The sequence below is a fragment of the Hippoglossus stenolepis genome, chromosome 10 (genome assembly GCF_022539355.2).
Source record: "Hippoglossus stenolepis isolate QCI-W04-F060 chromosome 10, HSTE1.2, whole genome shotgun sequence".
NCBI lineage: Eukaryota > Metazoa > Chordata > Actinopteri > Pleuronectiformes > Pleuronectidae > Hippoglossus > Hippoglossus stenolepis.
Genome location: NC_061492.1, coordinates 5,375,663 through 5,447,751, shown reverse-complemented (window position 1 = coordinate 5,447,751; position 72,089 = coordinate 5,375,663). Strand labels below are relative to the sequence as shown.

General features: G+C 42.5%; 2 protein-coding genes across 2 annotated transcripts; both read right to left on the bottom strand.

Annotated features, from left to right (window-relative positions):
- Positions 1-15,325: 15,325 nt before the first annotated feature.
- On the bottom strand, positions 15,326-27,423 carry tmem229b (transmembrane protein 229B). The gene is made up of 2 exons (XM_035167201.2): positions 27,228-27,423; positions 15,326-18,403 (listed from the first exon to the last, which is right to left on the bottom strand). The coding sequence occupies exon 2, from the start codon at positions 18,356-18,358 to the stop codon at positions 17,783-17,785; it is 576 nt and encodes a 191-aa protein (XP_035023092.1). The 5' UTR covers positions 18,359-18,403; positions 27,228-27,423; the 3' UTR covers positions 15,326-17,782.
- A 3,465-nt stretch (positions 27,424-30,888) lies between these two features.
- On the bottom strand, positions 30,889-71,631 carry mta1 (metastasis associated 1). Its single transcript, XM_035168802.2, has 17 exons — positions 71,322-71,631; positions 57,786-57,853; positions 55,281-55,374; positions 45,743-45,869; positions 43,521-43,584; positions 43,041-43,158; positions 41,614-41,716; positions 40,575-40,674; positions 39,831-40,019; positions 37,412-37,486; positions 37,097-37,155; positions 36,506-36,840; positions 34,912-35,063; positions 34,007-34,196; positions 33,750-33,839; positions 33,138-33,293; positions 30,889-31,055 (listed from the first exon to the last, which is right to left on the bottom strand). Exons 1-17 carry the CDS (start codon positions 71,347-71,349, stop codon positions 30,946-30,948), a joined length of 2,058 nt encoding a protein of 685 aa, XP_035024693.2. The 5' UTR covers positions 71,350-71,631; the 3' UTR covers positions 30,889-30,945.
- Positions 71,632-72,089: the final 458 nt, after the last annotated feature.

The window sequence follows — 72,089 nt, the reverse complement described above, 5'->3', positions numbered from 1 at the left end:
TTGCTGTTCTTCCTCGAAGTGCAATTGCTGTGTGTGGCAGGAGGGGTTTCCAGATATGAGTTGGTGGGAACTAAAGAACAAAGTCAGAGAGAAACATTTCACATTTCACATTTCCTGCTTTTTCTTCTTTTAGCACGACACTTGTCTTTATAGCTGTAGTGACCTAGTTTCTGACTTTCTGGTTTTAATTCTGCAATTAATTCATTAACTGTTTAAAATCATTATAAATAATTTACTAACGTTTGTAATTGCTTCCCATGGCCTTTGAGTAATTACTGCATTAACATGTGTAACATAAGTGGTTTATTAAACTTTATACATATTCAACATTTCTTTTTAAGTAAACAAACCAGTGTGTCTGTGGAGAGACCAAAACATGGTAACCTAGATGAGCTGCGAGCCAAAATGTGCTTAAATAAATCTGCAGAGTGGGTAAAGGAGCGATTGAGACCATAAATTCCTTAAGAAAATGTTCACTGATGTTGTAAATCAAGTGAGAAGTGGGTCATTTCAGTGGAAACAAACCAGCTGAGTCACCATCTACTGGTCTTTCAAGAGAATACAAGTTCCATGCACTTCTGCATTGGAGTCCACATCCATCTTTATACATATTGTCTGTGATTTTCTTATACCTTGCCCTGCTGCTTCCTTCTGCTCCTGGAGGAACCTTTTCCCCAGAGAACACACAGCACTATGAAGGTCATGACCATGCACAATCCTGAGGCCTTCCTTCCACTCACAACCTCACTAAACTGTCATCCCGCCCCAGCACATGTATACGTGACACACACACCCCCACACTGACACAGACAGGTGCAGCTTCGTTCTCAAGACCCAAACAATCAGGTTAGTTGTGTCACAGCCGTCTTCCCTCCTTCCCCCTTCTCTGCCTTATCTCCTCAAACGGGCACTTTACCTTTTTATCTGAGTCTTTAACGACCCTCAACATTTCACATCTGCCCCGACAAACTCCTATAAACATTATCAAAAGCTTTCCCTATCAAAGCCAATCGCTTGCCGTTGGTCTGAATAAACAACAGCGCAATAAGACTTTGGTCTAAATGATTAACAATGAAGTGGGGTTAAAGTACTCCAAACTTCAGTACCAGGAAAATGCAGAGGGAGGTTCCTTTAGCCCACTAATCTATAACTAACATTAACCCGATCTTCGCTGTGAGAGAGGGTGTGTGTGCGTGTGCGTGTGCGTGTGCGTGTGCGTGTGCGTGCGTGTGTGGGTGTGTGTGTGTGTGTGTGAAATATGAAACGGAAGAAAAGAAATCCTTGATCTTATCTTTCAAGTGAGCAGGTTGATCTCGAGTCGAATAATTCTTGGTCGAGTGTAAATTGATCTCTGAAGTGTTTATCGACTTCATCAGCGAGCACATGTGAATTCCTTGTGAAGATATCGAGACTTTGGAATTAACTTACAGAGGCTCTCAATTGTCCCCAATGACGAGGCCACACACTCGGAGCACGCCGCACACTAAACACAGATACTGACTGGAATCTGGGGGTCCAGATGGGCTGCAGGACGCTCAGATGGGCCACATTCCTGAGAAAACTTGAACCTGGCGGGACATATTTTCAGACACGGGTGGTCTGCCCGTGTAATGTGCGACGGGCAGAGGCACCAACTGTCGGCAAGCCGCGACGACCAGACATCAAAGGTGTCAGGCATCCGGAGGAAAGTGACCCGCGGTCCGGTTTGGCTCAGTCTGTCACCCTCAGCAGCCCCCGGCCCGCCGAGATCACAGCCGCTCTGTCGCACATCGTCCCAGAGGACCGGTGCTCGTGCACTCACATTCCCAACATCCCATATCCCCAGACAAGGTCACACGGTGGCACCTGCTGGATAAGTGAGGGTTACACTCACCCTCACTGCGGAGTATGAACCCCTGACCCGATGGCCCTGTGACCTTTGTAGTATCAATCTGGCCCAGTCCTGCAACAGTTGCAACACATTGTCCTCCAAGGCCTAAATATTATGAACATAAAGGAATAAATCAACGTTTCGTAGAATGTACACCTCAACAGTCTCCTTAATATAAATCAGGCTACACCAAATTGTACTCCCTCAAAGATTCAGAGATATCAGTCGTCTAAAAATGCTGGATTTCTTACATCCAAGATTTATGACCATGGAAATTGGTTAAATATATAAAAAAAATGCTTTATCTCGCAATCTTAAAAAAAGTGATCCTGTATCCGTCCCTTTTTTTTTTAACAAAATACACTGGGATCCCTTTTGGCCTATTTCCTATCCTAACACCAAGGTTCGTGGAAATCTCTTTATTTGTTTTTGCTAATCTCGCTGACAAGCAAACCAACCAACCAACAAGCAAACAGACAGGGGCGAAAACATAACATCCTTGTTGGAGGTAATACCAGGTTAAACTGTCGATCTTGAAGCTAATAAGGGACCTGTCCGGGCTGAGTGAAGATGGATTTATAGTGTTACATTAAAGGGTTACAACTATAATATTGCTCTGTTATGAGTTTTAAAAAAAAACATATTCGGTCATTTCCTCAACATGTTTATTTAGGAGCCAAAAAAAGTGAAGAACATGAAGGATTAATCAATTTGGGATCGAAGTCATTGCTTTTGAATTTCGCTGGAAGTTTATTTTTGCACTGAGGTTCCACTGATCTTTTTTTTAATTTCCTTCGATCAAAAATCTGTGGTTGACACGAGAACCCGATTCCCTGCAATCAGCATTCCCACTTGGCCCTGCTGCTCTCACAGTCATTGTCTAGACCTGGTAATCTTGGCTCCATGTGAGCCTGACCAAGTTGTTTTCCAGGGGAAATTAAAGAATGAGGTCAGTGATGAACTCACAGACAATGCGACAGACCTGCTTACTCATCCAACCCTTGGACAGCCATTCAAAGAACTGCCTCCGCTGAGAGACGAAATCCTGCAGTTCCAGTTTGTGCAACCCATTTTCCAGCTCTGTCACTTGACAAAGTCTATGTGTGCTGTTGGTCTGTGTGTACATACCTGCCGACTTGTGTGATTGACATGTCAGAACAGCCAGAGCAAACATAAAAGGAGCCTTGTGAGTGCTAATGAAAGGTTTGAGGGTGTGTGTTTACAGATGATATCAGTCACTAACGTAACACGTGTTGACTAACAGAGGTCAGGAGCAGCTCAGCAGAGACAAAGAGGCAGCCCTCAGGTAGTGCTGCCACTGTTACATCACAATGGCTGTGAACCCGTTGTACTGTCTGGCCACATGGCTCACAGCCAATCAGTGAGCTGAACGGAGGGAAGGGCCTGCCAAGATGATAGATGAGGATTAAAGACTATTAAGAACATAGTTTTTTTTTTAAACGAGGTAAAACTAACAGGTCGGATCATGCCTCTGCTATTTCTGTCCGCTGTGAACTATGAGCCGAGGTTTGTGTCACAAGGCAAGTTTTGTTTTCTTATGTTTAGGCGGTCGATGATTTACTGGCAGCAGCAGCAGTGAAGAGTGGCATTGTTTTACTCTAACAATGTTATCCTTAATATTTAATATAACTATTTGTATATTACAAATGTTGTAATATGTTGTAATTGATGTGTTGTAATTGATGAAAAATGGTTTCTGTCTTCATCGGTTTCTATGGTAAATTTGTTTTTAACAAATGGACGAAACATCATGATTGACTGGTGAGACCGACTTGCAATTGGTTGAGCGTGTGACTCCAAATTACGTCACCAGCACAAGATGGCAGCACCTGTATCTGGAAAAATGTAACGCTGCTTTCAGACATCTACAACAATTCTCCGGATTTTATGTCTGAAAATGGCTGAAGTGTCAAGTTTAATTTCAATCAACTTCTCCGTAGACCAGACCATCTCATTGGTTCAGCCGCCGCAGTCTACGAGGCTCACAGAGACCCTGCCCCCCCAAATGAGGGGACCTCTGAATTGGGACACAGCTTGTGTGTTATTCTAACACTGAGAGGTTGTTTACAACCTTCACCTCTTCACACCTGTCCAATCACCATTAAAGCTGCTATGATCGTCAGATTGATGGTTTCTAAACATTTTCGCACACTGTATTTCTACCATGTATTTCCATAGTATTTGTGCACTGTTGTTTGTTCATGTTTCCCACTTTAAATACACATAATGTATCTACAGTAAAGGGAGTGAGAGAGCTGTGCATATTATAAGATTCGTCTTAACCCTGAACACTCCCTATTGCGAAGACACCTGAGCTATGACCCCGGCCGTTTGTCATAATTACACCTGACGGTGGAAACTTCCCCCTCAAACCAGGTCCTATCAAGCCACTAGTGCTGCAGTCACCTGCAAGCAATCACTCATCTCCCTTCTCCGATTGCATGAAACCCACACTTTTACACACGGCGTACCCAACCTCGCGTCCACAGAGGGGCCATTCTACCGCCAGACGTTGGCGTGCAAAGCTGCAGCGGGGCACTATTTTTATAATGACAAGAGAGATTTGTAGGGAGGTGGAGGATTGTTGTGGAGAGTAGACATGATGTAAAATAACTTAACTGCTTCATAAAGTTCGGAGCTCCCACGAGCACAGTCATTCGACACAAACCACACTGAGCTCTGCACCATCGTCAGCCATGAGTGAACCAAACAGTTGCTGTTTATGTTGCTGCCAAATTAGGTTTTTGTTAAGTAACCCTTTACTTGGTGGTGGGGGGGGAACACGCCCGACCATGTATGATTCACCCTCAAGTTGTGGCTGTTTTAACATTTTACTTTAACCCTTCTATCTAATATTATCAGGCACACAACACTTGTAATATCGCCTCAATTATAAGTAATAATACATTATTAAACAATGAAGCTAGGAAGTAATTGTGATTAATTAAATTTCAAATGGAAGCTCAGTCAGTGGTGTTAATGAATGACGTATAAAACAGTTTAGCATGGATATAATCACATTAAATAATACTTTGAGAAATAAAAGTTGTTATTATTGTTATGACAAAAATACATAATATGTAACAACTAGACCTATGTTATATATTTTGTGAACTTACTTTATCCAAAATGTTTCCAACAATGTTCCAACCCAGAGAAATCCCAATGTTATTGCAGGTAATGGGAGGTTTTGGTCACCTTTTCATTGCATAATATCCACAATGAAATCTCACCAACATAACGTCCGTGGATAAAATGTTATTTCTTTATTATACAGTTCAAAAACACTGTAAAGGCTCTTCAGTTGTACTGGTTGATACCTGTAGGGAGGTAATTACACAACACGTTATACCCCACAGCGTTACAGGATGCCTTCCAAACAAAGTTGTCTTTGTCTGAGATGAACATTTAGACTGACAGCTCAGTACTGGCCTGAAGCCAGCTACAGTAGAACCTCCCCCTCCTCATCTTCATTGTGAGAAACGAGGAAGGCCCAGGCAGGAGCTCGCAGGTGCCTCTCTGCAGATTACAGTTTAACGTTGCTCCTTGGAAATATCAGCTGTCAGTCCACACATCATAGTAGCTCTATAAATAAACACTGACTGTGCCTGACTTGTGCTCTCAGCTCCACCAGCATGAGGGGGCGAGGGGAGTCTGGGTGGTGGAGGAGTAGACGGGGGGGCTACACCACAGAATTGACCCGGGCCGGAAATCACACTGTTTTCCTTGACTCTCAAATGTGGGCTTTTCTGAACAGAGCAAATGGTTGAAAAAACAAAGGCCATGAATGCCCGGCATGTTTCAGAATCAGACGTCATTCTGCAGGACACCTGCACAAACAGAAGTGGGACCTGAAGAGCAGCTCACATGCACACGGCTACAAGCCCCTTGGCAGTTCACATCGCAGACCCTATCAGGTTGGGGCTAATGCACGTTTGCATATAAAACTGAAGTTTCCACACTAGGCGAAAAAAAAAAGTCAAAGAAGCGGTTGAAACGGCTGAAAGCAGCAGCGCTCGCCCACCGAGATAAAGGTGTTCGCTGAAACGGCAGGAGTGGGGTTGTTGAAGATGTTGATTTAAAGTCTAAAGAAATAAAACACACTCACATGTTCCTACTCAGAGGTCGGTCTCACATCAACGCACTCGAGTGCAAGCACCAAAATCAAAACAAAGAGTAATGAAGGTAAAAGGACAGAAGTATTATTAAGTCTACTAATATGCTAAATGAGCATTTCATTAGCCTTTTGCTGCAGTTAATTGATTACAAGTTGATATGATAATATTTGCATGATGTTTTAAAAGCTGGTCATGTGAAAAGTAATATGAAAAATAACTCAGAATTCACGTTTCACACTTCCCGTTATCTCAAGACTCCACCAGCTCGTTGTATCTTCTCATCCAATCACAACCTGACATGCTCTCCCCGAGCCAATCACCTGAAAGCTGTCAAAGTTATTTAAAATCTCTCTCGCTCTCCTGATATTAAGTACTGTGATCACTGAATAACCCACCTCCACCCCTGTGCCACCTCAACTGAGTGAGACCTCCGACCTTCATCCTCCATTCTTTATCACCACCAGTGTCTCTGCGCCTGGAGGAAGTCTCCTTCATATCCGCACAGCACCTAAGTCATAGGACTGTATCACACTGTGGGTTTAAGCATCAAAGTCTATTTCTTTCTAATTCTTTATTGTTAATCTGTAAGTCTCTCCTGATTTAGCTATAGCTGTCAGATAAGTAGTAGTAGACATATAAAACAGGAGAAGTTGAAAATATCCAGGTTAACGTACCAAGTCAAATAGTATGTAGCCTAATACTTTTTTTATTTTACTGAAAGGAATATTTGGACTTTGCAGGTATTCTTCTGACAATAAAGTATGTTTAAATAGTAGTTTTCCTACTTTCAGCTTAGTAAGGGATCTGAGTATTGCCTCCACCCCCACTCAGTAGGAGTACTGTACTTAGTTGCCATCTCCCTCTGACCTAATGTCTCCACAGCTGAAGAAACGCAGCTGGAAGTTTGAAAAGTCCCATTAGGTGTTACCCCACCTGAGGAAAAATAAAGGCCACGGCTGCTCAGAGTGGTCGGTGCCGAGGCAAGAAGCCAATAAGAGCAAACATAGACACACACAGACACACACAGACACACACACACACACCCACAGACCCACAGCCAGTCACTCAACTTAATGGCATCCTGGAGTTCCTCAAGAGGCCTGTGTCAGATTCGGCCACCACCACCACCACTGCCGGCGGCTTGGAAGCTCCACATGGAAAACACAAACACTTCCCTTTACAGGCAAGTCATTCTCCCACAGTCGGAAAACATGACGGTCAGATGATGGCCAGGGAGGCTTATGCAACAGGAAGCCCCCGCAGCGCTGCTTGTAGGGGAGTGAGCAGCACTGTCAGATTTTTATCATTGCTTGTTGGAGTCATGAAATTTTGTTTGAGCAGACGTATACGTTAGCGATTGCCCCCCCCCCCCCTGCAGCTGTCATTAGCCTAAACAGACAGGTGATGGGACAGTGTTACCGTTAAAAAACAGTTAAGTCATAACTCGGAGATGACGGTTTAGTTGTAAGGTTCCCTCGAATAACAAAACCGATTTCCTTTGTTTGTTTTACATTTGCATTTAAGACCAAAATATGTGACAAGGGTTCGAATTTCTTCCTTTAACTGCTGTTTATATTTAGATGTATAAAAACCCTCAGGGTTATATTTCTAAAAGCTATACGTAGGATCACATCGCATCCAAAAGGACCAGGGTGGGTATTTAACCCTTTTCCGGGTTCGTTACCATGTTGAGATGTTGAGAAGATATAGTAGTTATAAGCCATGTTCATCTCTGGTATGAACATCTGTCCTGAGTGATCCAAACACAAGTGGACAGATCTAAGTAGTGAACACATCCAAGAGACATCGAGGACGCATTAGAGATCCGATCAGTGACTAGTAAGGACGCTGTGACACATGTGGCCACATTTTTCCAGAACACAAATGTGTCCGGGCCCCACATATGAAGGGCCGCCTACTCAGTCCTACTACTGTTTCATAATGAACAAAAAATGTTTCCCACAATATAAACACTGAACAACACAAATTAATGATCTATTTTTTTGTTTTTCAAATGACTAAATCTCATTTAGTAGAAGTGCGTACGGGGCATTGATCAGCCTGTCCTGGCACCGCTCTCTCGCCACAGTGTTATCAACAGTTGTCGTTGTCCTTGACTGACCTGTTCAATGTCTGTCCGATGTTTGTGCAATGGCTCTGATCGATCTTACATTTTCTCTGTTTTGAAATGACTTGCTTTTCTCTCAAGAGTAGAAATCCTGAGCTATCTAATGGTCTCTGGGCAACAAGAAGCACATGTCTCTGGTCTAAAACTTTAGCTCACTTGTAGAGTGGGTGGGTTCAAATCATGTAAATACCAGAAAATAAAAGCTGAAATTCTGTCTTTTATCGTTTAATCTGATACCCATTTGTTTTCAGTACACAACAATACTACACACTGATTCTTAGCAGATTCTATTTTTGATTGATTGTTTTCTTCCAAGGTTTAAATGAATGTCACTGTAAAAAGATTAAGTTAAAAACATAAAGAAAAGTGGAAACTTCAAAATTTAAAGGCTGTTATGTCAGGTAAAATTTCACTTTCACTTTTTTTTCAATAATTACTTTAAACTAAAATTACAAAAAAATTTGTATAAATTATGAAAATAGTTATACTTAGTAGCTTACTTCAGCTCTACAGCTGATGTAAGCTATTCTCCCACAATGCATTGCAGCTGGGAAGAATATGTCAATACTTTAATAAAGTTTATTTTGTCAAATGATTTAATGTCTAAACTCACAACCCCAAATAGTTGTGTTAAAAGTTAAAAGTTTACTTTACACCCTGTTCCACAGAGGATTAAATGGTTCAAACTACATAAAGAGACTTTGGTAGGAAGCATCACCAGCCTCTTCCTGCAGCCTTGGTGGTCAGATGAGACACTAAGGTCATGTTTATGGGGAGAAACAGTGGGAATAAAATGTGTAGTTCAGAAGGAGCCAAAGAGAACCAGCCTCTGCATTTGGATCCCATCAAAACCAAACTATGATGACGTTAGAATGTGCTAAGTGCAAGGATTCCCACTTCAAAGTAGGGAACGAGGGCCGGCCTGGCCTCTAGTACAGTGTGGCGTCTGTTTGAAGCTTAGCGGACCATGTTAAGACACAAAGCAGACTGGGGTCCTTAGGCCTGCTGGACTAAAGAGAAGCTGGCATTGACTACGTTGGACAAATAAGACACTCTGATCAGTGCCCAAGAGCTTGCATCTGAAAAGACCAAATGGAATGGAGGCTGGCCTTGAGATTAAGCAGGGGTGACACATGCATATTAAAGACACACATGTACACACACTGCAGTCCTCTGAAGCAGAGGACGAATGGATGTTGAATGGGCCCAAAGCCCAAGTCAAGCTCCTCCTGCAGCTGTGCCACTGGACCACAGGAGGTGCAGCAGCACATTAATTTTAATAACTGCTCTTATTTTCTCTCCTGCCAACAACTGTTAACATAAATCACACTCTGCCGTATACCTGGAGAGAAGAGCTCTGCCCGAGAATAGTGCTCGGACAGAGAAACACAAGAGGGGGACAGGAGGACAAGGTGGTAGGTCCACAAAACATTCAAGGTGTAGCCATACTGCAGTGTGTGTTTTCACCAAACTCAAGCCTGATGCAGTTAATGCCAGCTGCACAGAGTTTGTGTTTCCCTGTCATGCATGGTTATTGCTTGTTTTCCCCGAATACTATTAAAATACATTGGAAGCATATTAGATTAAGTCTGTGTTTGTGTCCGAACCCAACACAGTTATTGTTTGCTGCACTGAGTTTGTTTCCATGTCCCTCACAAGCATGTTTATTGCTTGTTTTCCCCGATTGCAGTGTAAATAAATCAGTGAAGCCAACTGACTGTAGTACTGCTATATATTTCAATATGTGTCATATTGTTTTGTATTGCAATGTGTTGTGATATATTGTGATATATCGTATTGTGGTATGTATAGTATCTTGAGGTCGAGGCCAATACACAGCCCTCACTGAATATCAGTCCAAAAAGTTTGTCGGTACCCGGCCCAGCAGGACCGAAGCTTGGGTCGGTATCCACTCTCTAATGTGTATTACTTGTAAACTCAAGTGAAGTAAACATAAGTACAGCGCTGGCTGCTTTCCACTGAAGCAAAGAAAGTACAACATGTATCATCATGTGCCTGAGATCCAGGATGTCATGAACTGATTATTTACAGTGCAAACAATGTGAGTTTGAATATAGAAAAGTGTGGCACAGAAAAGGGGCTGGGCTGTGGAACATTTCCTCTTCTTGGCAGTTTCTCCATTGGCCTCAAGCAGAGATCTACGCTTGAATGCTGCCCTGGTTATGAAAGCACTTTTCACCACTTACTCATTGCGCCAATTGTGTAACCTGCAACGTGTTAAGGCTTTGCAGCTCTGAAGTTGTTAACATTGTAGATCCCTCCACTATCCCGTCTAAATCCTCTTGAATCCATTTGCCTTCATATCCAGTCACACCTCAATCAAGGGTTTGGTAAGAACACTTTATCTTCAGGAGTTAACTGTGCAGATTTACACCACATTAGCAGCAGCAGTCATAGCTCCACCTAGACACACTTCTATGTCAAACAAGATTTGTCTACAATTAAACACATGTAAAGCAGCGTGGGAAAGTGCCGTTCCTTTCTTGTTATGCAAAGCCTTGCAGGAGATAAGCTGTGACCGTTGACAAAACGGCAGGTTTCTAAGGTGCTACAGCTGGCCACAGGTTCAAACTGTCAACATCAAATATGCACCAACCTGCCGCCTGCCTGTTGTGTCTTTACACAGGGAGCCCTGCCGGATGTGAAGCGTAATTTCAATAACTGGCGGGCTGAGAGACAAGAGTGAGGACCACACTCCTTAACCTGGACTGTTTTCATGCAGGATCTGCTCATAGCACTCTAGGGCCCATCTCCAGGGCCCAAAGTGTCTCATTTCACATGAGGTGAGGAGCTGTGTTTTAAAAGTTACCTCGCAGAATACACCTGGGAAAGATGCAAGACTCTCCGACTTTGGAAAAAATCTACGAATCAGCTGTAAGTCCAGAAATGCAGAGGGCCTCATAAAAAGTGGCTTATTCGATGGTTTGTTAGAGGAAAATCTGCAGGTACTGAATCACTGCCTGACATGTTTTCCTGTGCTGTAAAAGTTATGGTGCGATACAGTAGGTGTGTCACATTAAGGACTTACCAGCAGACGGAGGATCCTGCAGGGACGGGGTCTTCTGTAGTCTCTTATTCTCAGCTGTCACTGTCAAATCAAGGCATTAAATACACAGAGATATTAATAAAAGAAATAACAAGTAAATAAAGATCAGAATGAGACACCTGCATTTAAAAATAATAATATAGAACCCCTCAAGACATTTTACCTGTGTTTACTTACTACTACTCGGAATAACAACATATGTTTGATATGGTTTTTCCACAAAAAAATTGAAGTATTTGGTTATGGGCATTTTAAAGTAAAATCACATCCACTCCTCCCTCATTGAAAAATGCACAATCTATAATCATGCAATTATTCCCTAATTTGAAGAGTTTAATGTCTGGACACCAGGTTTCTCCTATTTTCTCCTAAACTTTAAGTTGCACACAGATAAAACTTTACTCCTCCTGTAAATCAGCGTGAAAACATCTTTTGTGTTCATATGTGAAATACTTTAATAGTCCAATATTAAATCTTAACATCATTGAGTTTATGTTCAGTTTTTGTTGAGACTTTGTTACACAATACATAGAAGGAAGTGAACAGAATAAAGCTGCTTTCAGACATGCACTGAACTCCAGAGATTCTCCACACTTTCTCTGGAGGAGGTGCATGTGTGAACGCAAATGTCCGAGTGAGAGCCTCCGGATTATCTGACAACTTTCTCCACCTGGCCCCCTAGTATAAAGTCTGCAGAAAGTCGGGGGGGATGTGTGAACACAGCAGTGGAAACCCCCGCTAGATTCACCGTGAGCACTTCTCAACACACTTCTCAAACACAATTTCAACAAACACTGAAACCTTCATGAAAGGAAGGATTATTCTATAAGACTGCAAAAGTTTAAACTTGGGGTTTCTAATAAATTGACAACTGAGTTGGTGCTGCTCAGTTTGATGTGTAAATCTGGCATGAATGTCTGCGGTACATCAGGCTAATAAGAGAACCAACTTCAACAAACCATTCCAGAGGATTTGTTTGGCCTAAGCAGAGCAGTGTGAAGACCTACAGTATAGTAAGGTCAAGAGGTGGAAGAGCGTTTGATCAATGAGCCGTTCTCCCTCTGCTGCTGGTCCAAGAGGGCCTGACTGCCAAGCAGCCGACACAGGGGGAAAAAGTGACTAAAAAAGTGCATTCGAGTTTTCCAGCAGGATCTAAGCAAAAGACCCGGCCTCTGTCCAAAAGCTGTGAAGGCATGAATGTGTTTTTCGGCAAACGCCTGATGCATTCGCTCATTCACACGTCAAACAAGTTTCCCTTCAATGGAGGGCTCTTTCTTCGCTGGCTCCGATTCAGTGGAAATGCAAATGCTAGAGTCTTGCCCTGATTGGACGGAACTGTTCATTTTGTCGATGTACCATGACGCTGTCACCTGTCCCAGCGCTTTCCAAAGCCAACCCAACATTCAGCTTTCCAACGCACATAAAAACACAGTATGGCCCCCGCACACCTTCACTCGGTTAGTTTACTGACTGAAGTGTCACAATATTAATGTGAAAAGTAACTCTGCTAATAAAATGACACATGATAAACAATAATATTAGAGTAAACATCTTTCATTCTGAATAAAAACACATTATTCAGGTGGTGTACACATGTGGGACATTGTGGAATCTGGTCATTTTCTCAAATCATCTATTTCTTTGCATATGGCAGGTTTGGGAATAATAAAGTTTTTAGTTGCCGGCTGCAACCAATGATTATTTTCATAAAAGATTGACGTGCCTATTGTTTTGCGTTGTTGATTTATTGATTAAAAGTTTAGTAGTAAATTAAAGAAATACTGAAAAATCGTTTTGAAATAGCTTCATTGTCTTGTTTTGGGCAACAAATGAAAATCAAAGCTTATGTTGATGTTTTTGTGTTTTTGTTATTTCTATGAGTTTATGAGAAAGAGTGTGAAGTGCAGTTAAAAAACACATGAATACGTTGCAGACAAATAAAAACCTGGCCTGTCTTATTGTTTCCCTGTTTTACGCGCATAAAAAAATAATCATGTGCTCTGGGTTAGCTTTAATATAACCTGCTCCCTCCATCCCTTGAACCAGGTGCAAGTTTATGACTTTTGTCCATTTATACTTCCTGTCGAGCAGACTGACACAGAGAACAAAGAAGTCACACAAGAACAGCCATGAAACCTAATCTCTGCGCACAGTACAGTACCCACACATGTGTGAACACAAAACAGTGTCACATGTACAAGGCCCTTCAATCTGCCCCGGGGGGGGAGGACACTTGTCATCTGCAACCACACTGATTACAGGTTGTGAATCTCCGTATTTGGAGTGTGAGCGACTGATTGGAGGAGACGTGGCATTGTGTCAAATGAAGCAGGTTCATGCCACAGAATGCGAGGCGGCCCACACCCTCACACAGGCAGGTAGGCATTGCTTTAGTGTCTGAGCCCCAAGGGACTCGCAGCAGATTAAAGGATTTGCCAAGACATGTTAATGACCCACATTCCCAGTACCTGGCTCAAGGTGTGGCAGCAGCATGGGGAGGAGATGGCTTTTTTGGCCTGAGGCCTCCGTTAACAGCTATAACAAATCTGTCATCGCAGCATTACTTACATACATAAATATCTAATTAACTTATTTTTTTTATTAAGCCTAACTGCCAGCCTCGTAAATCTATGACGGGTTAAATACAAAGAACTCTTCATGTGGACTGAAACACGTTGGTTCGTATTAAAACCTCACAACGGTCCAGAACGTGAAAGATATATTCTAAGCCAATCTATGTCTCGCTGTTTGGAAAGTCCAGTCATAAAAACAGCTTCCTCCACCATTTAATCTTTAGGAGCAGACTGATGACTCAGGGTCCACCTGTGTCCTCAGCTGAACACAGCTGCTGGGGGGTTTCTGGTGGAAAAGAGCCCTCATGCGGCCAAATTAATGTACTGCAGCTTTGGGACAGGAGTTGAAGTAGATTTTGTCTCTTATTAAATGTCAGTAAATGGGACTGAGGAAAGATCCAAGCAATAACTATGTCCACAGCCCATGAGGTATTGGAGTATGTATTAATATATTACAGATGAAGAAGAGACAGTCGGTGGAGCTGTTTCGGTCTCGATGCTTTCATTAGGTTTTATTCCATGTCATGTTTTTCTATATTTTTTTTATTTCCGTACACTTAAGTATTGTATGTTACTTATTATTACTTACTGATGCTTATTTTGGACTCTCGCTGCTACATATTTCAAATGTCCCTATTGTGGGACTAATAAAGGATTATTATCTTATCTCATCTTATCTTTAAGGTTAAGTCAAATATCTGTACACTTTGTAAATGTGGCTGTAAACTCTCAGTCATTCTGTTAAATAAAAGAATAATTTGAATATCACAGCAGCTTTGTCAAGTATTAAACTTACAAATATTAACATCACTCCACCAAGTCTGCATCAACTAGCCCCAGCAAGCTAGTTAGCTCAGCTAGCTAGCCCCAACTAGCTAGTTAAGCTATATTTTTACTAAGTTGGAGTTTCTCTTTGGTGTTTCAACAAACAAAAAGGTCGTTTTAAAGAACTTACCGCTGTTCTGAGGATGTTGTCGTGTTCCCCAGACTCTCTTCTTACCACCTGGTTACACATATTTAGTCCACTTCATAGTAACAAAGATGTTTTAACTCTTTTTCCAAGTTGTGACTCTGTTTTCCAGGTAACCAGCAGGCCGCCATCTTTGTTTTGATTCATTAACAGAGGAGCATCCTGGGAAACAGACAAATCTTAAAAATCTAATAATAATAATAATATTGTTATTATTTCTATTAATATTTTGTTAAACCAATTGTTAGGAAACCATGAATAGGTTATATTGTATTCTATTGTATTCTATTGTATTCTATTGTATTCTATTATATATTTAGTGTTTAGTGTTCAGTTAGTCATGAAGCAATTATTTATTTCCATGGACAAACCTGCCTTTTACTGTGCAGCTTTTTGGGAACATCCAACATCCAACAAATGTCTTTATTTATGTATCTATTTTTTGTATAATCTTTTAATTTCATCTTTTTGTGCATGTTATTTGAAGACCCTATGTTGACGCCACCATTTGGACGTATTAAGGATTCGATCTATTTATCTATGCACATGAGGAAATCACACAGAAATGAACACACGGATTGTTATGATCAAATAAATACATTTAATCCCAAATTCTGATAAATCATACATGGACATAATCAAAGTGAGTGATATGCAGTACAGTGGTTTCACTAAGAACCTGTACATTCCTATTTAAAAAGTCATTCATTAGAACCATTACAGTACATGGGGATAATAACTACTTGGGTAAAGTCAGAGTTTGGAGGAGAAATTGAAAACTTTCGGGACATGCAGCCTCACAGTAAAAATACCAGAGATTCAGTTCAGTTTTAGCATATTACTCAACATGCACATACACATTCAGACGTGTGTCTCCGTACGACACATCACACACACTCTCACTTAACACTCCTCCACTCACATATTGCAGAGAACAAACACACTTCATTTTGCATGTTGTTGTGATTTGTCTCATCAAAGCAGTAGAATTGGACAAAGATATTTGCTGCATATCAGTAGATTTCTGAAGAGGATAAAGATGAAAACGCCTTGAGCTGCTGTTGTGTTGTTTGTTGGGTCAGAAAACCTCTATTGCTTTTAAGCCTGTTTGGTCATGAATGAAAACAAACTAGAAACGTGACAGGCACCAAGACAAAAAAAAAATATCCTCATCCTAATAGTGATTCTTGATCTTCATATGTTTGTGTTCATTCTCATTCCTTCCAAACTGATAGGTCCTTCCAGTTGCAGTCTACGAATTGTCCACTGGGTGGCAGCACTTCATCTGTGATAGCTAACACGTCCATCCTGTGGGTTTCCAGGGAGGCAGAGGAGGGAAACACTGCCGCACCGATGAAGGTCACACAACACATTAAACTGTTTATCTATGTGTGGTCATCTGCTTGAAGCACCATATATATCTGACAAGTAGGACATTAGTGCTGTTAAGATAATGCTCCTGGTTAAACAGTTGCTCTTAAGGATTATATGCAACTTAACCCCTGCAGCCTTTCACACACAGAGTCAAAGTCCAGACAAATACCACAAAGGTCAATTCTCACTGAGGAAACCAAATCTATTGTCGCTTCACATGCACGTAGGGAAAGAAACAAGCAGTAAATTGAAGTTACTTGTTATATCAGGCGATATGTAAAGGGTTCTTCATTAAATAATCACATTTACTGTAAGTTTGCTCCATAAACTTGAAAAACAAAAGACCGGACAACCAAAAATATTTTGAGAAAATGCTCTCATGGACAAACTGAGCCTTGTGAATGTGAAGTATGGTCCTGAAATTGTATTTTCAGCAGATCTCGGTCATTTAGCTGCAACTATTGCTGTCGTATTCGAAGTGTAACAGGACATTCAGCAGTGAAGAGAGAGTTTCCTCTCACAGCATGATAAACAAAACGAACATGTCTAACAGGTGAATTATCTGATTTCAAAGGAATGAATGGTTGAATTGAGAAATGAAGCTTACACGACCCTGTTAGATCTGAGACAACATCACTGTGGATGAATTAGACGCAGACAGTGAGTCAATAAAAAGCTTTGTGAAAAAAGTTAATCAGCCAGAGGTTTGGTGATTAATACCGATGATCCTGACTCATCAACAACCTGCTGTTGTAATGAATGGACTGTGTTTTATTTGGTGAGCCTTAAGATGCAGAGAAGCTGCCGTGGATTGACCTGTTCATCAGAGTTTGGTTTTTTTCTCAAGGACATTTCGACACGTTACCAGGAGGAGCGTCGACCATGTAACTAGTCGAGCAGCTCCACCTCCTCCTATCATACACACCCACACAGCAGACTCACCTCTGAGACGTGCAGTGCGACTGCTGAATGAGTAGAAATGTAATATATTATATTGGAAGACAACTTTTGTTCATGCATTTTTATCCAGGCATTGTGGGTGTTCACTAACTGCAGAAAACATTCATAAGCCGACACATTGCTTCAGGGCGGACTTCATGTTCTTTGAGAGCTTTTTGCGGCTACATTACTACAGTACTTTGAATAATACTAAAGAACAGTATGTACATTTTTAAAAAGGTTGTGTTACTACCGCAGCTACTTTTCTTTCTGCTTTCAGATTGACTGATGTGCCCTTGAAACATGAGTATATGTTGGTCTTGTTCCTTTGTTTCTGCCTCACGACGATAACACAAATCTTCTGCTAGTTTTTAATCCACAGCTGTTTGCAGTCTATGGGACAGGAAAAAAAACGAAAAAGTGTCGTCCTGGTAGTTGAAGACCCGGATGTCCTGAAGGTCAACCCCACGTGGAGACGGGTGCGTTATGAGATGCAGCAAACACAGCAGCATGGCGTTATTGTGCCTCTGTTGACAGTAGTGAGTGATTTGGGCGTTTTGAGCCCCAGTTACAGGTTTCTTTGTTTTTTTGGCTCGTCTGATACACCTCTGCACACCAGCCCAGTCTACAGAGCTGTTTGTGTTGTCCCCATAGAGTTAGTGAGGAGGACTGCTTGTCAATGTGGCTGAGGAGGGCAGGAGAGACAGTGTCCTTCCTTCTGTTTAGTCCACTTTAAGGTAACCGTTAGCACTATCTCCCATCCCTCTGCTCCTCTCTCTCCTCCCAGCTCCCAGAGTTCCTCCTGCATCCGACCCCTGGTCCGACCAGCCATCCTTGGGCCCCTCGTGGAAGCGCAGTCGCAGCGTTTTGCGGATGACCAAGCGCTCCACGATGAAGGAGGCGCAGAACCAGGGCACGGCATACTCGGCCGTGATCAACCCCATGAAGTTGTAGCGGAACTCGGAGTAGTCCCAGGGGCAGGCGTTGAACTGGCGCAGCAGCAGCCCCGTGCCAAACTCCCACAGGTACGTCCATAAGGTGTAGATGATGCAGCGCAGCAGCACGGGGCAGCGGCCGCGCAGCGTCAGGTACATGCGCTCCACGATGAGGATGCAGGTGCCGTAGATGAAGAGCGCCCACACGCTGGTCACGCCGGGGAATTTCCAGTTGCAGTTCACCACAAACTCCCAGGCGGCGGTGAACATGACCTCACAGAAGTAGCCGTGGATGGCGTAGAGGTACCAGCGTGACAGCGCTGTCAGGGGCACGGGAGCCTCCGGGGTTTCCATGGTGACCATCCTTCTTCCTCTTAGCCTTTCTGACTGTGGTAATGAGATGCAGGTCTGAGGGTGAAGAAGAGAAACAAAGAAATGTGTAAGAAAGTGATATTTATGAGCCCATACATGTATAAGTGGATGTACAAGTACAATACGGTCATAAATTATAGGATATTTAAATAAGTCACATAAAGGGATATTTAATTTGCATTTTATCAGTTCCTGAAAAAAGTTGTTGGATCAACTTAAAAAAATAACTCAATGGTAATTATTGAATTTAATTATTAGAATTAATGAAGTTTGTTCAAATTAAAGTTATATCAACATCTGTCTTAATAAAAATTCAATGTTTCAGATTCAGAAAAAATTACTCTATTCTCACTTGACTTATAAAGTCACTTTATAGGAGTTTATTGTCTCAATCTCCAGCTTCTTCAATACAGCATGATATTCATTGTGTAACCTATTTTCCCATTGAGAGTCATATAGACAACAAAGCTCTGCATGCATTGGGACATGGATACCATGTAATTGACAGCTACTACCGTCCAATGGGTTCAGGTTGCAGGTGGAGGTGGGTGTTCAGTGTCCTCGAGGAGCTGCCAGGTTAAAAAAACCAAGATGGCGCTGAACAAAAACTCAAACTCTTCAAAACATCAATTCACTAACCAATGGGTGACTTCACAGCTGACCGCCACAAACTGTTTTGTCAAATCAACCAGGAATAAAATCTTAAAGATTAAAACGTGAATCAGAAATGTAGCCGAGCCAAAGTTCAAATAAGGACAAGGTGATGAAACAGTCGCCTGACATCACAAAGATGAAACCAGACACTGCAGGGCTACAGAAGAACTTACAGCCTCCCCTCAGTCGCTGCTATTTACTGACTGGCTGAGGGGGGTTCTTATGTAAGGTATAGCTGTATCATCTGACTGCCTACATCATGTGCTCTTATTCCAAATCCTGCACATAGTCTTTGGTGTCAGGTGTGAGGAGGCCCACGCAGGCTTGGATCCTTCCTCTACTCCATTTATCACACGGCAGATCCGATAAAAAACACTGAAGGCAAACAGCATCAAACCGAGGGGTTCAAGGAGCACAAAGCCGAGGAGGCCACTGAGTGTATATCATCTACGAGGTAATGCCTCCAGAGGAAACAGCAAGCGTCGTACAATGGATCATAACCGCTTTGTAAAATACAAGCTCAGAGTGAGGTTAGGAGCACAAAAGCTCGTCTGAAGAACAAAAGCTGATTTTTTTTTGTCTTCAAAAGGTTGGCGGTGGCCCAGAGTGGGCCCATGGGGATTAGCACATTTCTCCCAAACAAGGAACAAGGGTTTCATGTGAGGAACTGGGCCAAGGCGAGGGACCAGCTGACCTCTCGGAACCCTCACACCACCTTTTCACCGCCCGCCTGGGAAACGCTCCCACTCTCCCTCTCATCTACACAGCTCGTCTGGTTCAAACAGGGTTTTCCAAAAGATCGTAGACATATTGTTTTACCTTTTTTTAAACAGAACTAGACACAAAAAAATTGTTCACTACAACATACCATCGAAGATAAGCTCCCTAATATAATTAAACAGACTAACCTTACTTTTCCCTGTGAACTTTATTTTGAAAAACATGGACATTTAAAGGAAGAGTGACTACTTTTACAAATGTATACAGGTTGACTGCAGCCTTGTTTTGTTTCTTACCTTCCATTAATAGTAGAGTTACACAGAGAAAATGCAACTGAAGATCTATGCTTATGTTCAGTGTGATATGTAAACTAATTGGTCAATAATCATAAGTCACTCAGTCTAGCTCTGTGCCGAAAGGCCAATTAAGATGTAGAGCATGAGTTCAAATAATGAAAAAGAAAATTAAAGTGCACTGTCCAGCTTTATGTATGAAAATGTATGCCTTTCACAAGAATCCAGTGATATTGGTCAGCTTAGCTTAGCATTAAGACTGGCAACAGGGGGAAGCAGCTAGCCTAGCTCTGCTGGTTGCTAACCTCTGAAGTTCACAAATTCACGAGCTTTAGTTCCTCTGTCTCGGAGGTTATGTTTTCGCCTGTGTTTGTTTATTAGTTCGCAGGATTACGCAAAAACAACTCAAACAACTTTCAGATCTAGTGGAGAGGTGGAGCATGATGTCAGGAAGAACCCATTCAATTGAGTTTAGGGGACTGATATTTTTGAGTGTGTGCCATTCGGTCCAAATCCAAATGAAAATCTCTGTCCAGTGACTTTAAACGTGGCTTCATGAGGGGACTGTTGGGCTTCGGTGGAGATAGGTGCTCTCTGAGTGACATTCTACTTTTATATTGTAAGCAAAATTACAAAAGGGACTTTAGGACGTCACAAAAAATGGCAACTTGCCATTTTCCCGCTCCATGTGTGGTAGAGATTAAACCGACCAGATGTGATGTGTTGATCTGTGACCCTTCAAGGTGACGGGCGGAGTTTAATACCATCAGACAGAGCCCGGCCAGATGTTTACCCCGGTCTACTGTCTTTATGCTAAGCTAAGCTAATGGGCTGCTCGGTATAGGCTTGTATTCACAGTTCAAACATTAAAGCATTAAAGCACTGAGCTGATCCTTCTCTCTCATTTTCTCCTCTCATCTCAGGATCACATGCCTTCACACCCCCCACTACACTTCCTCTCCCTCTTTCACAATTCACTTCCCCCCCTTCTCTCTTTCCATTCGCCTGTTTCTCCGCCGCCTGCACAGGCACCATTTGTTCAGCGCTCACATGCCCACTAAGCCGCTAATGATAAAAAAAAAATTTGGAATGCCACGTTCGGCTGAGTAACAGCGAACCTCCTGCCAAATACGGCCTTTATATCTAAATATATATCAGGTTAAGGTGGGTGAGGAGATCTGAGGAGATGCTGCTGATCAGGACTCGTCACTCCATGTTTCATTAAATCTTAATGTGTTTCTGTCTGGCTGATGCTTCTGCCTCTTCGCTGATACACATGTGTGGCGATGAGCTATTTCAGGAGAGGTTAAACCAGGTTCACATGAAATTCTAGAGGCTTTAAATAGTGAGAAATAATTTCTCACTGCACGTGCTGACAAAGTGTGGGAGATTTCTCCGTCGCCCACTCGCCTATATTGTTTTGTGTGAGTAATTTTTGTTTGGACAAATGTTGAATATTCATAAACCAGCTTCCAAGACATAGAGATTGTCATGGGCCCTGTTCACACCTGGTATTAATATCTGTTGAGATCTGATTCCAAGTGGACAGCTCTGAGTCCACGTGTTCACACCTGCCGTTGAAATGTGTCTCCTGTGACAACTTGTGATTGGATCTCACTTCCTTGCTCCATCTGCAAATAAACACGTACGTCATTTCTGTTCGTACAAACCGAATTATGATATTTTAAGCTGCGTAGAAACAGAGAGGCCGGATGTCAACTGTAAATAAGTTGGACGACGTCGAGCCAAACCGTTCCAAAAATATATTAAAAATGAAAAAAAAGAACTGCAACGATGAAAAGAAACGTCATCCGTGTTCATTCCTTCAATTCAAAAATGGCGGCGAGTCTGCTTGAAATGCGATGCTACCAAGCTGACCAATCACAGCCCTTGCAGTCTGCGTCAGCGTAGCTTCGACGCAGAAGCATGAATTGTCCTTTAAAACCCCAGGACACCCCCACATACCCTGTCTGTGTGGCATATCTATTGACTTGTCGCCTCAGCATGACACAGTTCACACACAGGGCACTATTTGATTCTACAGCTGTTGTTGTTGTTGAAGGATATCGGCCACCGACCCACCACCCCGGCGCCTCTTTCATCGGCCCAATGTATTGATCTGCGAGGCGTCTGCCAGCCTGTCGCTGTGGCAGCCCGCTGCACCATTACCCTCTATTGAACCCTGCTACGGGACATCCCAGTGTGAGGGTGAACAGAAGGGCAGATGTGATAAGAGCTGGCTGCTTTTTAAACCTCATCACGACCAATGGGAGACACAATGGTTTGTCTGAGGACACGTGAGGGAAGACACCAGCTCAGTGTGTGTGTTTTTAAAAGGGACACAACAAAAGAGATGACAGAGAAAGGGAGAGTGCGATAACACTCTCTGCTGGAAACAAGGCGGACAGGTCCGACAATGAGACACTCCCGTGTCAGCAGGTAAACAAAGGCAAGCATGAGGAAACCACAGGGATGAGACTCGGCCAAGGTCGACTTAAAGAGGAATAAAAACAAAACCTTCACTGTGCCGTCATCACGGCGACAGCTGGGAACTCTGACAACCAGATTTGATCAGAAACACAACACACTGCTGACCTCGCGTCACTGAATAATCCGTCCTCATGTACCGACGCCGCTCTCTGGCTTTGGCTGTGGCACTGATCCCAGGCCTGTGCAGACTTTTGGAAGGTCACTCTGCGAGGCTGCGGCGAAGCATATAGAAACCAACAGTATCCAATGCAGCTAAGTGCTTGTGACCAAGGTGACCTGACCCCTGTTTCATCCCCGCTGATGAAAACAGCAGCGAGTGAGAAACGTGACCTTGCAGTTTTATCTATCGTCATGAAAAAACACGGGAGATTTAAGGCTAATGAGCAAAACTGCTGAGTATCAGACAGGATTTAGCATTTTTGAGATTTATAAATATGAGCATGTGCAGCTTTTCTTTCTTTTTCTGACACCATGGACTGAATATCTTTGTGGTTGGGCTCTTACAACGACAAACAAAGAATAAGAAGATGTATCCCTCAAAACCTATTACATTTTGGTGTTGATCTGAATCCGGGGGTTGGATCCAGGAATTCTTTTCACTGTATTTAACGCTGCATTTCAGTACAAGGTGTTGTAGTAGTTAGTCGACAAAACAAGCAAACTGAAGACATCACTGCTGTCGTCACAGTTAGTTGAGAAAACAACTGGCGAATTGATCGTTGGAGCTATAATTGGAAACTTCAACCAGGAGTGTGTCCAGGGACGTTGGGGCCTTGAATCAAACTGAAAAATCAACATTGTTGTTGTCATGGACTAATGCAATCAGCTGTCCTCTGGGGCCCCCTCTCAGCTCGGGGGCCCCAGGGGGTTGCTTGGTGTACCCTGTTGTAACGCCCCTGGTCACAACATGCTGGACGACAGGGCTGTTCCTGCTTACGTCCACAGTAATGTATCCCTGAGCAAAACAGATGGAGCAAGTGATGGAGTGATGGGAGGTGGTTGTCAGGAGAGGGGGGGGTTGGGGGTCGTATATAAGATGGATCGAGGATGAGGGTTGGGGGTGTCGTGGAGAACCTCTGGAGGAAGCACAAAATAAACTGACCCCAATCAACTGAAGAGGCAGATCAATGAATCCTGAACCAGCAAACTGTCTCTCACTCTGAGCAGCGTCACATGTCCTCGTCCACACGGAGCAAGTCTGAGGACAAACGGGGGTTTTAATGATCTTTAGGGCTGCAGGGTCAGCTGGAAGTCAACTGTGGTGTAACGTGCTGAAAAGAATTGATCAAATAATGGTTTAAGTCCTTTTTTTTTTCAGGTTGGAAAAATCATTCAAATCCCTGCTTCTCTAATGAGGTAAATTGAACGTCTTTGAGTGGCAGATTGTTGGTGCTTTTATCTTTCATTGATTTGAATTTGTTTTAGCCGTCTTTCCCACTGGCCTGGGGCATTAGCATTAGCATCACTGTGGCCCGTGGGATTAGGAACTGTGTTGAGCGAGAGAGAATCACAACAACCAATGATATTAAGTTAGAGTCTTGGAAGAAGAGCAGAACTCAGGACAGGAGCTTCCCCCAAATTTAGAAGCTGCATAATTAATCGATGATCTAAAAACTAAATATTTTTGTGCCAAATGGTTTCAGACAGACTTTCGAAGGGAGTGGATTTACCGGCGCTCCTCTCAGGATAATGTTTAAGGAAAACGTTCCAGCTCCATTAGAGATATGGCAGCTCTGAGAGTGATTTGCAGGGATATATATAAGATCATTTCATTTCCATAAAAGCTTTCTGAGCTTGTGCTGGGTTTCAAACCAGCATCCCTCCCTAAATCCTGAGATTCCCACAGAGACGCATTAAGTATCTGATCATCACAAACGTCTGATGGAGCGATACAGACGCCATGAGGGCTGAGACTAAAAGGCCAGACGCAGCACAGCCGATAGAGGCTCATATAACTTTACAGTAAGCATCCTTTCGATATGCGCAAGGTGAAAGCCTGAACAGCACAGGCTGAGTGGTGGGGGGGAGGAGGGAGGAGGAGGGAGGGGAGGGAGGGGAGGAGGGGGAGGAGAGAGCTCTGCATTCTGAACGGCTCAGATCTTAGAGATTCAACTCACTGACTGTGTAGAAATAAAACCTGAGGTTCAGAACTCTTTGTCTCTGACTCAGTAAAAAAGATGCAAGTGTGACACTTTGAACACGACCTTTAAAAAAAATTCTATTTCTATTCAAAATACTGCATCAGCATCAGGATAATAACGTTATTAAACACATCAAATATCAGCCTGACAAAAACAAGCATTAGAAAAACATTACAGCAAGATAACTAATCAATTAACATCAATATTCTGATAATTAAACATTTAAATCTCCTAAAATATGACTATACAACAAAGAGGAACACAAAGATAAAACTGGTATTGATATTGGTTTGGTGCTCGATATTTGCCGATATCCAGAAGTGTGATTGTGCATCTCAAACTCTTTTTTAGTGTAAATGACTTTCTAGTTATGTTGGGATTCGAACATTGGGGGGGTGTCTCCTGATCGTCTTGTACGTCCACTTCCCCTCCGTCGTTCACTCTGAATCACACAATAAACATCTCTGAAATCACCTTTACACACACTGACCTTTACAGTTCTAACTTCTCTGAAAGTATCAACCCTTTTCTCTCACCCCTTCTCTTCTCTCCCCCCCCCCTCCTCCCACTCATTCCAGCTCTTGAGCGCTCTGCAGTTTAATGAGAGACCCTACATGGGAGCTAAGCCCTCTGTCCTGAATAGCATGTGGGCCATTCCCCCGTGGATTAGAAGTCTTGGAGCAGCTACAGAGGAAAAGCAGGAGATTTAGTGGCCGTCGCGATGCCGGGGAGAGAAATGCCTCTAATGGAGGGATGGAGGGATGGAGGGATGGAGGGATGCATGTTAATCGGTGCAGAGAAAGACACTTTAAAATCAATCGCTGACAATGCATAATTGATGCTGGCTGCAGAAAGTTTAAGGCCCCAAGGAAAAAACAAAAGGAGGTTTGAAGCTTACTTTTAATAAAGCAAAAACTTACCTAAAGTAAAGTAAAATAAATATTGTCACATCACATGACTTAATCAGCTGATTTACAAAGCAATTCTTAATCATACAACACTTTCAAAATCAAATTTCCTCGAATATTTTAGAAACTAAAAGATACTACGTAACACGTTTAAAAAACATTGTTGTAACTCTAAAGGAAAAGGGCATGAACCCGCTTTTCCCACGCATCAATCTGTCATTACCTGTTTCCATGGACACTAATATTCTGATATTAATTGGATTAAGACAAATGGTCTGAATACGAAGCTGCCATGTAAACAGCAACAAGACGTGTGGAGTATTCAGACCTTAGTCACATTGTGTAGACATGTAAACGTCTTGATCACATTATAACCTCATATCGGAGTTTTCACAGTATTTTGACTGCTCGACAACTATGATTTGTGAATCTAGTTTTCCCAACGTCTTCAGTGTGTCTGTATGTGCACGAGAATCTTAGTCTAGTGCACTCTTCTCTTTTTCAAGCAACACCTGAGCTGTAAATTTACACAACAGCAAACCACACGAGGACTTCAGAGGAGGGTGAATGATTTGTAAAGAGACTGTGTTGTGTGTGAAGAGCTGAAGGAAGCATCGTGGGAACATCACGAACGAAAGTATAGACCCAGTTCCAACACAACATACTCTATATTATAATCTGGATTATGGTTGTCCACACTCTGGACCAGGTCCTTGTGCTCTGACTGTTGTTCTAACCTGTGTTTCTGTCCTTGCTGCATGTGAAGGCTGCAGCGTGGGTTATAAATAGGCCCAAATAATGTCAATACAGCAGGGCAATGTAAATCTGTGTGTGTGTGTGTGCGTGTGTGGGGATTATCTCACCCCAGATCAAAGTGAACTCCAGCCCTTATATGGAATAAATCAATGAGGGATTTTGGACACACCTCCTCCAGATCCCTGTTCAGAGCCTTTCTCCTGCAGAGTGCATGAAGGGATGTGACCCTGCAGAACAGGTGCAGTGATGAATCAGCTCTGTGGTGAAAATTTCTGCTGGATGTAATTACACTGAAAGTCTAAAGTCATCTTATTCTGTCCCCTGGAGACCTCAGGCCGGTCAGTGCCCTGCAGGCCCCGGCTGCAGCATCACGCCTGAGCAGTGCGGTACCCCCTTAAATAATAATCAACCCCCTCCACCATTCATTGTAAACGTGGGATACATGAAAACACTTTAAAATCAAACCTCATGAAGCATCAGTGAAGCCCACAAGTCTCTATTCGAGGGTTTACATCGCAAGTTATCCATATTTTAACAAGTGGAATTGGACAAAAACCGCGCCGAATTAGAAACCAGACGTCCAGGATTCAAATAAAATCTTCAGATATTATTTTGCATGACTTAAAATTGATTACATTTTACGACCGAGTTTAAAATAAACGTTTTTGCAGTTAGTTGCCGATCTGCAGGCAAACGCTCGTTGAGGAGAGAAAAGCGCCAATTTCCCATTAAACGCTGCTTGAATTTAAAATAAAAACAAAAACACAACATGAAGTTACAGAGAATAACTTCACACACACACGTTGTTGTTGCATGTTGTTATGAACATGCCTCTGACATGTTGGACACATGTCGCGCTGCAGACATGAATCATCCACACTGCAGGTTGTTTTATTACCTTCAGTCCGGAGGCTCTGCGGCGTCTCCCTCAGCTCACAGGCCGGACGATCGGGCTCCTGTCCCGGGCAGAGGCTGCTCTGGATGAGCCGGTGCTGGTGGTGCAGTCAGCAGCCGGTGTGTGTGTGTGATGGTCCCCGGCTTCTCCTCCTCCTCCTCCTCCTCCTCCTCCTCCTCCGGTCCTGTGTGTGAGAGCTGTCGGATGGAGAGTGACCATGTTACTGCAGCAGCAGCAGCTCAGACTCCTGTTAACTGTTTGTTCACCACAAACCAGGGTCCTGCAGGGGGGGTCCCTCAGTGATCAGGGTCCTGCAGGAGGAGGGGTGGTGTCCTCAGAGACCCGGGTCCTGTAGGAGGGGTTGTTTCCTCAGAGACCAGGGTCCTGCAGGAGGAGGGAGGGAGGGGTCTCCTGCAGGAGGAGGGGTGGTGTCATCAGAGACCAGGGTCCCGCAGGAGGGGGATGGGGGGGTGGTCTCCTCACAGGTCAGGGTCCTGCAGGAGGGGCGATGGGGGTGGTCTCCTCACAGGTCAGGGTCCTGCAGGAGGAGGGATGGGGGTGGTCTCCTCACAGGTCAGGGTCCTGCAGGAGGAGGGTGGTCTCCTCACAGGTCAGGGTCCTGCAGGGGGTCCTTAGTCTGCCTGAGTAACATCAGCTCAGATTCAACAGGACTGAGACATGAGGCCAAATACCAAGATGTGATGTGGGCATAGTTTTACATCCTGATAACGATAATAATACTAATAACAATACTAGTACTACTACTAACATCAATATAGAGTATATTACATATAATGGATTGATGGATGGGTGGATGAATGAATTGTGGGATGAATGGATGGTTGGATGGATGTATTTATTAACTCATGAAGACAAACCTCAGTGCTGCCCTCTACAGGTTGTGGATCCTTATCGTTCAGGTTCTTTACTTCTGAGACGAAACACAAACATGTGTCATCTTTATCTCGTCCAAACTTTGGTCGCTCTCTCTCTCTCCCTCGTCTGCAGTGACCTCGTTTATTCTGCGTTTCCAATCAGTTGAATATTTCAGGAGTTTGAACCTTCACTCGTATCCAGTGACACTCAGACGACACCTGCACCAGCGACCTTGTGTCTTTGAGGAAGTTTAGTTGTGTAAAAATAAAACCTTAGACATTAATGTCGTACACTTCAATGACATCACTATATCAAAGACGCGTCATCAGTCATCACTTTGATTTTTCAAGTTCTAATGTCCCACGTTTTATTTCACCTTTCACGTTTGATTGTATTTATTCATTGTTCTTTGATTCTCATGAATTTATTTAGCGTTAGATTTGAAATGATCCTTTTTTAAAACATAAATTCCACATTTGTTTTCAAAGGAGCCACATTAAAATGAAGTATTTTGACATTTTTAAACTTTACTTCAGGAGTCAAAACGAGTAAAATAAGCATCAAGTAATGACATGATGGAACTTACTGATACAAAAACAAGTACTTTCCTCATGATACATGTTTATGAATATGATGTTTGAGCGTCTGATGTCAAGGCTGCGTTTAGAAATATCATTTATCTTGAAACTTTTTTCAAGACCAGGAAGCATAATAAGAAAATAAGTTTTACTGAGTCTGAATAAACTCCTGAGACAAAGATTGTTCATCCATAGATGTTTGATAACCGTTAGACAGGAAACCGAACTGGCCTTGAAGATATAAAGTATAAATATGAATATTTCGAAGAAAGTCGAAGGATGAGTTCCGCTTCACAAATATGATGAATATATTAAAGTAATGAAAACCTATTAATTCGCTTTATGAACTTGATTGTCGACTACAGGACTTTGAATTTTGTTCATGACCAAAACTTATTTCACACCCTTTTATCAATTGCTGGAATTAATGTGAGATGCACCAATCAACTAATTCTAATGCACTAATTGGAAGTCGCCTTGGATAAAAGCATCAGCTAAATGATATGTAATTAATTTGTGCTGAGGTGTTTTATTTTCATTTATGTAGAGCACTTTGTAACCATTTAAAAAACATGTTAAATATTAAACTCAACATCTAAATGTATAAAGGTGATAAATCAGAAATCAGAAGCAGGTGTGTTGCTGGCATATTGTATTTTCTCATAAAAACTGACGGATCCACTGTGACTGGTTGAAACTGACGAGTGTTTCACTACAATATAAACACATGAAACTACGAAGGCGAAAGGGAAACAAAAAAATCCTGGAAGCGCCCGTTGGTTCAGATCCACTCCAGAATTTAATGGATTCTTCCTCGGGCCAAGTCCCACGACCCGTACGCAGGAAAAAAAAAAAATCTGTTCAGTAGTTTTCCTGTGATCCTGCTGACTAACAAACAGACGCTGATGAAAACGTGCGCTCTTTGGCGAAAGGTAATAAAAAATATCAGTCATTTTTCATAAACCCTGTTTTTCGTTCCCGGAGTGCGAAGCCTGAAAAAAAGAAACCGCACCTCAGAGCACAGACGTCAGAAGAAGAGGGAAAATCAATTGTCTTTTTTAATTACAGTATTGAAGCATAGATGCATTACTTGTGAAAAAGGTAGAAAAAACAGCAAGTCTTTCTCAATAAGTTAAACCTCTCTGGCCGAAGATCAGGGCCGGCTCACAAAACCTAAGATTTCCCGTAAAGCGTTCGAATTCATCGAAAACCAAAAAGACGAGGAGTTAACATGTGTCACTGAAATCAAAGTGCGTCTCCTCGTTGAATTGAAATTGTTAAAGAAAAACAAAAAAACAAAAACAACAAAACAGACACAGAGAAGATGCAAGTGGCTTATGTTACAGTCCTTCCACCCGTTTCCACAGGGTTTAGCAAGCATTTTTTATGAAACTTTAAAAGTTCCTTCGTTTGATCGACAAACAATAAGCTGAGTTATAGTTGGTAAAAAAAAAAGAAAAAAAGAAAAACTTATAATAACAATAACAATAATTACAATGACAGTAATAAGATGTGAGTAATAAACACAGTCCTGTACAGTCAGTCCTCGGATTGACCACAGCCACACTGATCGATTATGGATTGATCGCTCGTCAGCCGCCTCGCGGACTCGTACTGGCTGAAGAAGTGTGGCCCACGCTGTCGTCCGTCTCCTCTCAGCTTCGTCTTCACTCAGCCGCCATCGACTTCACTGGAAAACACATGTTCCATCTCACCCCGCCTCTGCAGAGACAGACACACAGGAAACGGATTAACACGAGTTCTCCTGAACACAATTATACTAACATACAATCACAAGATTCAAGACGTTTCAATGTCACACCGGTTATAAAACTGTAATCATATAAAAACCTCCATAGTTGATAAGTAAAAGAAATACAAATAATTATAAGAACATAAATATACAGTTATAGAAGAAAATGTGCATTTACCGAATAAATAAACGATAACAAAGTAAGGATATTCATAACTAAGACGTAATAAGAAGAAATACATGTAATAGTGTGTGATATGTAATAGTAAAGGCTGAATACTGTAAACACAAGTATTGATAAGTAAATAATAATCAATCAATGATAAAACTACACGTCTTCTTGAAATTATCAGAAGACAATCGCTCTCTATTGGGTAATAATCAAACATTTTACAGTCTGGAGAATAAATAAACCTTCCTCACTCAGCCCAGCACTTCTATATATAATGAACTTATTCCTGTTTGTTGTCGTTACCTGACTGAGGTTTGCAGTAGAGGTTGTTCCACGGAGCGTTCAGTCCAGTTCGTGGATCTCGTCCTGCATCGAGACCGAAGGTCGCGCCACCTCGTTCATCCGCTTGGCCATGATGTCCCACTGAGGAGCCAGGACTTTAGATTTAGAGCCTGAGGAGGAAGAGGAGGAAGAGGAGGGAAACACACATCTTCAGTCCAAACACAGTCCACTCACTGCTGCCACAAATATCAATGATAAAATCTTCTGCCCCCTAGTGGCTCCATTAAATACCTTTTTATTACTTTGATTTGATTTACTTCACTCTCACTTTAAGTTGTTTGAAAAATCCTGAAGTTCTTCAAATATTTGACAAAACTCTCATCAGGTCACTTCTTTCTACATTTGACACAGAATAGAATCTCCTCAACCAAGATTGTACTTGTTAAACACCAGTTAAGTATAAAACATTCAGCAAATCATCTCGTTTGACATCTACTGGATTAAAAGCAACATTTCTCCTCTGAGGTTTCTGTGTAAACTGCTGAGTTCTGCGTCTTCACTTTGAAGTTGCAAATAAGTTTCTGAAGCCGGACCGATGTGGATGTTTGGAGGCCGATACCGTCACTGATAGAAGGGAGGAAAATATATTCTGATACCGATATCTCTTCTAAAATTATAGCAAAACAGTGACTGAATCCCCCAAAGCAACTTGAGCAAGTTCGAACTCAACTCACCTGCATTAAATAAACAAGACACAACCGCCTGGTCCAACTTAAACAACACAAATAATCCAAGATCTGGATGATTAACACTTAAGATAAACACACCTGTCAAAACCTTTTCACCTCCGCTCAAACGAACATACACCAATGACGACGTTTATAAGTTTGTGCTACAAAAAAAAAAAAAATGTAAATCCCCAATTCTCATTTCAAATCTGGAATCTCCTGCTGGTGTTGTTCCAGCCTCGGCCTGAGGTGGACTCACAGACCGGTGGAGACGCTCTCCCTCAGGATATACTTACTGAGCCCTCCTCCTCCTCTTCCTCCTCTCTGCAGTTACCATGACAACATAGACTGTAGCCTCCAGCTAAAGCAGCAAGGCCGATCCGATCCCCCTCTCGCTCGCTCTCGCTCTCCTCTCTCTATCGCTCTCTCTCTCCCTGGCATACTCTCCCTCTCTTGATCTCTCAGTCTGTCTCTTCCCCTCTCTCGTTTCACAGGGGAGAGGGAAAGTGGGACGTAACCCAAAAAAATAAAAACAAATCAGAGAACCACACAAACTCTTAACCCTTCGGCGGTGGAACTCGTACGAGTGTTGCAGCCACGGAGCTCGGATGAGCCTGAACACTTCGATATTCTAATTACAGAATGTGCAGCAGAGGCATTAAAGCTCCAACACTCATGCTTAATGCAATATCATTTAGTTTGTGTTAATACAATTCAAATAACTTAAAGTAGGGTGAAATGATTAAAACAACATGAAAATACATTAAAATCAGTTTAAAAGCAGATGATTTATTATATTTGACTGACTAGAATGTCACTGAGTCGAGTACAAACCTCTTATCCCCTTTTAATAGATCATAAATATCGATCCCCTAAATATTTTGATTTCTTTCATCAAGATTCATGAATTATTCTCTGAGAAAACAATGAAAATGTTGAGAAAAAGTCTTATTTTGCGATGTTAAAGAAAATTTAATACAAAATCCAGGATTTTCCCCCTGATCAGTATCTGCACCTAAATGTATTGGGTTCTTCGCTGACCCATATCACATCCGTCTAGCAAGTTCCATGGAAATCCATCCAGCGACTTGCTAACAAACAAACTAAAGGATGCAGATGTTGGTTATGTTTTCACTTCAACACATTAAACAGATTTCCACGACATTTGGTGGAAAGATGGAATTAAAGCATGACATGTTGCTGCAGATCCAGGAATTCTTCATCACATTGTGAAATAGGTTTTTAACATGTTCACCAATCTCCTAGGGACCAATACAAGAGACGTAATGAAAAAAATCTGGCATATTTATGGGCCTGATATTTTTAGGTCTGTGCGGTTTGGTGCGGATCCAAATAGAAAATCCTGATCTATTGAATACAAATGTGGTTTCATTTTTAATCATGTTCTTTCGGGCCTTGGAGTGCTCCTTCAACAGAGACTTGAATATCACGACTTGAAACTGAGAAAACAAAAAGCGATAAGACAATGTTCCGTGTGTTTACTCCCGTCTCCGCGTCACTCACCATCCATTCCGTTGTGCTGTTCATAGGAGCGTTTGCCCAGGATGGTGGGGGAGCCGTTGTTGAGGATGGGGGAGGATTTTATGGGCGTCAGGCTGGCTGAAGAGATGGACGCCCCACGGATTGGAGGGTCGGGCTTGACCGGACAGGGATGTGCTTCTGAAACGTGAAGAGGGATGGAGGGAGAGAATGAGAGAAGAGAGGAGAAGAGGCGGGAAAACAGGTTGTTAAGCAGAGAGGACGACAAAGAGCGACGGAGGAAAACAAAAAGAGAATTAAATCAACATAAGTGACTCATTAATTTCAGCTGCTGACCTGGAACAAGAGGCCAGACCCGTGCTGTTATTGCACCGAGGCTCGTTTCAGCCAATATGGAACATGCCAGCTGCAATTTACTAAATGAGACGGTTTCCTCTGATCTTCACGTGTTTTACTTATAAAAACACAAACGCCATATTTTCGACCATGCATCTGAGAATCTTTTGTAAATCAATTCAAAATAAAAAGATTTCAAGATTTTTACCCCGACGTATTTCTAAAGGTGCTAAAAACAAAGTCAATGACACAAAGTTTTACACATTGTTTGTCTGGTTTAAGTGACCTGCTTCTTCTTACCTAAATATCGAACCACAGACTCCAGAGGTTTACGTTCCACTGGTTTCAGTGGTGAAGGCTTTTTCGGCCCTTCTGGCACCCGCAGGGCACCTGTAGGAAACCATGGGAAAGAAAAGAGCCAACAAAAACTTAATGAATGACACAGTGGAGGAGTGGGGAACAAGAGAAACTGTCCGAAAACGTCATTCTCTTTCATATAACTGTTCAAACAGGCACAGAACAGGTAGCGTGTGCGTGACAGTCATGAAGAGTCTCACATTCGGCCTTGATGGCTGCTGTGTTGACGGGGAGGTAGGGGTGCCTGGCCAGGAATCGTGGTCGTATGAGATCCTGGCAGAGGCGGCGAGTCATCCGCGTCACCGTGGTGGTCTGCAGGAAAAACGCCTGTCGCGTCTTCACTGCAAACTTGGGGCTGCCGCCGTGGCGCATGGGGAGGCCATGGGGGTTCTGGAGGTGCAGACGACACAAGGTCACACGCATTAACAGCGTATTGTGCACTACTTTTCACAATGCATTGTGGGAAACAATGAGTCCACTATATAGGGTATAAAAACATTTCACAATAAACATTCGGACACCACTGCAAAATGGCAAACTCACTATATTGTGGACTATGTAGTGATTAGCAGGGGATTTTGGAGCCTTGGATTTACGAATACTGACAAAATGGAGCTGACTGGAAATATATGAATCAGTTGTCCTCAGTCTTCTCTTGTAACTTGGCAGAAAGGAACCTAATCAGCTACTTTGATAATAAATAATTAGTTCACGTGAGTTTTCTGAACAAAGACACCAACTATTTGCTGCTTTGAACTTCTCCCAAGTCAAGATTTGATGTTTTTCTTTGTTAAATATGAAAATAGTTCAAGTTAAAAAGTTAAATATCTACTTTCAGAAGTCACCTTGGGCTTGTAAAGACAAAATAACGATTAATAATCTAAACATTAAGTCTTTATGTCCTGAACATACTAATTTAATTGAGAAGATGAGAGTGAGGAGAAAGAGGGATTTTCTGTGGAGGATGAACTTTTCCTCCGAGGGAAGGTTAAGACTTTAAGTAAAGAACAGTGAGGCTGCTCTTTGTGCTTTACAGAATAAGTCCACGGTCAGTGAAGGCTTCACAGTAGTGTGTGTTTCTGTGTGTTAGTATGCGAGTGTGTACCATGATGGTGCGGGCGGGTCCGGGCCTCTCTCCCTCCAGCCTCGTGGGCATCTTCAGTCCTCCGTACTTCTTCCAGTAGGTCCAGCACGTCGCGCACAGGCGACACTGCATGTTGGGAGGTCCCCACGAGTACCACTGATAGGAGCTGCTGGCTACACACACAAACACACACACACACACACACACACACACACACACACACACACACACACACACACACACACACACACACACACACACACACACACACACACACACACACACACACACACACACACACACACACACACGAGAGAGAGAGAGAAGACAGTGAGTGCAGAGCGACACACAGACTCGTCGTGATTCATGATCCACGTGTAATCACGAAGGCGATCTCCTGTGCATGCGGGCGGGCACACAACCTTTAATCATTCATCACTGAATTAAGTACAGCCACTGAAATAACTCAAACAATACGTGGCTGCGGGGCATGTGACGCTGCTCTTTGCTCTGCATTTTATAATCCAATTAAAAATGTGTTCCACATGCAGACAGAGTTCATCTGAGCTCTTCACACAAGTTAGTGCGGAGACGCGTCGAGCTCAACGTCCATTTTTAAGATTTATTGAAGAGCATGAGGCCGGATGATCGATTCAGAGTTTAGTCCATTTTGTTGCTGATATATTTCATTGACGAACCAGTAAAAAGGACACTGAAATGTTTATGGAACAACAAATGCTCATAGTCCTAATGGTCTATTGCTGTTTGAGTCCCGTCCTTACAATGAATGAGGCAAACAAACCTTTAACAGCATCACATTAATACACGGTTCTCTCTGTTTCAGCGTTCGCGTGTGATTTTCTCATGCAAATAATACTTTTCTCAAATGGTTTCCAGAGTGGATGAATATGGTTTAGTAGCTCCATAATGTAGTGAGGACATTGGAAACTGAACCAATCTCTGAAATAAGCTCGCCTGTTATCAGGTGGGAGACTGAGATCACAACCTCAAGTGGCGCCTAATGCTCTCTGTGACTCATCATCTTAGACGTCAATACAGTCGATGGTTTTTAATGTTATGTTTATTGTTTTGTCTGATGAATTTAAAAAGGACTGTGTGGTACTGTGTGCACACAGAACACACAGTGAATTTCAGAGGCAGCACAACGACAGACAATATGAACAGGATGCAGTTAGGAGTGAATCTATCCAGGATGTAGCCAGATCCACTTAATGCCGGAGATACACTTGTTTACATATTTGCTGTGTACTACGCATGTTGCCAGAGTATTCCACTAGAGGGCATACCACAGAACTCTGTGTAGAACTTCTGGATTTGCGATCGGGTTGCATACTGCCCCTACTGTTCATGTCCGTATTGCATCTCATTGACGTGTAGCGTTAATGTCGGAGGATGTGCACAACCGACGTACCAAGTGACGCAGGATACGCGAGGCAGCCGTGATGCGAACAGAAAGTTACAAGCAAGTTTATCTCTGACACGCTCACAGACGCACAGTCAGTGTTAACCAGTCCGTTCTTAAACTTAAGTCGGGTTCTCAAGAAAATACAAAGACAGCAGCAAATGTTGTGCCATGAAACACATGTGTACTCACTGTAGCAGCTTTCACAGGCTCTGCCCAGGCCGGGGGTCTGGACCGAGCCTGGTAGTCCTGGGACCCCTGGAAGTCCTGGGACCCCTGGAGGTCCTGGGACACCTGGAGGTCCTGGGACCCCTGCAAGTCCTGGGACCCCTGCAAGTCCTGGGACCCCTGCAAGTCCTGGAACCCCTGCAAGTCCTGGGACCCCTGCAAGTCCTGGAACCCCTGCAAGTCCTGGAACCCCTGCAAGTCCTGGAACCCCTGCAAGTCCTGGGACCCCAGGAGCCGCCGCTCCGTTCACCAGAGGTGGTTTTATGTTGTTGCTCAGCTGGTTGGGGTTTGGCTTGTTACTGTTGGGGCACAGAAGCAGAGACGGGGTCAGAGCCACAGAGAGCAGACAGAACATTCATCAGCCTCCAGCCACACTCACTCATACTGTGCCGAGAGCAGTCGTGAATGTTAACAGAGAGAAAGACGCGTCTGCTCTGACAACATCAGCGCACGTCCAACTTTGAAATCACAGAAATGTTGCTAAGATCGACTCTAAACTTTAAACACATGACCTCTGAAGAACATAATTAAACACAGTACTCAGAAACCACTCACTAGTTCGGGATGTAGACCTGCTTCAACTTGCTTTCTGCCTCGGCTGCTTTTAATCGTTTCTGGAGCAGAGACAAAAGAGGGGGAGGAGGGAGAGAGGAAAAGTTATCAGGCCGTGACTTAAGGACACAATTAAACTATATGTTGATCTTTGACCAATTCTTAAATATGAATAAACGTGTGTCTAAATTAGTTCAGGCTTTTAAACATTTACTGGGCTGTAAGGAAAGTAAATGTATCATGAAAAAATAGATCCTGATATAAATGACATCAAGAAGGATATTTTCATAGCCTTTAGTGTATGATTGATGTTTTTACCTGCTGTACATATCTGTCTGTGGTCTTCCACATGTAGTAATACTCAATAATACTCGTCAGGGACTTCCAGGGCAACTACAGACGGAGGAGGAGGAGGAAAATGATCATTATTTCAGTGAAAGAACAAAACGTTATTTCAGTGTAGGTTGATGTGTTTCAATCTGGATGAAGTGAGTGAGCATGAAATGTTTTCAACAGGGCCTCGACTGTCAAGAGCTTCAGCTTCAACATTTCCAAGGCAGCTGGTGAGTTGTCGACGTCACTGTGACCGTCCTGAAACCTTCAAAAAGCCTCTTTCATAAGCAAACTTTGTGTGAACTTTACAGGATTTAGCACAACTGTTTGAAGCTTTCTACTAAGAGTTTTTTAATTTTTTCAAGGAGAAATGGATGTTAACACACAAATAAACTACTGAATTAAAATCAAACAACTAGAGTAACACTTGGTTGAGGTAAATATCTTAGCTACACAGTGGCAGTTGTTGCAGCTCATGTTAAAGAACAGCAACTGAATAAAAATGACCCCTTTAAGATGCAGTTTGTCTATATGCAGGACGAATAGATACAGAATTCCTTTGTCCCAACTGCCTTATGCCTTTAAATAATTTATTGTGATTTTAATTTATTGAAACACTGCAATTTGTTGTGTTTATATTTATATGTTTTAACGTCATTTCAAGTCTTTTATAATATATTTAGTGTCCATCTCCTACATTCAGCCTGAGGTTTGTGTGGCTGTAGTTTGTGTGATTACTGCTATAGAAATATCCTTGACATATGATTTTTCTTTCATAAAGATCTCTGCATTACTTCTTGAGAAATTCACAAAAAATGTGTCTAAGAAGGTGAAACATTTTAATCCTGAATCCGGCCCTTGATTGAATTCAATTTTTTTATGATGTATATTTAATATTTTCTGCGTAATCCTGCAACGGCAATGAAAACACAAAGTGTTATCCACACAAAGCTTAAATTAATACACCAGACTTAGATTAACTATGAACTGAAGATGAAAGTAAACACAATCAAAGACAAGTACGTTTGAAGAAACAAGGAATGACGTCTTGAAAAGAATCATTAGATCTAAGTGAACTAGGTAAATATTAGAGTTATTAAAGAGCTGTGTCTTTATAAACAAACGTCTCTTTGTATTAAACCCACTGAAGTCGTTATGTAAACGTCCCTGTATGAAGTTTGGGAGGACGAGGAGCTGTCAAGTCGTGGCCCCACCCATAATGGTGGTGTGGTCCTGTTGTTAGACAGAAGGCCCGAGTGGAAACGAGAGCGAGTGAGCGGCAGGGACGGCAGCCGGCCACCAGGTGGAGGAGTGAGGCACCCGTTGAGAGCTGAAGCAGGCAGCTCCACAAAGGGCAGCAGCACCATTCTCCTCAAGCTGAGAGCGCAGAGGACGAAGAGGAGCTACAGCAGGACGAAGAGGAGCTACAGCAGGACGAAGAGGAGCTACAGCAGGAAGAAGAGGAGCTACAGCAGGAAGAAGCTTTCTCACTGCTGCCGTTTGAGTCACGATCACACTTTATATGTGCTCGAGATGCGTTTAGTGATAAACGGTGATTGTTCTTAGCATTTTCTCTCTCCGGTACGAGTTGGCTGCAGCTTTGGTTCACCAGCTTACGATTGTGCTTCAACGTTGTATCAAAGCTAATCAGCTAAATGAAGTCCAAATGTCTGAGGCAGGATTTCAGCTCTCGTTCTGTGGTTTCTGCAATAAATAACGGGCGAGTGCACTGAATACTTACTGTGCACGTCTCTAGATGAGATTTGGGCATCAACACACACACACACACACACGCACACACACACACACACACACACACACGCACACGCACACGCACGCACACGCACGCTTCCTGATGAGCAGCATTCATACCACGCTCAATATGTCTTCAGTGCATGACTACGCTTTATGATTTGTTTAAGTGCAAATGCCTTTGGAAAAGTCTCAATAACCACCAAACAGACATGGTTAAAAAAATAAAGCCTTGGCATCTCTAGACATTTGGGACAATATTCTTCTTATTCGCTTTTTCTAGAAATCGATATGACTTATGTCCGTTTCCAAAGCTGGATATAATATATCTCCATTCATTTTCAATAGTGTTTATCCTTTAAGGGAGGTGCTGGAGCCAATCCCAGCAGACATTGGGTGAGAGGCGGGGTTCAACCTGGAGAGATCACCAGGGTTTCAACACAGAGACACACACCTCCACACCGCTGGTCAATTTAGAGTCTCCAATTAAACTTGAGACAGTTATATATCTATAAATAATTTCATTTGATTAAATTAAAATGTTGTAGTCATAAATGTAAACGTAATGTTAAAAAAATACGAGAAATGCGAGAAACCAAATTAGCACATATGATAGAATCTCTCGATCATTTCTTAAAAGCTTGCTACTCACAAAATCCTGCTGGATATCGGTGAAATCTTTGCCGTATTTCTCTAGCGCCTCCTCGAACAGGTTGGCCTCAGACGCGCTCCACTCCTCCATTTCGTCCCTGCAGAGGACGGGCCCACCCTGAGGCACCAGCGCTGCGATCGCTCGGGTCATGTCGTAGCTCGTGGCGTGGAGTGTGTCCATGGCATGAAACTAAACACAAAGTAGAAATACTGGGCATGTTAGTCTCAGTGCTGTCTCTAATGTTATGGACCAATTAAGTCACAAAGTTCTGCGTTTTTCTGCTGACTTCTTGGAATGACATTTTTGTTTGCTTGATCCATGGTGTTTATTTGTAGCCCCTTTGGGTTCAGTTTGTGTGTGTGTGTGTGTGTGTGCGCGCGCGCGTAGCTAGGAGGCCTCTCATCTATGTTTTATATATGAGGATAAGATCTAGGGCAGAATAGACCCACACAAGGCTTCTGGGGCCAAGTGCTTGTTAAGGATAACCAGACACAGGCCTCAACAATCATTAACACACACACACACACACACACACACACACACACACACACACACACACACACACACACACACACACACACACACACACACACACACACACACACACACACACACACACACACACACTACAGACACTTTTCCTATGGTTAACTGCCCTGCTTCTCGCCCTCTGTGGTGTGATGCCGCTTGAACCTGAGGCCATTTTCATGTGTGCACACGTGTGTGTGTGTGTGTGTGTCTCACCAAGGTGATGTCTCTGGAGGCTGCAGCAGCGCTCATGTGAAGGCTCGGCTGTCGCACAGAACTACTGCAGTCCAACGCTCTGGCAAATGTGCCGACTGACCTATGGGGCATGAACATGACATTAAAGATAAAGGAAGAGCTGGGAAACAAACTTTGGGTTTTACTTCCTCCATGGAGATTTGGTGTTTCATGTAGTTTTATAAAAAGGTCACACACTGAACTACTCATACCCCCCAAAACAATTTTGCAAGACAAATCAGCAAAATTCTCAAATCCGGTGCTTCCTGATAAAATATTCAGTAATGGAGCATTTCTGAGATAAAACCTCCAGTCAGTTAGCACGAGCACAAAACTGCAAAGCAAAACACATTGGACTCTTAAACAGGACGAACAAAAAGGAGAAAGGGGAGGAGCAAATATCAGGAAAAGTTAGAGAGATTTAGTTGAATACACATAATTACTCTATTGCTGAGAATTAGGTGAGAAGATCAGTATCACTTTTGTGACTTAAATATGAAGCAGGAGGAAGAAGACGAGTTAGCTTAGCTTAGCATGAAGAGTGGAAACATGGGACACAGCTCACTCACTCACAATATAACAGTTTGTCTGACGTTTTAAGGAAACCTCAGTTTCTCTCCTGCACATGTTCCTGTTTACTTTGGATTCATACATGTCTGTGAATAAGCAGGAAAGTGTGTGTTTGTACATTCGAATGTCTTTGTGTAAATATCATGTCTTTGATAATTAACTATTTGCAATGGGCAGGAAAGTAAAGACATTTTATCGAGATAAGTTTGATCTGTAAAAACAAAACAGGAAGTTTTACAGGAGAAGACTGTTTCCTCTTTTTTGTTGCTGTTGCAGAGTCAGGCTAACGGTTTCCCTCTGTTTCCAGTCTTTGTGCTAAGCTAAGCTAACCATCTCCTGGATGAAGCTTCATATTTACCACACCGACATGACAGTGGTGTCAATCTTCAACAACTAACTCTTGGCAAATGAGAAAATATCCCACACGTTTTACGGTTCTGTGTCGACTTACCGAGCAACAACTAAGAACTGGTCGATCTGTTTCTCTGTCAGTAAGCTGTTTGGGTCCCAGGTCTTCTCCTCTAGTTTCTCCAGCTCTCTGCCGTCGCCCTCATCTACATGAACCCAGAAAAACACACAGATGCAGACAATTACTTTGCTTCATCTGTCCCACGTATAATCAACATGATAGAGTTAATTATCTTTCTAAAAATTACCCCCCTGTGTAAAGCTTCAATGAGAAAATGCACGGCCTGTCTGCCTGCAACTAACTAACCAAGCTGCCTTAGCTTCTAACATGTAAAAATAAAAATCATTAACATACATTTAATTACAGAGCTTTACAGATTTATTCCTCCTGCTCAGAATAAAACGTGGGAAACCACCAAAACCTAAATCTGGCAGAACAGTACACACTTGTGCATCACAAAATGTCTGGGAAATATCGTTAAAAAATATGGACTAATAATGAAAATAAGAATTATTGGACAAATTGTAAAGTCACCTGACATTAACGCAAAGTCTGGTGATGTGTCACATTTCTCTTATTATCAACAAATCCCAATGCAAAAACAATACATTTAAAGAATCGATCGCTTTAACAAGTTTTCTCTGTGCAGTAAAAGTCTGATATCAATAATCCTCGGTGCCACAAATCTGTCCATGGTTACACTGGGCTGACGTGTTCCTACTATACGATCAACCTGGGCACTGGAGTTTATTTTGACTATCACGCACAGCTGCCCACTTTGAGCCATGTTGCAGTGCCCAGCTGTTTCTGAGATAAAAGTACATATGTGAGACCTGTTTTTACAGAGTTACAGCTTCAGTAAGAACAAATTGATTCCAGACATCGGGAACAGGATAGAGACATGTCGTCCATATCCTATTAAATAATCTGATCAGAATTGTATGTAAAATAGTTGCAGCCTTAAGATTGTGTGTCATGTGTTCAGTTCCACACAGTTTTCTACAGGTCACACTATAATTAGCTGCCTCATCCTCCTTATATTCTCTGGGTGGCTGTAAAATCATCAGCTATGCAGAACATAGACAGTGATCTATTATTTTAAATGCTCTGATTATGTGTAATCACGCTGCCACACTGTGGTTGCCATGGAAACTCAGGTTTTTTTTGGGTAACTTGTTAAAAAAAAAAAAAAAAACTGAAGTAACCACTTGCTCGGGGCAGAAGAAGCTGAGGCAAAGTTCACAAGTGTTCATAAAGTGTTCCTGAGACTTGAGCAGTTGCAAAAAACGGGAAAAGTGAAATAGTCTCTTATGGCTGAAGCCGCCCTGTTAATGCTGAGAAACTGCTTTAAAAGAAAATTAAATCTCACCGCAGGGTAAAAAAAGTCCCCTGCAGGAAGACGTGGACTAAGTAAACTTCCCAGAAGAAGAAGAAAAAGTCAATTAAAACGAGGTTTAAGCTCAGTGTACCGTCTTTCAGGAGGTCGGTGATGTCGGCCTGGTACTTGTTCCCAACGCGGATCTCGCCCTTATCAGCCAGCAGAGTCTTTTGCTGAGGGTCATACACCAGCGAGTAGAAGAAGGCATCCTGGGAAATACAGATGGCAGGAAGGCGTGAGGATGCAATGAAAGGAACAGGACGCGAGAAGGGAAAACGGGAGAGGCGAAAGAGGAGTGTATCTGTCTGTCGGTGTGTGTGTGTGTGTGTGTGTGTGTGTGTGTGTGTGTGTGTGTGTGTGTGTGTGTGTGTGTGTGTGTGTGTGTGTGTGTGTGTGTGTGTGTGTGTGTTTCCCCTCCGTGAGTCTCTCATCTCCTCATTACCGTGTGTGAACAGAACATTCTGGGTCAACACGCTGAATAATTCATCTCGAAACAAGAATCTCTAAACTCATAACTCTTCACGCACCTAATCACAGTTTAGGACGCGGCATCATGCTGCCGTGCACGTACCTCTCTGTCCAGGTAGGACTTCAGGGCTTCAGTCTCATTCAGCAGAGTCACACAGCACTTCCCCCTGGAGCAGAGGGAGAAGAAGGGAGGGGTAAAGAGTGACATGAGGAAGATAAAGAAGGAGAGGACGAAGAGAGGGAATATTTCAGGTGAAACACAGACAAATTGAAGTCTGTGGGATAACTGGTTACATCAGTGCAGGGTGAAAAGCTGGACCAGACTGGTACCAGCTAGACAAACTGTGTAAGATCAAACTTTCATGAGAATTTATCTAAAATTCTGCAACAATGATTTTTAATTTGGCTCCAGTTGGCATGGCCCATTTTTTTGGACAAATCGTGATCCAGCCCTGTCCCTTCACTGCGTCTGTCTGGATTCACATTATTTACCGGCGAATTACTCAAACCTCTCCAGCATGAGGCAAAGACAATTTGGCAGAGTCCTGCACTCGTGTTGTGTAACCTCGCCGCACACTCGTGTTCAGTATGAAAACTTCATCGAGCTCGAATTGGCACTAAACAAACGTCTCAGACTATTTTTACCTGAGCAGATGTCAGTTCCCTCTTCCTCCGACTCTACAGAAATGTCAAGTAATAATGTGGTGATGATTAAGTAGGATTGCCTGGAGTTGACTAATGAGCAAAGGTAGTTCTATATGTCGAAATGGCTTTCTGTTGACATTTAATGCTCCACGCCAGGTATGAGTGGACCACTTTGTGCCCGAGTTTGTTGAAACCAAATGAAAGCCGGTGCCTGTAAGACGGTTGATTCAAACCGCGGTTGAAGGACTTAACAAATAAACTATTGTCATTATTCATTTGATGTTTTCACAGCAACGGGTCCAACAGGTAGAAACAAGCTTTGTGAAAGAGTAGGCGGGTTAAACGGTGTGTTTACTGTTTGACTCAATTATAATTAATTTTATTTGTATAGCAACAAATCATAACACGCATTTATCTCAAGGCACTTTACATGGTAAGGTCGAGGCTTGACAAAACAAACCCAAAACTTTTCTGGGTTTGTTAGGTGATGTAAACATAACAAAAACAGAATAAACAATGCAGAAAAGATGTGTAACTGTATTTTAATCAAATTCTTTCAAGTTCTATTTATTTGTTTAGTTTTTTTATAATAAAGTTTACGGATAAACTGTAAAATATCAGGCCTCGATTACATTTATTTGTCATAAGGTTTTGATAACAACCCAGGAATCACTGTCAAAACATATATTGATCGATATATCTGTATTGGGTAATTTTTACTCCTTAATATAGGTATTTACTGTGCACTTTATTAGGTACACCTGTGAGGTCTAATGGAATCCAATGCCGCTAATCTGCCAGTTCACCTTAATGCCTATAAAGTCCAGTTTCCATGTTGTATTAATGTTGTTATTAATTATAACGCATGTGTTTGAGATTAACTAGAGGACAGCTGTGTAATTTCACTGTGCCAAATACACACATATTTGAAGTGATGTAAATTATGTGTGATCAAACTTAATCTTAATACTAAAAGACGCAGCTGATTAGAACATGACTCCAGCTAAATAATGAGTATATTACTGTGCGTTAGTGTGCGCGCGCAACAGTGTGAGCCTGGCAGGCTGTCGGGCTCAACATCGTGGTGACAGCCACCATAACTCCAACCCTTATCTCCAGAGTGGAAATAATTATTCATGGGGCTGCCCTGATGGCCGAATGGTTAAGTGGAATACCACATAACCAAAACATCCACAAACTCAAATCCAGCCACGCACCTTTGTTGCTCGTCATATCTGTCTCTCTTGTCCTGTTTCCTGTCTGTCCCTATTCTCTCTGCTACTACACGTGATGAAAAGAACAAATTTCAAAGAAAAGAGCCTGTGAAAATAATCAGGAAGTCTTGGACCAGTGACAAAAAAAATATATGATTGTATTTGTTTAAAACATTTTCACGAGCAGTAATAGATTTTACTTTGGTTTGATCTATTCGATAATTTTTTTGAAAATTGCATTAATTTCTTTTCTGTTTTGAGGTAATTGGGAATTTCGACAGTAGCTCAAAAGAAGAGTTGAGCCATTATTCACAGCCCGAGATCTGTTCTGCTGTCAAAACCGTGCACGGAGCAAATCAAAATGTCTTTGTAGAATGATGTGCACAAAAACAAAGAAAAAACTGAAATAGACAACTACAGCCCATCATTTAGTGGTATAGGACCAGTGAGGTGTGCTGTGGTGTACCTGATGTGTGTGGCAGGTAGAGACTCCAGTTGGCGGGACAAGAACAGCTCTCTGTGTCTGAGCTGGTGTTTCTGTTTCTCAGGGAGGTCGGACATCTCTGGATTCTCCATCTCCTCCTCCAGCTCCCCTGGGTGCAAACAGAGGTGGGGGGGGGGGGGCAAAGGTCAAACGTACGTAGATCAGATGAGGCGGAACGTTTGCGTCCACGGGGAAATGTATAGGCTGCATCCACACTCACACACACACACACACGCACTTGATGAGCCAGAACCATGAAGCCCCCGGGGAGAAGGAGACTTGTGTAACCAGTACAAATGCAGGTATTTTTACATAAAGTCTCACCGATTCCGTCCACATGATTCATGCAGCTTGAATCCCTTTACACTGGGCTCAGGTTCTCTCTTAAGTCAGTGTTTCAACCCTGATCACAGAATTATTTAGATTCACACTCCTCTCTGTCCCCCGAGGATTCTCCAACATTTCAGTGCTTTTCAGGAGTGTTTTCAATATATTATTATTTAGGTGGTTCTGGATTTGCGAGTAAGAAACTTACTGAATTAACCCGAAAGGGATGTAATTTAGAGCCGAAACGATCGGGCTGGGTGATATGGTCAAAAAACAACAACAACCAATAGTAGATTTTTCTATTAGACGCTCTCCACCTCTGTAACACCTGTGTCTTTAAACCACGTACGCCCAGTTTGTAACGCAGGCCTCGTGCTACAGTGATAACATCACTGTTACGTCCTCGGACTTGACAAAGAGCCTCGAGAAGCACAGAAGACGTGAAACGATTGTTTTCACGGGCCGAGGAGTACCCCACCTGACTAGTAAACTGACCTGTGTGTGTAAAACTGCTTGAGTTTTCTTTTAAGCTTGTGTTGTTGATTGAGCCATTATTACCCCAGTCAGTTCCTGGAGGTACGGCACTGCAGATTTTTCCTTTTAATCCAACGTTTAACCTTGAGGGCTGCCGGCCCCCTGGATTAGAAGGAAAATCTTGGAGGATCACCGTGCCACTCGCAAAGATTATGTTGAGAAAAAAGTAATAAACAATGGTTCTGAGTGAAAAACAGTCCAAGTATGAATGGACAGAGCGACGGCTGAAGGCCTCTCCGCCCATAGGAGTGGGTCATGTGCCTAAGTCACTCTACACAAACAGATTTAGCTGCTGCAGCTCGTAGGCTGCATCTCCACATGCTCGTCTGTGGATAAGAAAGAAATTAAGGTGGGAGACAGGGGGAGAGAAGGTGACAGACAGGGAGACAGATAAACAGAGAGACAGATAAAATAGGCAAGAAGAGAAAAGAAGGGGGAGAAAGTGTGACAAAAGTGATAAAGAGCAAGGGAGCATGAGATGAAGACAGAGACGTAAAGGCAGTGAGTGGGAGAGGGGGAGAGGAGGAAGGGGAGCGATAGAGAAATCAGCGGGGAGAGAGCGAGAGACAAAGACGGGCGCAGAGAGAGAGAGAGAAAGGGGTAAAGAGAGTAAAAAGGACAATGAGAACAGAAGTTAAACGGGCAGAGGGAGAAAGAGAGAGAGAGAGAGGGGGAGAGAAAGCAGTCGGTACGTGCTCCAATTCATTTGGAGTTTCATTAGAGGAAGCGAGACAGAAAGAGGGAGACGGGGAGCAGAACAAAAGCAATCAAGGGATTTTCAGGAGAAGAGATGTGTGGCCAAAATCAATAAGTACTCCTTCACTCCCTCACTCTGCCCAGCTCTCAGCACCCAGCACACACGCTACCAATGCCCAAAGAAAGCACACGCACAGCATGGGCCTCGCTCCAGCTTCTGCCACATAAAAGCAACAAAATATAGACTGAGCTTATTAACACGAGGAAAACGAGATTAAAGAGAATGCGAGCCGAGGTGGGAAGTTGTAGGAAGGTGAGCGAGGAGACAACATGTGTGTGAACATCGACCACGTGAGTTAGAGAGACATTACATTTAATATGCATGTGTGTTAGAGTGCGGACACCCGACCCGAGCCCGTTGAGACCCGCCGGTCGGACAGAAATGTTGGTTTTGATCACGTTGGCTGGGCTGTCAACTTGTTTTTTTACACAGCATGAGCCTGCAACCGGGGAAAATATCGGGGGTTGGGTTTGGACCAAAAAAAACCTGAATGCCTGAATGAATGTCGGGTTCAGGTCGGGCTCGGTTCTCTCTGGCTCGGAAAGGCCAACTCTCTAATATGGCGTATTATCAAAACATATGTTACATGGATACTTCTACCGCTTTCTTGTCGTGTATGTATTTATGTTCTACCTTTACATTTCAAGACGTTAACTTACACTTTTGTTCCAGTTGTAAAGAAATATAACAACATTCAGCAAAACTTTAACAAATTCAAGCTGCACAAACCCGAGTATATAGATGATTAGCTAAACATGTTTTTACTTTGAAGGAGAAAAGGCTGTGACACACACGCGCGCACGCACACGCACGTCTTCAAACCAAGATTGTGTATATTTTTCACAGCAGTTAGATTGAAATGAAAAAGGACAGAAAATGAACTCCATGAAAAATGAATGACGGCAACACAAAAGTTATGCAGGAGAAAAAGAAGAAGAAGAAGAACTGCCTCAGAATATTAACGACTTTCAGAGTTGTTCTCGGTGACAACGTGACTGAATCCAGGACTTTTCATATAGATATTTAGGGAATTAAAAAAGTCTGATAATCATATAGCTGATCTTTTCTAAATGAAGAACATGACCTAACCAGTCTTTTACACAGATTCAATGAAGCACAATTCTATGAGGACTTCAGAATTCTAAGTTGTACTTTGACCAAGACTCATTCAGCTCCCGTTGGCTCAGGGTGTGAAGTGCTGCCCAATTTTGCGACAAATCAGCAATTTTCTTTTCCATGTAAATTACTCTGCTAATTATCTTAGTATAATCTGGCAATTTCCTTTCATTTCAAGCTTTCATTTGAAAGTTACAGTAGAGGGGTCACACCAGGGACTCGCTGATCTAATCAATACGTTCTGCACCCCAACCATTCTTTTACTTCCTTTAGTCTTTAATTCAGGTCTATGAAATGTCAAGGCGGTGTTAAAACTTCCCATTCAATCTTCCCACAGCCGTCGGTGGTTTTCCCGTGTGATGTAGCACCTCTGCTTGTTAAACCTGAAGCTTAACAAGCCTAATATTTCATAAAACTGTAATGAGCTGCACCTTTTTTTTTTCTTCCTCCAGGCAATGCAGGTTTGTCTCCACGAAACAGAACTGCAGGAAGCTGGTCATCAGCTCAATAGTCAGAGCAAGTCCTCAAAACAAACACTGGGGTAAGGAGCTCTGGCATGAAACTAAACAAATGGAGGCTTAGGAGATGAAGGGATTTAGTCTAACTTCTAGAAAAGACCTTATTAAAGAAGCAAAGAGATGAAAGACACGTGAAAGCAGAAAGGAATCAGAGTAAGTGTTCTCTCTCTTTGGAAGAAATTAGTTTTTAGGCTAAAATAACATGCTCTGTTAAAAAAGTGACAACACTGTGGCGGAGAACTTGAATACCTGCTGATCCCAACCATTATTCTTCTCAACGTTAATTTAAACAAGTTAATTTTGTGGTTTAAAACAAATAAATAACAAGGGTCTTGTAGCCTGCCTCCTCCATGGATCAGACATGGATCAGACATGGATCAGACATGGAGCAAAAAGTCAAAGTATAGAGGTTTTGTCATTTTAGGTCATTTATCACACAGATGTATGTTTAGTGCAAATTTTTCTGATATTTTGGCTTCATTTCTGGATAGTGGGAGTAAGTGTCATCCATCTTTATAAACAATCTATGGAGGAGAAGATGGGACAAGGGGGAAGATGGCTCACCAAGGGGAGGAACGTTAAATCTCCTGTGTCCTCTCATAGGAAATTGGCTCAGTTCCTCTTTCCTTACCACTGACCCAGAAATCAGCCTTTTTCCCAAATGAACAAGCAATCCCCAAATAACTGATCTTTAGTCTGAAATCTGTCCCCAGTGGAAGCCCATGGGACACACACAGGATTATGTAGTGGCCCATCAGCAGACAGGCCCTTCCACCTGGCCCCTGGCTGTGAGTCCTTGAGTAACAAGTCAACTCCCCAGCCTCAGTCCTCCTCCTCCTCTGAGCCAATCTCCTGGCAGTGCACCCACACCATACTCTCTACAAATTGCCTCTCCATCTCACCTGTCCCTGCCAATTATCAATTATTGATGAATGGGTCGCCTTACTGGGCCAGGAGAGAGAGAGGGGGGATCGTTGGGGAGGGAAAGCAGCAGAGAGAGGAGGCCTGAGGGCGAGAAGAGGAGGTAAGGAGAGCGCAGCGGACCGTTTTTTTACCATAACAAACTGACTACACCTCTATAATCCAGAGAGTGAGTCTGTGGAGGAGGAGGAGGGACTGGGGACTGACGCTGGCGGCTATAAATATGAAGTTTTGCCTTTAAAAAGCTGTGGTCTGAAAGAAAATACTCATAATTAAAACTTAATTAAAAGAGAGATCGATAAATACAAAATCAATACTGGGATGTGAGTTTTGTTATTATGGCATTCCTTAAATATTGTATTAGCCTGTTCTTAAAGGCTGCATTACACGTACAGAAATTACCCATAGTCATAACTGAAACATCACCACAGCATAAATAATGAGAACAGTTTTATCAGTATTGCTCAGCTCTAACGACTGTATCAAATAAGGTGTTGTAAGATCTGTAAGCTGGATGACGTGTTGGCCCAGTCAAGGACAAGTTCTGAAAGTTTTGTTATTTTAATGTCACACAACTGCATCGTGAACATTGTTCTTCATTCTCAGCACATTCCGAACGAGAGCAAGAACAAGACGAGCTCGGTCAGGAGAAAACAAAAAACAGGGACAAGACGGGACAATGTGCTGCTGTAGTGCTGATCATTTCGTGTGCATACGGCTACAATGGCACCTCAAGTCCGGTCTGCGTTCAGTTGTGTTGTCCTGGAGGTGGAAGTGCAGAGATACACAGGTTGTTCATTTCTCAGAGAGTCGATATAACGTTACACAAAAAGGTCAAACCTTGAAAGAGTATTGTAAAAAGTCGAAAGACGTTGTTTGAGCACCTAAAACTGAGAAGTTTGTTCATGCTGCTGACCCCATGTTGGTTTATAAACTCTGGAGCTGCATTGTCGTCTGCACGGGCAGAAAACAGAGATGCGTGGGAATGATGACGCAATCACCCGCATTCACTTCCTGATTGGTTCTCATCAGCAATGAAAGCAAAACATTGCTAACATTTACTGTCAGTAACAGTTCGGTCCTTACTTGCTTGTTCGTAGTATTTTCTGTAAATAAACAACCAGAGTGGACATCTGCTTCCTGTTAAATGGGCCGACAGATTTTAAGCGAATGGTCAGATGATGTGCGTTTTCAGGTGTGTCAGTATAGGCGAGGATTACTCCTGATACACAGCTCAAAAGCAAGAGCAGAAGGATCATTTTCTTTTTAAAATACGGTTAAAAGATCCTATTATTATGTCACTGATATATTTAACGTGCTGTATAATCAAAACTGTGTCAGGAAGTAGAGGAGAGATCCTCGTAGTGGACAACTGTGTGTAATCACAAGTTTGAGAGTAGACAGGTTGCTAAAGTGCACGTGAACATGCAAGATGCTGTTACTACCTGTAACCTGGTTTTCTAAATTACACATCTTCGTAGTCAGAAGACATGAAAGCAACAACAGTTGAGGTTACAAGCAAAAAGGTGAAAACTTTTGGTTAAACCTAATGAATGAGCACATTGTGGGTACAGTGGTAAAAAAAAAAAAGGCATTTTAGCATCATTGTCCCTTTTCCTCCCTGACAAACAGTAAACTTGATTGGATTTTTATGAAGCTAAAACTAATAAGATCATTTAGATACGTAACATTGATTAACTACAGCATGAAATCTCCATGAGCTCAGTAACGGGGACAACAACTCGATGAGAAGCGACACAAGGCGAAGCTGCCGCGGTTCATAAAGCTCCGCAGCCTGGGAAGAAAATGAGAAAATCTATTCTATCACTGTGGAAACTAGTCCCACTATTACATATCATGACTCCCGTCAACCATACAGAGTGATTGTGTTACTAAAACGGTACAACATGGCACATTGAGGGTTTTTTTTCCACGTAGGGACTCCTGGTACTCACTTATAGAACAGTCATATGAAAAACAAGTGGACACACGATCCACTTTGGCACCCACGCCAAACGGTGGCTGTGATAAACAGTCGACTACCGGCTCGTCTCAAAGGGATTCTACCGATTCTACTTGTGCGCATCAGTTCACCGACGCTATTGTTGTCTATTGTTTATGGGAGCTAGGAGCCACATCTCAAAAATAGGATAAGGTCTGAGTCATGGCAAATTCAAATGTCTGAAGGGAGGGGCCGGCGAGGTAAAATGCCAAGTCCGCCACGGAAGCTGACCACTCAGGAGGCTGCTTTCGCTCACAGAGGAGGGGCTAATGGCGGAGTTTGGAGGCCCCGTTGAGGGAGTATTCAGGATCCCTGCAAGCAAAAATATTTTATCAATGACTCACAGCAGACACACGAGGACACACAGACTCGTACAGGCACACACACAGACACACACGACTCGCACACAAACGGCTGCCATTCTCCACTGATCCATAACGAAACTGAATTAAATGTACCCCTTCAGTAATTCCTGTGGCAGGACCCAAAGCTAAAATCTAAGTTCATCATGCATAGGAACACACACACACACACACACACACACACACACACACACACACACACACACACACACACACACACACACACACACACACACACACACACACACACACACACACACACACACACACACACACACACACACACACACACACACACACACACACACAAGCACACACACGGCAGTTTCTAGACAGGATACAGCCCACACCCATGCAGTGCGCAGCCATTCCTGCCATGCATTTTTTACATATTGCAAATGTCTGGAAGCCCCTCACCAAACTGCAGCTGGCAGAGCACGGCCGAATCTGAGGGGCCGGCATAGGAGCAACCAACACAAACATTTCTCCAGGTTCAAAAAACAATGCCCTGCCACATCTGTCAGTTTGCCAGGAGGATCATAACACCGCTGGGTTTGAGCTCGGCTGCATTCAAATATCAATGTTTACTTGCCATGCAACAAGAAACCAGACAACCAAATGTGTTTTCTCCCCAAATCGTGGTCGATATTGGGGCTTTAAAAAAACTCAGCGGAGAACCACATCAGCAGAATAACCAAAACTGCAGTAAAAAAAAAAAAAGATGTGTTCAGATAAAGCAGCGTGTGTATGAATGCACACAAACACCAGTCAAAAATAATCACAGACTTTCTTAAAAAGGGGACACACACACACACTGGGAAACTGATGCTGTGTGGTCCAAGAGAACAAACAATCCTGTGCTGCCACGGATACACCCCCCAGGCCATCTCTGTGCACGCACGCACACACACATGCACTGAGCTGGCCACACCCAGTCAGTCTAGTGGCTGCTTTTGCCTGAACGACGACAGCGTCTCTACTTTTAGAATGACAGCTCGGGTGCAATACGTCAGGATGTAACACTATTAACCAATTTCTATGATTGATGTAATTAGGCTTATTTGATTTCCTCTGCTTTTAAGTTTGTCTGTATGGTTTAAGTTTAACCGTGTCGTCAAGTCGTGGTTGTGCTCCCGACGGCCTGTGCACAGGTAGCAGGCGCACGATTAACCACAGTTCAAACCTGCCCTTTAAGCCGACATAACCATAAACTGTCTGCAAGTGTTGTTGATATTACTCATGCTGCACCACATCGCAGACGGAGACAGAGACATGCAGGTCATCTCAGACCAGATGTGGACCAGACACAGTCCGCTCGGTCGTGTTATTGCGTACTCGAATTCGTGCGTTTTTACGCAACAGCTTTGGCCCTTTTTCCTCTGGCACCTGCGGCCCTTTTTCAACACTCACCGGGTGACCGAGTAGAGCCGTCACAGAAGGTGACACGTTCACTGGACCATGGGGCGAGTTACAGAAGGCTCCACTGTGCTACGGATGAAGTTTGCATTCGACAAGTTGTGCAACTTTCTAAAACCAACAACCTGACATTCACACCCACGGTACACAGAGTCTGGACGGTTGAGCAGCTGGAGTTCACTACGCGACCTACGCGACCTTGTGTGTGTGCAACTCAGGTACAAGGTCATAAATACCCATCAGGAGAGACTCTCTGAAAGTAACCACCATTGTTCCCATTTGCACTATTAACTGTGACGTCCCCTGCTCTATGATGACACCAACATTCAAAACCAACTCAAAATGTGGCCATTCAGAACAGATATTAACACTTTTGAGTTTGGACGAGATGCTTTCACCTTTAATCCCACTACAATATTTATTTATGGCAGTTCTGCAAGCGTTTCAGTTTAAAAGTGATCATTTCATGTCCAAAAATATCTGTATTGAAAAATGATAGTAACAAAGTAAAAGTACGACTATAAATGATGTTTAGTGGGTGATGGTATTTTCGAACTAACATTATACTTAGGATGGAGCACGGTGTTGACAAGTGAGAAAGAAATTCTACAGGTAAATTCTTCAAGTCTTCCTTAAACACATCCTAACCCTAAATACAAATACATGTTTGAATCTACATTAACATCTGGCTTGTGTCTTGTCTGGCTGGATGACCAAGCTACTTCAACAAAAGGTCAGATGAGGAGAATAGAGCTCTGTGCCAAAACAGGAAACTTCTTGTCATGTTTAAAAAAACCCCAAAAAAACCGAAATGTTATACAGTGTGAATAAATCACATTACTCCCTGCTTCTTTACTCTTTGAATCCAGGCACTCTGGGTCAGTGCCCTGAAGGCATCGTTTCAACTGACCACCGGGGAGGCCGTCAGAAGTCTCTTTATGCACTTTGGTAACCTGCAAGTCTTCCATCATTCACCATTTTCAACTGAGCTTCTTTTTTTCCATTCATTCATTTTTAAATCCATTGTTTCACTGTCTTTCTCCCTGAAAAACCTTGTGGAACCTGGAACGTTAAAAAGGGCCGCACAATGCAGCTTGAGCCCATTCAATGTGTTCCAGCTGTTCCAGACGCTGCGGGGCTCGCTCCAAGCTCTAAAGAGCAGCACCGCATTCAGGTGCACGCCACACAGCCACACTTCAACGAGGAGCAGCTCACACGCAGGTGTCGTCATATTGAAACATCCAGCAAATCGAACGCTGCCTGGAATCAGACCTATCAGAGGAGGCTGCAGTCTGGAGTGTTTCTCTCAGCTCGGTAACAGCACACAAACTATTTAAATTTGTATGACCCCCTCGATAAGAATCTGGTTTGCAAATGTAGCCCCATAACAAAAAGGGCTTGGGCTTTCGGGTTCAGAGGAATCTTCTCAGGATTTGGATGTGAAGACAGTACAACTCTGCAGAGGAGAACAACTGCAGAGGTCTGCCAAAATGAAATGGTTTTCAGTCCTGGCTGGTGTGCTCTTCATGCCGGATGTTTGCTGGATGGGTTATGGTTGGTCACTCACTTGCATGTTTGTCTGCCAGGGCGATGAGTGTGCCGGAGATGTCCCTGCGCCGGTAAAAACACACCACTTTGGCCTCCACGTTCCCATTGGCTGTCTGCAAACCAGAGACAATCGGCGTTACCACGGCAACAAGTGGTGCCGCACACAGAGCACCCACACACACACACAAAAACACATTAATGAGGCTAGTTTTTTTTTAAGTTTGGCTAAAAAACGCAGTGTGAGACTACAGAAGTGTTCTCCAAAATTACAATAAGTGTTGCAGTTGTCAGGACAGGGAAGGAGTGTTTGGGGGGGGGGGTTCTGTGCAGTCCGGAGATTCATTTCTCCCCAGTAACACTACATTGGTATTTTGATGCAACACTGTTTTTAAATTAGGAGCTGCATGAAAACGTCTTATTGAATAGTGGGAAACAACCGCTCTGAGGAGAACAGCTTCAAGTTTGTAACCCGATTTGTAGCTTTTACATCTTTTTAAGCTGCACACACATCGAGGAACATTGAATATAAGAGTATAGATTACAATATTGATGTGTTACATATCATTGGCAGTCATATGATGATGCTGATGATACTTTTATTGTCAGAACGCATCTGAAATTTGTTTTGCGTCACATAGCAGCTCCATTTACAACATCGCAGGTAAGAAAAATATCCGCAGCCTAGTACAAGCAGAGCATATTGGATTAGAAACTCTCATAAATAGAAGGATGAAAGGAGGGATGACGGAGGACAAGCAAAGTGGAGACAGTCTGCAGACATTTATATCAGACTTACTGCTCTGCCAATTATAAAATAATTAAAATCCAATTTCCCGAAAAGTCAACATTTGAAAAAAAAAAAAAAAAGAAGCTTCGGCATAAAAAAAAGGATTTGCTGATTTATGATATTTTTGTTTTTTAGAGCAAACGAACACTTTTCTTTACAAATGAAATGTGAAGGCTTTCCATGGTTCTCAATTTTGTTTATATTCTTTTCTTTTGTTGCCTGACATACACATTGACATTTTTAGGCATAATACAGAGAGAGCTGCCATAAATTTGAAGATGTTACATGAAGCATAAACGTTCAAGGTCAGACTGTGAACATGAAAACAAACTATTTTAATAATTAAGTAACGGTAATATTATCTGAATCTGCCTTCCCAAATAAGAGCTTTTTACACTTCCCTTTGTCTTATATGATACTAAACTTTGTTGGTCCAACAAAATAATCAATCTGACACCATCATGTTGCTTTGTATTTTGTATTATTGTCTTCTATGTTCTGGACTGAAAGAGAAATCAAGGTAATAATCAGCAGTTTAATCTATTTTAAAAGAATCGTTTGCTGGGTCATTTGTGTTTCTTTCATTTTTAAACATCCTTAAATTCACAGCACTAAATACAAGACAGTGATTTCTGTTACTGGTAGTAAGTTCAGAGTATTTAACATTGCATACGCAGACTATTATGTAAAAGCCAGTTCCATCCAAACTCTTTCAATAGTTCCGAGCAGTTGGTGGTTGTCAAGATTTTTTTCCCTTTCACACTGTTCTTTACTTTCTAGACATTTATCTCCAACCTCGTGGAGGAGAAACCCACGGATCCCCGAGGAGCAGAGAGACTGACAGTGACAGACAGAACAGAGGGCTCACTCGGAGCTCTGTGTCAATCACATTAAACAGCCTCCATATTATCCAGCACAGGCCCGGGACACACAGGCACCTGTAACTAGTCTACAGAGACACAACTCGTTTTCTGCTCCTCCGACTGAACAATGTACGAGACTGAAGGCTGGGATTTACCCGTCGACAGCAACATTATGTGATAATACAACTGAGTACTTACTGCCTCCAGAGCCATAAAGATGTATTTTACTTGAACCGTACATTTCATATACTTAAAATCGTATATTATCGATGTATTTTAATTTCTACAATTGTCATTATTGTATTGAGCATATGAGCAATTCTCAATGCTGACGTATTATGTTGATTTCATCTAATAAAATGTTTTGTTTCTTATAAAAATAGTAATTTTAACCAGTGCCTCACAAAACATTATTCGAAATATATACTTTTTTTATACTTTTAATTTCTGGAGTAACTGATTTATTGTTTACTCTCATATCTGACTAAGAAGAGCATCTGAAACCAAAACTACTACAACGATAAAATAGCTGCCTATTGATTAACAAATAAGTGTTTTAGGTCTATATTGGATTAAATTCAGAAATATTTGTAAAGTGTTCAAACCATTTATTTCCATATATTTAACATATATTTTTTAAACAAAATCTGTTTTCTTCTATAATATAACTTGCAAAGTGAGAAATGTAATGACACTGGGCTTCATATGAAAATGTAACAACTGAAAAAGAATAGGACAATTAAACAGTGTTTATATTTTCTCTTCATGTGAACAGAAAGGGAGAATGTTTATTGAAGAAAACCAAAAGGTGTAAGAATATATACTAACAAGAATGAGACGGATTTCATCTGTTCAACCTGAGACACACACTCACCTTGTTCAACTCCTCGATCCTCCTGATCAGCAGTGGGTTACTGGACGAGTTCTCAAAATAAACATAATCTGCAGAGGAACAGCAAGAAGGAGGAAGAGAGAGAGAGGAGAATGAAGAGAGAGAAAAAGAAAACAAACGTCAGTCACAGTTGCAGATATTTCAAGCATTCAGGGTAATTTTCACTGGGACCACTTGATTAATTTGTTACGTGGAAATGCAGAAATTTTGAAAACTCGACAAGTCGGTGTATCGATAAAAGATAAATGTGACTGAGTGCAGCAGAATCAGCGGATAAATAATGACACACGACTTAAATGTCACAAAAGGAGAGGAAACGTGGAAACTGATGGAAAGAAATCAGCCATTTGTGGACCAATGAGTTCACTGTAAGTTTATTTGAATTAATACAGGAAACATGCAGTTTACCCTTTGTCACCAAGCATTCATGACATTGACAATTTCATGGTTTTCGTTTATTTGACGCACTTTTAATCTCGTTATATTTTCCTCAACCCCCAAGAGCATTAATCCCACCTACTGCGTACCTCAACAACCCCAACAGTCAAATGACAGTAGCATAAGGAACTGCACAAACATAAACATTTTCCTTTGCAGATTTATGGGGAAATTTGGTTTGTGATGCATTTTGATGGAAACCCATCGTATGAATGGCTTAATCAATCCACTGAGACATCTTCAACATATTGAACTACGTCAAGATTCAGTTGTAGTTGGGAGGTCTGACCACACACACACACACACACACACACACACACACACACACACACACACACACACACACACACACACACACACACACACACACACACACACACACACACACACACACACACACACACACACACACACCATGCTTTCTTTGTCTTATTCCTCTGTTCATCCAACCCCCCATGTGTGTTGTTAGCATGCACGGTGTGTTTGCATGTGTGTGGGTGTATATGGGCGAATGCACAAGCTTTAGCGCGCATGTGTGGCTTTACTATGCGTGTCTGCATTTGTGTGTGTGCGTGTGCGAGTGGCTCCTGGCGCTGCTCCAGGCCCATTGGAGGATTAGCTCTCACCAGGATATCCCCACAGGCCCCGGTCTTGGTAGGGTGCCTGGTCTTAGCCCTGCATGTGTCTTGGCTGAGTGCTGTCAGATTATACCCCACACTTGGTCGGCTGCCTGGAGCCGGAGCTATCCTCCCTTCACCCCGAACATCCCCCCCTCCCCATCCCCGACGCGCCTTCAGGCCCCACATCCTTCTTGACCAAAAGCATTGTCCAAAATTCCACCAGCATAACCGCGACCCACACCAACTCGTGTTTTTATTTCCTGCAAACGCTGCGTCCAACACTAACTGGTTTGGGCTTTCAGCCTTCGTGTTAGAACACCCAGGACCTGCACTTACATCCGAATCTATCACGCATTTCTATTACTGGCAGAGTTGAAAGGAAAAAGTTCACCTACTGACACTTTATTAAGCATCTGTCTGTCGACCCCTCTTCCACAGATAGCTCCAGGATATAGATACAGCTACATCAGGGAATAATAATAATATATTAAACTTAGAGGAAATTTATAAATCTAATTTGACAGCTATTTTGATATTTGTGAAATGCCAAACATTCAAGCACTTTAATGTTTTTAAACTGTGCACAAAGCTGTTGTAGTCAAGTCTGGTATCTATCTCTCTTTTGGATGAAACTAACCCTTTTTAGCCGTTTGTTTGCACGTTTGCTTTTTTAGTAAGATTACGCAAAAACAGCTGAACCGATTTTATTGAACCTTGGTTAACTGTTGCCATGGACCCGAACGAATGGGTGGATCCAGCAAATTCTTTTCACTGCTCTTAACATTGCGAGAGAGGCTGTTATTCAACATTTTGGGATAGAAATGATGCAGAGATCTTGATCAAACTGCTGAGTCTGTGCAATTTGGTGCATCATGATTGAATTTGTGTTGGGCCTTGGCAGAGATATGGGCTCTTCTGAGTGCTGTTCTAGTTTTCAGTGTGATTCAATGGGCAGATCATTTTTTTATTGGTTAATTAAGAACTTGTTTTGACTGTAAAATGAGGCCTAATGCGACACCTTGAAACGTCCTGTCTGAACGATATTCAATTTGCAAACAGTAAAAACACCAAAACAACTAATTGACCCAGAAAATGTTTGGCATCATCCTTGAAAACTGAAACAACTGATTTATTAATAAAAGTCATTTTCTATCCCATAAAATTGATTTACGTTTGTTTCAGCTGAATCTAATTCAGTGTCAGTAATTTTAATTATGTAGGAATATTTTAGTTTGAACCACATCACCTGTATATAACCATAATTCTACATGAAATGATAAATCAATTAACAAAACCTTGAGGCAGATAAGTAACACAAAACCAATGAATAGAATTATGTATTACTACTATTATATTTAATAATTATATTATTTTTATCTCGCCCATTATGATTCGACAGTGATTATGATTTCTAAAAATAAGACTTATATCTCCACCACCTTCTGCATGAAAGAACAAACGTATATTGAAGAGAAAAAGAAAAAGTTATGACTAAATGTGATCGTCTGCAGTAGGCAGGAAAAAATATTCATGGCCTTGGAAAATGACATTCAAGACTTTTAAATACCTTCTAATGCCTTCAGAAGTAAATTCACTGGTTTTACGACTTTCCCTGACCTGCAGATGCCCTGCTGACTGTCCCAGTATGACGGTAACTCAATTAAATATTTTACACGCACTGAATGATCAAGTGTATAAAGATGTTGAGAACTTAACATTTCCTCTTGTGGTTTAACCAGAGCAGCAGCAGCAGCAGTTTATAAAAGCATGTAGAGTTTAATTTCTATGACAGCTTCTTCTGGCGACCGCAGAAACACGTTCACTGCTCGAGCTTCGCCATGAGACGGGGAGAGATGGTCGCATCCCGCCCATCTACTCTTCACCCTGTACCAGCTTGTTACTAGACTCCGCTGCTTCTGTGACATCGTCGTCCCGCTGCTTGAATATCAAACAGGCCAACTTGAAATGGAGCGGCGCAGAGACAGAAAATGAAGACAAGATATTTGACTTGCTCGTGTTCTGGAGAGACGGCAGCCCGGAGGTGAGGGGTCAGACAAACGGGTTTAGAACCAGTTGGGATTGTCAGACTGGATATTGAAATAAATGTGCAGGAAAAAGTTATTCATACTCTTGAAGTGGGTTGAGGGCATCTTAAGCTACAACCTGGATTAGAGCTAATCAATTAGTTGTTGAAACGATTAGTAAATCACCAGATGAGTAATCTGCAATTTTCTTTAGGTTTATCTTAAAAGAGACACAAAGCAAGGATGTAATTTAGCAGCCTAATGATCCAATACATCTGATTATGAGATAACCATTAAATTCACTTCTCAAGCAAGAATAACAACTTCTGATGATTCCGGCTTTTTTGTGAGGATTCGCTGATTCTCTTCACAGTAAATTATAATTAATTGAGCACCTTTTCCTTTCTTTAGTAAATTTTTTTTACAGTTATTCAAATAATCAATATATTTAACTGATAATGAAAATAAAACCATTATTTGCAGACGTGAACTGAACTTAAAGTGTCTCAAAGCAAAAGATAAAGTAAAGCTCACCTATGAATAAAGGCTGCAAGTAACAATTAAAACCTTATATGGTTCATCCGTCAATCTATTTTTATATTCATTAATTAATCTATTCCAAACATACAATTTGATACTAATTATATGTAAAATAGGGAGGAGAGATCAGATGGTTAAGTATCAATTATTTCTTATGACTTCTATTCAGGTCACAGCAGATGAGCTGCACAGGCCATAATGAGGAATATGTCAACAAACAAACAAGAAGTGCAGCATGAACAAAGACTATTATTTACATAGAAAAAAATAAATGTTCACTGGAATTAACATGGAAATTAATCTGTAGCAATTCACTGACCTAAAATAATTTTTCCTGTAATTACTGTCAAATTATGTGGTTCTTTCCATGAAGGTTTAAATAAATTAATAGGAGATAGCAGGACAGTAAAATAAAACATTACGAAGATGTCTTTGTCAATTGAACCAATTATTTACCCTGTAGTATTTGACAGGTTCCTGAGTTTATGTTCATATCTTCCTGCAGCTTATTTTGTCTGGCAAACTGTTCAAAATACAAATGATTGAATATAGATTTATACGAAAACAAATGAGGAAATCTTTATATATATATATGTATATTTAAAAAACGAAAGCTCAGCGGGACACTATCGACTGGACCTGGGACACTGAGATGTTCTTTTCAAATATTCCCTGTCGATATTAAGATTTTTATAAAAATGTCAACGTTCAAAAGACCCCTGATCAAAAAAACAGGAACGGGTCTCATGACAAACCACAGAGAGACATGATGACATTCTGCCAGTTCTGAGGGACCCGTCACTCAAGAGCCAAAATGCATCGCGACCATTTCAAACTGAAGCAGAACCACATGTCAAACACTCGCACCCGCTTCCACACATACAGACACGTTTTGGGGGGGTTAGTGACGCCACGTCTCTCCGTACATTTAAAGTAAATGTGGGATATAGGACACAGAAGGCCGTCTTCGTTTTTTCCTGGCTCTGGAACCTATGTTACCAGGAATGGAATCGCTTTTAAGTTCAAGTTGTGTCCCCTCCAGCGAGAAAACCGGGGGAAGAAAGCGGTTAAGTGACAGTCAAGAGTGCGATGGGACTGCGTGTTGGAGTTTCCACCATGTGAGGAGCTGAGACCTGGTAGAGAGCGAGCTGGAGGAACTCAAAATGAGAGCACCAGAAAGAGAGAGAGAGAGGAGAGAGAGGAGAGGGCCTGTAGGCACTGAGCAGCGTCACTCCGTCTCTCCATTTCCCATCAGCCCTCCCGCCACCTCGATCCGCGTATAACCCCCCCATCCACCCTCATGCTCTCCATCCCCCGCTCCCCGCGTCAGCCAATCCGCTGGCTCCAGGACCTGTGACGTCACAGTGCAGTCGAATTTAGTGCGAGCCAATCAAGGCATGTTACCGAGCCCCAAAAGAGAGAGTCTGCTGGGCTGATTCAAACCAGGCCAGAGAGAGAGAGAGAGAGAGAGAGAGAGACACAGTCAGTGATGTGAGAGAGAGAGAGAGAGAGAAAACATGAGATAACTGATGGAGTCTGGGTACAGACTGAGAGAGAGAGAGAGACCGGAGGCTGTCACGCGCACAGATACGCGCACAACTTCACAGAGACGTAAACGGACAAACGAGGAAGACACTTCAATTAAGAGGAAACATCAGAAATGAAACTATACAAAAGGTGCACTAATTAAAATTCGAAATGGAGGACTAATTGGAACCAGAAAATCAATCTGCGACTATTTTTTATAAAAGGATTAATTGTTGGGGTCTAATGTTCCAAACATTTGCCAGTTAAAGCTTTTCAAATGTGATAATCTGCAGCTTTTGTCTGTCGTAGACCATAAACTGAGTTTGTTTGGGTTTCGGAGGGTTGGCAAACTAAAACCAGCAATTTGAATACATCATCTCGGGCTGAGGGAAATTACAGCCGGCACTTCTGACCAACTTCTGACATTTTATGGACCAAATGATGAATCAAGGAAATAAACAGTGGTTGCAGCCCTTCTGGCCCAATACACACAAATAGCCTACTAATGGGTTCACATCTCAACTACTTAGCCCGTCAATAAAACAGACCCGATTCAGACATTGTGTTCTACGTGAACTAACTTCAGGATAATCTAAGTTGTCGTATAATTCAAACCCTGGTCTGAACGATTCACGTTGGTTTAATATATTAAATGTTGTCAGAACTGATATAACTGATACTGGGCGAGATGATAAATTAAACAAAATGATTTTTTCATCTATTCTCAAAGGTCTGCTTTTTGTGCAATGTTAGAATTATTCGAAATGCTGAAAACTATTCATTGGAAACTTTGAGTTATACACAATGAATTACAGCTGCAGATATTTGGTTTTATGGATTCTGCCGTTCATACATTAATATATAATTAACAAGCAATTATTTAGAAAATCAATTCATCAGATTTTCTCCATTTAATATATTTGCAAACTGAACATTTTTCATTTTCCAACATCTTGAACTTTAAAAATAGCACTTGATTATGAAAATGATTGTTGCTTTTCAGCTCTGCAGTATATCCCTCTGCTGCAGAATCGTCAGACTATTTGCCAATGCTTGGTGATCACCTGAGAGAACCAACTGTTCCTCCTGCTGGCTTCAGTGAAACTGCTTTCCCCCCCTCCCTTGCTGCCATGCAATATGTATAATGCCACAAGCGAAGTCTCATGGCTGTACACCCAGTGCTTGAGACAGGTAGCATCCCCAGCAACCCTCATCTCTGTGAATTATGCTTTTTACAACAAAAACACCAAACCTTCCGAATACTTCAGTGCTTAGTGTAATCTCAACACAAACATTTCTACAGGTACCATACAGGAACTGCAAAAATTAAGTCTCAAATCTGAATTTCCAGTGCCAATTTTATGCGCTTGACAATTTTCATCACAGACACAGTTAATTTGGGATTCAGAAATTACTGAGGCTCCTTACGCAGCCTTAGTAAGTACAGGGGTGGTGTCTATAAACAGTATAATGAGAAGGGCTGAGAAGCTACAGAAAAGAAGGGAGACAGAGAGGCAGGAAACGGAGAACGTGAACATCTGCCCACGTACGTCCACGCGCACAGACCCACTCCACAGCCCACACCCCAATTCAAAGCTCGCACACGGGTAAACCTGATAAAAGATCGTCGCGTTCAACCCGTTAGAGAAGCGTCACGTTCGACCTGACTGAGTGAGAAAGGGTTCTTGAGGGGCGTGTCTGTCATTGTGAGCGGCAACCGTGGAAAGAGATGATGACTCAGGAGGTTTCTATGGCAATGGCAGGTGATTTCATCTTCTGAATCAATCTTGCACCTCTTTTTTCACACTTTGATATAACTTACTTTCCCTGATCAAACCTCGACACAGCTGCTCACCTCTGCTCAGAATGAGACATAAGCGTTTATCTATTCATCGATTCCTCTCGTCTTTCCTGCATGAAGTCAGTGAACGTCTACTTCGCAGACTAATGTCTTTTTACGTAATGCTCTGCACACTCTCTTCTGACCTGAGAGATAATCTTCATTCAACACATAAAGTACTCATTTTTTTATATATCAATTTGTTCTGCTTAATGATGTTTAAGCAGAGATTGACTTGATTTCATTTAAACTTGTTTAAACTTGGATTAAGCAGCAAATTTAAGTAAGATTTACACAAAACCACCCTCTCAAACAACCATTTCAGCATTTTGGACAAACATCTTAAATTCCAAATAACAGTGGTCCTGCTAAGACGCCACTAGGCAGCTAGAGCTCGCAGCAAAGCCTGTTTATTGCTATGAATAAACTGTACGTGCACTGTGCAGTTAGGCATCAATGGAAATGTGACGATAGGTGTGAACACAAATCCGCCGGGCCACCTAGAATAATGTCTGTAGAAATCCAGGAGAAGTCGATGTGTGAACACAGCAGTGGACCCCCCGCTGGATTCATAGAGGGTGTGTGTGGGGGGTTGATGACACTTGTAACACGCGACGGCTGCAAAAATGTATACAAAAATAAAGATAACAAATATCTCCCGGTGAAAAAGTGGTGACACACACATATAGAAGACACCGACGAAGATGCCCAGAGAGTTTGTGGTAATAAGAGTAGCCCCCGGCGTCTGTGTGTTGAGAACAAAATCACGTGAATTACGCAGCGGAGTTAATACGTCGCGTCTGCTGCAGCCGGCTGCTCCACCTCTCGCCTGAATAATGCAGAGGATTTGTTGCTGTTGTGAAAGCATCTGTGCAGAGAACCTCCCGCTGCCTTGTGCATGTGTGAAAGGTGAACTCTGGGTAAACTCCGTAGACAATTCTCCGTATTTTACGCGGAGGTCATGTCTGAAAACAGCCCGCGTCTCTAATAGCCGTCATGTATCTGTTAAAGTGACCGTCCCTGTGTTTGTCAGGATGACAGCGAAACAAGCCTCAGATCTTCACTCTGCCGCGAGTGTGCACCCACCAGATCTGTGACAGAAGCAACTGCCAGCGTGGGCAATTAACACCAGGCACCAGCCAAACAAAGTGTGGGCGCTGTCAAAGTTTGTAAGTTAGTCAGTTTGTAGATTAGTAAACACTGCAACACCTTTGAGCAGGTTCTGAATCATCACGGGCAGCGAGGAGAAAATCCTCGGCACTCACCAGCCAAAAGAAATGTGGGCGCTGACACCAAAGTTAGTCACTTTTTAAGTTAGTAAACACCACAAGACGTAAAGCACATTTTGCGTAAGAGCTTTCACTGGCCAGCAGCCTTGGAACAGAATGAATTTTAAAAGTTAGGTGCAACGATTTTCACTTTAGTCTTAAAACATGCCCCCTCTAATCACTTCTGCTGTATACACCGGTTATTAAGAGATGGGGAGCATCTTTAAACAATGTGAACGCAAATCCGTCTTGGGCCACATTTGAAGGACGTCCTACTCAGCTGACGTCCTCTTGCCCGCTGCAGTTTCACTAAGAATCAAACGTATCTTTTCTCTTCTCCTTGATTTGTTTGTAACCAGCGCCACAATATCAACACTGATCACCACATAATGATCGATACTTTAAATTAGTAAAATCTTTATTCACAACGCAGCTGCACGAGATTCAATCAGCGCTTCTCTCACTGCTCCCTCTCTTGCGCGGACACCGACACACACAAAGTGACATCGCACACACTTGTGTTCTCAGACAGTGTAAAAACAACGTTCGAGAGCAGAAATGATGTCTGATTTATTTGCATATGTGATCGGATCAAAAGAACCACATGTTAATACCAGGTGTTTATGGGGCCTTTGAGATCAGACCACTCAGACGTGGTCTGGGACGCATGTGGACACATTCTTCAAACTGTGTGAATCTGTGTCCTGGGCCACACTGAAGAACCGCCTCCTCAGCTTACGCGCTCTGACCTGCTTCAGTTTCACTACGAAATGAAAATATTTGTACTCTTCTCAGTGTTTCCCATACATTGATTTATTTGTGGCCACCACCACAATATAAACACCGACCGCCACATATCGATTTTCTTTATTTTCAAATGGGTAAAATCTTATTTCATAGTAGAGCTGCATTCAGGGCACTGAACGGCAACAACTCTCCTGGCTCTGCTCTCTTACTTTCTCCTTCTCTCCCACCAACACACACACACACACACATAGAAACATCATTTTCATATCATTTCAGATCTGCTCATAAGTGGCAACTAAAGGACAAAGCAGAGAAGTTATGAACTTTGACCGGTCCACACATGTTAATACCAGGTCTGAACAGGATCTAAGTTAGATCTGGTAGCCTCCATAAGGTTGGGCAAGTTCAAAGTTGTGATCTAGGTTTGATCCTGATGGCAAAAATAATGGATTAATCCTGGAAGGCTGTAGATGAAGCACTTTTCTCCTTCTGAAAGTAACACTGGTGCTTGTATATCAAAGACTACAACCCTACCTGCCATAACTTAAGCTGCAGCAAAGCACGAGTGCTACATTATACAAAATGCATGCACGCTTGCTGTAGTAGATTATGGTAATGTCAGTTCTGTATTTCTCCTGTTGACCTAATCATTGTGACAAAAGATGAAATAACCACAATGATGACGCTCCAGTTTGTAAAGACTTGCCTCACAGTACTATAAACAGCTGTGCACTATTTTGGCATCAGAGAAGCTGTAGAATCCACAGATCTGTGGCTCAAACTGGACTTTGTGGATCCTATTTCACGTCTCAGTGGTACATCAAGCACCACGCCCCCAACAGCACGGCCCCCTGTGTTGTTTTAACCCCAAACGCCAGCTAAAGCCTGATATTACCTTCAGATACACGCAGGAACACATCTTTGCACAAACGATGACTGTGGATTTTGTTTTTATATCATTTTCAGTAATAGTGCATGGGGATGAGATCTTCTAATGACCAGTGTGAACATTAGGAGTAATTGCACCAAACAAAACCTGCTTCAATGCTCATAAGGGCACCAAGCTGTTGTTTTAGCACATGTTCCAACATTGAGAACATATCCTTTCAAGTGTTCAAATCCAGATCTTAACAAAACTATTTCTTTTCTCATTGTCTCATGAGAGTCATTTCTCCCTGAGCAATAAATCTGCAGCGAGTCCTAGTGACTCTTTGCAGGTTCAGACTTTTAAACTTCTGTAGCCTGCGCTCGTTTCTCGTCCCTTTCCACCTTTAAGATGATAAGACTCATGGTTCAGCTTCTACTTTCCCATGAGTGGGGTAAAGTACACGGAAGAAGTGCTGCAGGCACCGGAAGAATGGCTTGTGGCCTGCACGGTAAAAACAAAGACATCAAGGCCTACAAAGCCGGCTTTTGTCCAGGGTTCATTCACAAGGGAAGTCATTGCTTTTCCAAGATGATCCTGCATTGTCTTGCAAAGTGGCGGCCATCTTTCCAAGGGCTCTGCTTTGTTCTGACGTGAGCTGAACTGGTCTCAGGAGAAGATTCCCTCAATTGTGAGACTGATTTTTGGCCTTAATTCTGTGTGTTTTTTATATTAATTACGACTGTGGAGCAGCAATTTAACACTATGTTTACTGAGTCATGTGATTTTTGTGTTTTCAGATTAGTTTCAGTTAGCGAACAAGTAGGCCTAAATTGTAATGTTTCAATTTTGCCTTCCAAAGGCGAACAATGACTTGTATGTGTGATTTTGATCAAAAAGAACAATGTTCTGCTGTTAATGTGAATTGTTTAATTCATTTTGATTAAATTAACTTTCATTTGAAACTGCAGAGCGCTGCGGCACGGGGAGCAAAACACACCATCCTGAAGCTACAATTAGCATAAATCACTCGTTGTTACTATTCTGCAAGCAAATAACCTTTCTAGAGAGAAGACAAACAAGCTCGGCTGGTTGGTGGCGCGCTGTGAAAGGCTGACAGAGTGAGGAGACGGAACAAATTCACCAACATTTGGCTGGTGAAGTGTTAAGTTTGTGCCCTGCTCTGGACGTAATCCTGTTCTCACTCAGGTAGGCCTTGTTTCGTTTGATTGAATAAGAGGACAGTGACGTAGACTACAGGCTATTTTTGCTGCAGGTACCAGGAGACACTGTTTTGTCAGTCGTTGTATATAAATACATCTTCAAAATGTAATGAATCGCTCATGTTTTGCTTCCCTCTCTCTTGGACATGCATACACTTGGATACAGTTAAACATGACTAAAAAATAAACAAGGCTTCCCATTCGTTACAGGAAGAAGTACAAAAGCACTGACTTGAGCGCATTCAATCAAGCTTCACCAAAATGCACCTTTATATCCATCAAGATCCACGTATTACTCCCTGGAAGATGCCAAGAAACAACCTATCTTGCAATAAAGAGGTCTGGATCCATCCCTCTGCCCAGATCCAAGCCTAAATTGAATAGGTTCTTTAATAGAAATTTGTTCAGTAGTTTGTGTGCAATTCTGCTGACAAACCAACCAACAAGCAACCAGACAAATAGGTCAGGGCCTAAAACATAACCTTTTAGCAGAGGTAACAGCAAACTACAATGATATAAAAACATACTTGAATGAAAGAATGCAGTTGATGGAAAAGGAGACTGACCAGCTCACACAGGCTACACCTGTAATCTACAGTCCTACAACACTTTTTGGTAAATTTATAAGCTCCTTTTTAAGGAAAATGAGCAGAAAATTGGGTCCAGACAATTTTGGGAGTTTGCCTTCTATATATAAAGAACGTAGCAGGATGTGTTCTGGGTCAGATGCATTCAAAGCATAGAGCATGCGGGAGGCAGGACATGACATAAACTCCGCTGCACGTTTTTCTTTACAGCACATTGATGTTGGGCCTCATCACCAAAAGCTCTTGAATCTCATCTTTGTTGGAAATCTTCTACGTGTACGGCGCCGCCTTCTCATCCGGAGGTATTTTTGTATTCTATATGGTTCCTTTTCAGTTTTGCATTCGTCACATGAAAGAAAACATCATCCAACACCCGAACATGTTCATGTTGTGTTGTCACATGCTCTCACTCGGACATATTCCAGACATTTACTAGGGGCTGGCAGGTCAAGTTCTGGAAAACTGCTTTCAGACATGCACCGAACTCCAAAGCTCCCACGTATTTTCTCCGGAGAAGGTGCACTGCGAGCGAGCGGAGAGGTTAATGACACTTCCAACGCGCGACAGACGCAAACAAAATAGACAATAACTAAACAAATATCCTCTTGTGAAAAAGAGGTGTCTCACACGTAGAAGACGCCGACGAAGATGTCAGGAGAGTTTGTGGCGATAAGGGCCGACACCGGCATCTGTGTGTGTTAAGAAAATCACGTTATCTCTGCAGCGGAGTTAATACGTCACATCCTTCCTTTGCCGGCTCCACCTCTCGCCCGAATAACGCGTGAGGATTTGTTGCTGTTGTGAACGCGTCTGCGCAGAAAACCTCCGAAAGGTGAACTCTGGGGAAACTCCGTAGCCAATTGTCCGGATTTTACCCGCAGGTCACGTCTGAAAACGACCACACACGCCCAGCGAATCGCCCGGAGTTCAACGCGCATCGGAAATCAGCTGCCGTGGAACATTACGGCAATTTCCTCACGTTGAGTGAAAATCCTGCAGCACTGATGAGTTTATTTTCTCCCCTGCTCCACCCACCCCTGCATAAAATAAAAAATAAAAAAACACTAACCACTACTATGTTTAAGCTGCGTTGAATCACAGCACCATAAGCAGAAAATGAGTGGGAGGGGGAAACTGGAATCTTAATTAGGTATTAACTGGAGTTGCCTGAATAAAAAAAAAGCAGCCGAAACCCTGGTTAAAGATGTGTGGAAAAAAAATCATCTTTAATTATGTTCTGGCTTCATTTTTATTCCCCATCTCGGCTCCTGGAGGTAAAAAAAAGTCACCTTTAACTTTTTAAGGTGGGGGTGTTTGTTCTCTCCCTGCAGAAGCATCAGTTCCTCCCCGCCAGTCTTCAGGGAGTCTGCAGGTTCGAGTGGATGTTATTGTGTAAAGAGAGACGCCGAAACTTTTCTCAGTGCGTCTCCAGCTCAACTTAGCACGTATAGAAACACAACGCACGTCAGGTTCGGCTGCATCCACGCGCCGGAGGAGTTGTTTTGGGGGGTTTGGGCTAAGTTACAACAATAAAAGCCCGAGAGAGAGAGAGAGAGAGCGAGAGAAAGAAACGAGGCGAGAGGAGACCGCTGCTCTTCATCGCCATCCTCCTCTTCTTCGCCATCATCATCAGTGAGGCTGGGGGAGGAGGAGGAGGAGGAGGTTGGGGGAATAAACGAAGGGAAGGAAAAAGACGGAGCACGCTCTGTAAACACATTTTTAAAAAAACACCCGCGGCGAATCATAGCGAGTCCGCCATAAAACAAACCCACCGCACGTCCGCGGCCGGTGAAACGTTGTCCACCACCACCCCCCCAACCAACCCCGCCGCCTGCTTACCTCCAACCCGGTACATGTTCGCTGCCATGGCTGCCCCCGGGTCCCCGGCTTCCTCTCCAGGTAGAGGGGTGGCTCTGCTCGCTCTCTGGCCGCCGGAGCTCTGCTCGCACCGCCGCCGCTGCGTGTTGGAAAATGGAGGATCGATCGATACGGAGCGGCCGACCGAGCTTAAAGAGACAGTGCACCCCGGAGCTGTGGCGGCACGATTCAAACCCGGCGAGGGAGCTCGAGCTGCGACCGTTAGCTACAAGCCCGACGACGCCATTGTTTTTTTCCCCTGCTGCTAGCTGGTCCCGGTCCAACTGCAAGTGTGTGACGGTATCATGAAACTACGGAAGCCCAGTAGGGCCAAGTAGATCAGAAGGATTTTGTTTTTAAGTGTTGCATATTTATATAAAAAAAACTAATTTGGAAAACCGAGGATAGACTTGAAATGTCAATCAATCAATCAATCAATAAATCAATCAATCAATAAATCAATTTGTATTTCTATAGATTGGCAATGCCTCAATTAATTTGTCATTGCTGCTCCTTTCATCTCTATCAGACAGTTTTCTTATGTATAAATACTTTAAACATTGACACACCTTTCCATTAAGTTATAAACTCTCTCCTCTAATCATTGTTGGAAGCGTTGATGAAGGATGTCGCCCTTGAGCACTATGGGCTAAATGATTGATTTGATTTTCACAAATCACAATTTGCCTCATCGGGCTTAAGAAGGTGCGGCATCCTCTGTTCTTAACTCTCAACAGGAGTCAGGAAAAA

What these genes read in the sequence shown, in the direction of transcription:
- mta1 (XM_035168802.2), bottom strand. Translation starts at nt 71,349, where the DNA reads ATGGCAGCGAACATGTACCGGGTTGGAG. An exon ending in AGCCTGTGAAAGCTGCTACA is followed by an intron (nt 35,064 to 36,505) that starts GTGAGTACACAT and finishes TTGTGTGTGTAG; the next exon opens with CCAGCAGCTCCTATCAGTGG. An exon ending in AGCAGCCATCAAGGCCGAAT is followed by an intron (nt 33,840 to 34,006) that starts GTGAGACTCTTC and finishes GGTTTCCTACAG; the next exon opens with GTGCCCTGCGGGTGCCAGAA.
- tmem229b (XM_035167201.2), bottom strand. Translation starts at nt 18,358, where the DNA reads ATGGTCACCATGGAAACCCCGGAGGCTCCCGTGCCCCTGACAGCGCTG.